We start from the raw sequence: 72,089 nt of genomic DNA, 5'->3' as shown, positions 1-72,089 counted from the left end.
TGTAGCATTATGTGAGGTCGATTTAACTTCTTCCAATACTCTCTTCAGAAGCTTTTGAGTTGTATGATGTTCTGAAGTTATCGAAATTATCATATGCATATGTACAATAACTATATAAGTATATGTATGTACCTTTTAACAAATCTTCTACCTTCTTATCCAGACTATCCAGTTTGCTACTTAAGTCGTCAAAATCTACGATTTAATTAAAATGTTATAACCAATTTAAAAAAAAAGATATTGTATTAACTACTTACTTGATTTAGTGGTTTGCTCACATCCAATCGATATTTTCGAGCTATTGAAATCCATCTAATTGTGAATAAGAGGAATAAATACATATTGACTACATTCAAAATTACTAAGCAAGATCATTTTTTGTGATATTTCTTCCGCTAAATGCTGATAGACGCAACTTGAAAATTGTACAGCAGTTGCAATATCTTATATTAAAGTTTGATGATTTTATTGGTGTAATAAAGAAGTCATTCAAATTGATAACTTCCACGGATGAAATTTTTGATACACCATTTTCCTGTGAAAAATTTATGACTTTAAAAATCTTATTTTTTATGTTGTAAAAATTATCTGGCATTTTTAAGGATAAATAAAATGAATTTGTATTTATTGATTTCATTGGCTGATTTTGCTTTACATTTGCAACCTCAAAATTATCATTACTGAACAAACTTTCCTCAACTAAACGATTATAAATTTGGGCAGCATTATGAGTTTTACTATTACATTTACGTTTAAGCTTGGACAAAAAGATCTCGAACTTAAATGCACTAATAGATTCTAATCCTCCATAATTTAATGCATCAGAATGTAAATGAATAAGACAGTGGAAGTTAAAAGTTAAGAATGAATCGTCATAAAGTCTAGAAATGTTTTTAGCGAATTCACTTAAAAGAATTTTCGCACACTCATTATTTTCGATGGAAGAGGTTTCATTTAATAAAATTCGCATACCCAAACTAAGTAGCAACAAGTAAGGAAGGGCTAAGTTCGGGTGTCACCGAATATTTTATACTCTCGCATGATAATCGAGATTTCATTATACGTCATTTACATATTTTTCAAATACCGTATTTTTGTAAAGTTTTATTCCGCTATCATCATTGGTTCCTAATGTACTATATATTATACAGAGAAGGCATCAGATGGAATTCACAATAGCGTTATATTGGAAGAAGGCGTGGTTATTAACCGATTTCGCCCATATTTCGTACATGTCATCAGGGTGTTAAGAAAATATTATATGCCGAATTTCATTGAAATCGGTCTAGTAGTTCCCGAGATATGGGTTTTGGTCCATAAGTGGGCGACGCCACGCCCTTTTCAATTTTTAAAAAAAGCCTGGGTGCAGCTTCCTTCTGGCATTTATTCCGTAAAATTTAGTGTTTCTGACGTTTTTTGTTAACGCACTTTTAGTGATTTTCAACATAACCTTTGTATGGGAGGTGGGCGTGGTTATTATTCGATTTCTTCCATTTTTGAACTGTATATGGAAATGCCTGAAGGAAACAACTCCATAGAGTTTGGTTGACATAGCTATGTTAGTTTCCGAGATATGTACAAAAAACTTAGTAGGGGGCGGGGCCACGCCCACTTTTCCAAACACATTATGTCCGAATATGCCCCTCCGTAATGCGATCCCTTGTGTCAAATTTCACTTTAATATCTTTATTTATGGCTTAGTTATGACACTTTATAGGTTTTCGGCTTCCGCCAATTTGTGGGCGTGGCAGTGGGCCGATTTTGCCCATCTACCAAGTTTCATCATGATATCTCAATTTTTACTCAAGTTACAGCTTGCACGGACGGACGGACGGACAGACAGACATCCGGATTTTAACTCTACTCGTCACCCTGATCACATTGGTATATATAACCCTATATCTGACTCTTTTAGTTTTAGGACTTACAAACAACCGTTATGTGAACAAAACTATTATACTCTCCTTAGCAACTTTGTTGCGAGAGTATAAAAAGTGATTGTACCTTTCAGCGTCTAAAATATCAGCTAGTAAAACAATTCCGGTATATAATAGAAACTGTCTTAGTTCTGTAGCCTTAAACCTCTCAATTTCTTGTAGGGTACGTGGATGTCTAGCAAATTCTTTGGGAACCTGGTTACTTAAAAATAGTATTTTAGAATTTAATGAATTAATTTGGGCTGGTTTTAAAGAGTACAATCTATTTTTGTGCCTAATCCAGTCAAGAAGTAAGCTTTTCATGACACCTAAACACACCACATGCATATAGTCATATGGAAATGACTTCACAATGTCGATTGGTAACTTTTCAATAGCTATTTGGTCCAATATTTTATGATGATTTACATTACTTCGTGAGCGAAAATCTGTATCTGTTCTATTCGGATAGATTTCACTACGGAAAATTATCCGATGTCCAACAGATTCGCCTCAACAGATCTGCACCCAAAACATGTTATGCAACAAAAAAAGCCAGTGTGTCCTTTAACATCCAATACATAGGATCTTGCCGGGGCATCACAAATAAACGACCGGTAATAAATTGAAAAATGTTTACCATTGAAGTTTAAACCATGTTCTAATAAGTACAACAGTTCGGGCAGAGTGCCTTACTATTTCCGCAATTTGCTCCCACAACCATGACAACTGGTTCCCCATTTACGTTTATTAAAATAGGCCAAGCTCGCAAATTAGAACTTTTTGCGAGTGGAAGGCCATCAATATTAATGTTGAGGTGAATTTCGGTGGAATCAAATGATTTCCTCAATAAAAAATCTGTCAGGGAGTCTTCTATGCCGTAGTGAATATACTCTCCTGTTCCCATTTTCTCTATGGGTGAAATCTTAGGAGTACACTTTAAAGTTTGTGCATCCTTTGGAATATCTCTAGTATATTTTTCTAGAATTCCTAACAGACTACTAGTTGCAACGGTGGAAATCTTAAATTTGACCGCCCACTCCGCTAGCTCTTTCCTAACTGAAGTGTTTGTCACGTTTAGGTTGGATTCCTCATATACATACACTTCACTTTCTATATCACTAAACTCATATTCCACCCTATTGGAAATAGAAGGACTTTCCTCCATAGTCGCATCTACACGTGGGATCTCCAGGCTTTTATTTTTCCCTACTCCATCACTATCTGTGAGCAAGTCAAATATCTTCCTCACTTCACTTTTTATTTTCTTTGTAGTATGCATTTTCTGTTTGAAATATCACAATTATAACAAATATTTATAATATTATACTTCCTTTCACTTTTATTCTTCAAAATTGCTGCACATCACGATTACGTTTCTTTAATTATGAATACTTTTTGACAGATGATTGATTGATTATTGAACGGAATGAAACGGCATGCCGTATATTGGAGAAAATGATTTTTTTCAAATTGTAAAACGATGGAAACAAATTTGAGAAATAGCCTTTGAGAAACGTTTGAGAAAATGTTGTCTTTCAAATTGAATAAATGATGAATTTCAAATTGAAAATTAATATTTTCTCCAACGTTTGAGAATTTCAATTCCAGTGTTTGTTGGGTATTTATATGAAAGCTTTGAGGCATATTTGTTAATTGCGGTAAAACAATAGCGTCTGGTTGATTGCGCTTATCCGCTTGGGGGAAATTAGGGAAAAGGGGCAAATTTTGTTGAATTTTATACTAACCTTCCGCCCATTTTCGTAATTTAGCTAGTTTTGTTGGCAGTTGTAGCCTAATTTGTGCCCTAGACGCTATAAATGATCGTTGAGATCCTTGGCCTATTAAGACCCTAAGCTTAAACAGTTCTCATCAGTGCTCGATGGAGACCACTGTTTTGGATTTCGTAGAGGCTGAGTTTTGTAGAGGCTGAGTTTTTAATGCCTTTCAGCAGCATGGTGCTTATTGGAATTTTATAAGTCGAGATTTGCTGTTGCAATTAGTCCCGCAGCTCTTTTAACACTAGCGTTATTTTGAGCGAAGAGGGAAATGGCAATAAACGCAATTAAATTTGCTTTCGCCATCTTTGAGCGTATGCGCACGTGACAAACGGTTGGTACAAAGTTTTTTGTTCATACGAAATTGTTTCTTTCGTTAGTAATTAATTTTTTAAATTTCTAACAAGATTTCAGCTTGTGCCTTCCTTGAACAGTTCGCATGACTATGTTTGTTTTGTTCTGATGTGAACTATAGTGTTTTAAAAAAACTACGATTTAAGTTGTTGTTGTTACTCGCTTGGGGCCTAATGAAGTTTCGATTTAAGTCTTGTTGAATGTATTTGGTTCTGACCATTTTTTTATCTACCCTTTCCGCAATTTCATATTGGTTAGTTAAGAAATTTTTCATTTGTTTTCACTTTTTTCGTGATGAGAGCGATTACTCCCACAAAAGTAACGATTTTTATAGTAATACAGATGTGCACATATGTATTTACCAGAATGGGGTCTCAATTGTCTGTGGGAATATTCTGTGTCGCTAGAACCTTCTTCACTTATTTCTTTCTGAATTTTTAGTAAATTCATTAACATTGCCACTTGTTTGTCGACTAATATTCTTTCGTTCTCGTAAAAAACTTTCAGAGCTTCCCAAGTAAAGTTGAAATTTTCGTCATTAAGAGCGAACTGTTTGATTATTACGCCTGCTTGTTTAGTATCGGAGGTGATGCAATTTTTGCGCTTGTGATTGTTTTGGATTGTTTATGTACACGGCTGTAAACATGTCCCGGAAGGATGACCATTGTTCATAACCACCATTAAAAATTTCAAAATGTCACATACGGGCACCTTGAGGTGGATGCTCGAATTCCCCTCTTGGCTTTGAACTTGTGGCAGCTCTACTCTCGGTTGTGGAGTAGGTGCAATTGCATTAAGTAATTTCAATTGATAGCGGATCATAGGTTTCGTCTTTTCGTACTGGTCTAAGCAGTTTTCATATTTGGCGTATGCTGAGGATTTGAAATTTTCAAATCTTGTCTTGGTTTAGATTTCTTGGGATCTCCGCTCATTTAGTTACTATAAGAGGTGAAAATAAGAGAAAAAATAAATTCTCTCATATGCTTAAAATGTTTTGTTTGCAATCTTGCCTGCTTGTATGTACCCAAGAACAAGGGTATTGCTGAAAATGTGCCGATTTGGTCTTTGAATATACAATAGATAATTGAATGCCAATACGTATGCGCTTCTTCTACCAATTCTTAATTTCTTTTTCCTGTTTTATTTTGACCGTATATATTTATTATTTTTTTGTTTTTAATTAATAAAAAGTAAAATTTGTAATAATTAAACGTTCGCATTTACCGCTCCGTTTAGTTTTTCGAAATTCTTTAATTGTTTTCGAAAAGTTTTAAAATTTTAATTTAATTTTGTGCCCTATGTACGTTATATATACCGGCAAGGCAAATTGTATGCCGTATATGTGTGTGTATATTATTTTGCAGTACGAATAACGCGGGAAGAGAAAATTGGTGATGTGCAGGTATGCACTTTTAGTATACATGCAATTTTGTAGAATTTAGACGTTGTTGTTGATACATACATATGTGTGTATGTTACATTAGTTTGCTTTCCAACTTTGGTAATCTATGTAATATAGGTATGTACATACGTGGTGAATATTGTGCACATATGTATTGTAGTTTTTGTCCATTTTACTTTTCTATTTTAATTTTTGAAATTGCCATAGTTTACTTTGCGCAATCCTGCCTATATATACTGTTTTGAGTATAAGGGGTATTGCCGGAAAATGTTGTCAAGTGAATACTTGATTTTTTTTTTTTTATAAAATTTGTGTGTTTGGATATACAAGTGTAAGCATAACTAGGCCTTTTTTCAGATATGTATATGCCAGTATGTACATTATACTATAATTATATATTATACTTTATACTGTTCATACATATATTTGGATGTACATATGTACATATGTAGTGTATCAAGCTGTTTTGGGTTTCCCGAAAATTAACCGTAAGTTCAAACAGTTTGGTAGGAACCGTTCTATTAAAATTATAACAGGATTGTATGTATACAGTTTTTAGAAAAATTAACTGTAACTTTCAACATATATATGTATATGCCAATAAAGACAAATTTTATAAGAATAGATGGAGTCGATACACTCACTTTGTTCCGCTTCAAGGGGTTAAGTATTGGGGAGTTAGGTTATGCCACTGCGTCCAATTTGTTTCCTCTCGGTTTCCTGTCCGTTTTCTGCTGATGTATATGTTCCGTACTTATGTACATATGTATTGTTCCCAATATGTTGGTAGTCTTTGTTTTTTATTTTTGAAAATTATTGTATTTTTAAAATTATTGTATTTTTAAAATTATTGTATTTTTAAAATTATTGTATTTTTAAGCTTCGCGCCCGTTTACATTATTTAACAAATTATTTTTCGCGCTCGGTTTTTTTATATTTTTTTTTTTGTTGATTGATTTGTCACTACACTGTTCGTTTTTTTGTAGCACAGTATATTTCTTTTTAGACTACACTTTTCAGGTATATACATATGTATGTTTCTATCACTTTACGTACATGTATAATATTCTTTTTTTTATATATATTTTATATACAATATTTTTTTATTGTATATATTTATCTAAGTATGTACACATACATTTGTATATGCTTATATTTTGTAACAAAAAGGTTTCGTTTTCTCCGTTTTAAACCAGTTTTTTTTTTGTTTTGAGCTCCAAGAATTGGTTTGTTATTTTGGTTACAGCACAGTTGTAGTCTTTCCCGTTTTTTAAACAGTGTTTTTGGCTTTGTTTTGTTTTAACTGCGCTCACAGTGTCACAAGTATGTAGGTATATTTTTCACCACACCTTAATCACTTTGCTTGATTTTATTTTATTATATTTTTTGAGTATTTCTCAGTGCCTTTCTATCCGGCTCGTAGAACCAATGTTAATATTCTTACCCGTTTCACTCTGTTCACTTACCACTTGATTTAGTAAAGCACCCGGTTTCTACTTCACAATAGGCTCGGATTTACTTTGCAATATACTTGTAAATTTGCTTTACAATTATTGTTCGCAATGTATTTCGGATAATTTTGATTTCACAATACAAATATGTTTTTTTATTATGCTTAATAATTATGGAAATCACTAGCGTAAACAGTGAGTAGCGGCGGCGAAAAAGTGACGTGTAGTTCGGTGTGCAAACTCGACAGAACTGAAGTGTTGAGATGATGACCCTTTCTGTTGAGTGGTACCCAGTGCTGGCATGTGGGTTCTCTATGTGTGGTGTATTGGAGTGTTGGCAGTGATGTGACTTCGTGTTTGGCTGTTTTGATGGAGTGGCTTTAAGAGGAACTTATTTCATTTTGCCACCGCTTTTAGTAGTTTTTAAGAGTACCGTTATATGGGGAATCACCGTGGTTATCCTTCGATTTCATCCAATTTCACATTATCTGTACAAGTTCCTTTAAAATTTGTACTGAGCAAATTTGGTTGTTGTAGCTTAAGTGATTTAGGAGCTATGTATGTACATTAAACTTGTTAGAGGGCGTGGACACACCTACTTTTTCACAATTTTCTATGCCAACAGGTGCCTCTTGCCACTGCGATTCTCTGTACCAACTTATATCTTTCTATCTTAATTTGATGCTTAGTTATGGGACTTTATATGTTTTCGGTTAAACGATTTGACGACGGCGGTGCGGTGGTCCGATTACGCCCATCTATCAACGGTACTGTTAACAAGTAAAGAAGGGCAAAGTTCGGGTGTCAGCGAATATTTTATACTCTCGCATGATAAAGTGATAATCAAGATTTCATTATACGTCATTTACATATTTTTCAAATACCGTATTTTTGTAAAGTTTTATTCCGCTATCATCATTGGTTCCTAATGTATATACTCGTATTATACAGAAAAGGCATCAGATGGAATTCAAAATAGCGTTATATTGGAAGAAGGCGCGGTTGTGAACCGATTTCACCCATATTTCGTACATGTCATCAGGGTGTTAAGGAAATATTATATACCGAATTTCATTGAAATCGGTTTAGTAGTTCCTGAGATATGATTTTTGGTCCATACGTGGGCGACGCCACGCCCATTTTCAATTTTTAAAAAAAGCCTGGGTGCAGCTTCCTTCTGGCATTTCTTCCGTAAAATTTAGTGTTTCTGACGTTTTTTGTTAACGCACTTTTAGTGATTTTCAACATAACCTTTGTATGGGAGGTGGGCGTGGTTATTATCCGATTTCTTCCATTTTTGAACTGTATATGGAAATGCCTGAAGAAAACGACTCTGTAGAGCTTGGTTGACATAGCTATAGTAGTTTCCGAGATATGTACAAAAAACTTAGTAGGGGGCGGGACCACGCCCACTTTTCCAAAAAAATTACGTTCAAATATGCCCCTCCCTAATGCGATCCTTTGTGTCAAATTTCACTTTAATATCTTTATTTATGGCTTAGTTATGACACTTTATAGGTTTTCGGTTTCCGGCATTTTGTGGGCGTGGCAGTGGGCCGATTTTGCCCATCTTCGAATTTAACCTTCTTATGGAACCAAGGAATACGTGTACCAAGTTTCATCATGATATCTCAATTTTTACTCAAGTTACAGCTTGCAGGGACAGACGGACGGACAGACAGACATCCGGATTTCGACTCTACTCGTCACCCTGATCACTTTGGTATATATAACCCTATATCTGACTCTTTTAGTTTTAGGACTTACAAACAACCGTTATGTGAACAAAACTATAATACTCTCCTTAGCAACATTGTTGCGAGAGTATAAAAACTACTAAAAGCGCAATAAATCAAAAACTAAAATACGAGTGAGACATCAAATTTAACCTCCGAGATTGTAAGGGAGATCTTTATGATTACGATTTCGACAAAATTACTGCGTACAATTTTTTTTCAATTCCTATGTGGATTCTTTCACTTTTCAGTACACAAATTAATAAGTAATTAATAAAAGGAAATAAAATTATGCAGTAATAATTCCCTTAACGTAAACTCTTCAACACCTTCGGTACCGAATATGTGGTCCCCAGTATCTATAGTCGACTTTTCACCGAAAATATCGGTCAATGTGCGAAATAAGCAATTAAAATTCTGGGAGAATGCTTTCCTGATAATAGTAGTTCTATGTATCAAAAACGGCTTGAATGGGGTGAATATTACATATACATAATACATATATGTACTTAATATAAAGATTTTAGAATTCCACATGACTTAATGCTGGATATATCCGTCAAAATTTGAGTTATATCAATGAAATTAATAGAGCGTGTTTTAATCATTACAGTGTATCTTTGTGCCCATAATGGATAAATTTCAGCAAAAACTTGACCTCTTGTAACCATTACCAGGATTTTCGAACATCCGGCTGACTTTGCTCCATGTGATTGGTGATAGATAATAGTTAACCTTCAAGCCAGCGCGCGTAGTCGAGTCGACCGCGCTTAGTACATTTACGTTCATATTACTATTATTACCTATTACATCTATATAAATAAAAATGAATTGTTGTTCGTTAGTCTGATTAATACTCGAGAACGGCTGGGCCGATTGAGCTGACTTTGATTTTAAAATGTTTGTCGTAGTCCAGGGTAGGTCTAAACGGTGAGCAAATAAGGAAAAATTACGAGTAAGATAGAGTAAAACGACAATTCCTTTTTCCCATATAAAAGTTGACCACTTACTTTCTGTCAAACATTTGACGGTAATTGTACTCTCAGTTCCACTCGAATTGAAGAGCGCATTAAAACAAGACTTTTGAATCGACAACATAATATCATCTTTGTTCATAACATCGTGTATTTAAATTTCAATTTCAAATTTCAAAATATATAAATATAATTAATGTGTTGACATGTTTGATGGTGCCAACCTTACAGTGTTACCAACTCTCAAAAATACTTTTATTATAATAACGGGGCATCTCTGCCTGTGCAGACTCCACATTGCTCATTGCTTACTAGATATAGAATACTACATAGTTTGCCATATATGGTAAACTAGAAGCTGTCTCTTCAGCAGTTTAACAGCGCAGTTTTCATTTATATGAAAATTTCGAAGAGGCAACATATCCTATTACCACATATGCCGACGGCATTTTAATTTTGGTAATATAAAAATTAGAAGAGCGAGTTAAGACGGTTGTGTTATATTATAAAAATAAAGTACATTTTCAAAATAACATTTAATATTTAGTATAATATTGTTAATTTATAGAAATATTATGGAAATTGGGTTGGGAAGTCTTAAATTTAATAAACTTATACAAGCATAAATCAAAATATCATTTCTCATTTTAAATTTATTATTTTAATTGGTATATAAAAGTTATGCCACAATTATTATATTGTAGTCCAAAAATATAAATTCTTATTTTTCCCAGAAATACATTTGTAAAAAAAGGATCTTTATCCTTTGTTATTATCTTATTTTTTCCAAAAATACATTTGTAAACAGAAATATATTTATCCTTTTTTTATGATCCACACAAAAGATTTAAGGAGTTCAAGGGCTCAAACCGTGCCCTACATCAGCTACCTACCCGACGGCATTTCGCAAATGATAAAATAAATTTTTCAAGAGCTCAAAGCATACGCTACCTCATCTCGAACCTACCTACCCTACGCTTTTGCGCAAATGATTATATCATGATTGCAAATGCCCACATACAGATTTGGCAATGGCAATAACAGTTAGTATTCTATAAATTCTATCCTGTCGATATGCCCTGTAATAAGTGTATCCGAACATTCCATTGTTTTGTCATCTCATGTAAAAAGCACGTGTATCCGAACGTTACATTGTTTTGTCCATAAATTTAGAGACTTTTTGCTGCGCTCCTACTTTAACATCCTTGGTTTTGTAATCTCATGTTAAAAAAAAGAAACATTTAATTGGAGAAATATTGAAATACTGCCAAAAGTGATTTTCTTCTCGCTGCTTACAATGCCGAGGAAAAGAAAACGACCTGACATAGGTCGTCGAAGTCGTGTAAATGTGCAACGAGCTACTTTACGCTCCAACCGCACTAATGACCAGCGAGATGCTGATAATGATAACAGTCGTACAAGTATGGGAGAATTACGTTCAAGAGTAAATAACTATCAAGTGGATAGGGGGAGAATGGAACGAGTTCGTGCACATCGATCACAACAGCAGCGAGCACGGCATAACGAATTTAATCGATTCCGCAGACGCAATGCTCCTGTAAACCTCGAACGAGGAGTATTTTCCTACGATCCGGAATTTGATTATATTGCCGACAAATCTGTGACGATTGGAGAAATGTCAATCATTTGTCAACATTGTAAAGCATTAAAGTACAGTAGTGAACCTGCAGGATTATGTTGTGCTGGTGGCAATGTACAATTGCCTCAATTGGTTCCACCACCTGAACCGTTACACTCATTAGTTAATGGGATGGAAAGTGAGTCCAAAAACACTTCTTGACTAACATCCAAAAATATAATAATTGCTTCCAAATGACATCGTTTGGTGCAACGCATATAGTACAAGACGGGTTCATGCCTACTTTCAAGGTAGTATACCATAATTGTTTTAGTGAAATTCTAATTTGTATTTGTATCACAATTAATTTAACCAGTTCTTAAACAATTACAGATACAAGGACAAATTCATCACCTACTGGGGGCAATGCTCCCAGTGCCAGAAGCAGATCATAAATTTTTGCAAATTTATTTTATGGGCAATCAAGATGTGGAAGTTGATTCACGTTGCGGTCATAATCCAACCGTCAAGCGAATCGTTGTCCAACACCGACAATAGATGAAGTGGCTATTGTCGTTGTTGGAGAGAATTTGCAATCAAGAGATATTGTACTTCATCGCCGGAACAATGAATTGAAACGTGTATATGAATACCCATTAATTTTCTGGCAGGGAGAAGATGGGTACCATTTTAATATCAAAATAGTTAATCCAACAACAGGTAATTAGATTATACAAAATAAAATATTTTACATGTTCAATATATAAATGTATTTTTTTATCATATGTACTTCCAGGTGCTGATACACACAAAAAAGTCAGTGCCATGAATTATTATGCATGCAGACTCATGATCCGTGAAGTAAATCACATTTTGATGTGTCAACGGCTCTTTCATCAGTATGCAGTGGACATGTACGTCAAAATTGAGACTGAAAGATTGACATACATCCGACTTAATCAACAGCAGCTTCGATCTGAAGAGTACATTCATCTTCGCGATGCAATCAATGCTGACGGCAATGTAAATAATGTAGGAAGAATGACAATTTTACCGGCCACTTACATCGGAAGCCCGCGCCACATGCACGAGTACGCTCAAGATGCGATGTCTTATGTTCGAAAGTATGGCCGTCCAGACCTATTTATTACATTCACCTGTAACCCACAACGGATTGAAATAAAAAAAGAACTGCTACACAACCAAACACTACTTGATAGGCATGACATCACAGCCAGAGTTTACAAGCAAAAATTAAAATCTTTAATGAATTTCATTACAAAGCATCGTGTGTATGGCCAAGTACGTTGTTAGATGTACTCTGTTGAGTGGCAAAAGCGTGGTTTCCCACATGCTCATATATTAGTCTGGTTGGTTGACAAAATAAGGCCAGAAGAAATTGATTCCATTATTTCAGCCGAAATTCCTGATGAAACGGTTGACCTAAAATTGCATACGATAGTAACTAAACACATGATACATGGACCTTGCAGAGTTTTCAACAACAGCTCACCCTGTATGATCGACGGCAAGTGCTCCAAACGGTACCCGAGAAACTTGCTTGCTGAAACCATCTCGAGAATCGATGGTTACCCATTGTATCGTCGGAGATCAGTTGAGGACGGTGGACGATCTGTAGATGTCAAGATAAAAGGACAAGATTTTCATGTAGACAATCGTTGGATTGTGCCGTTCTCGCCCATATTGTCCAAAACTTTTGAAGCTCACATCAACGTGGAATTTTGTAACTCTGTGAAATCCATAAAGTACATATGTAAATATGTTAACAAAGGTAGCGACATGGCCATGTTCGCAGTAACAAACACAAATGATGAAGTGTCTCACTATCAGATGGGTCGCTATGTAAGCAGCAATGAGGCTATTTGGCGCATATTTTCGTTTGCAATTCATGAAAGACATCCCACTGTATTGCATTTGGCAGTTCATTTAGAAAATGGACAACGAGTGTATTTCAACCCCAAACAACGCTGTGGATAAAGCGGCACGTCCACCTGTGACCACAGTGACAGGCTTCTTCTCAATTTGTGCAACTGATCAATTCGCTCGCACTTTGTTGTATGCTGATATGCCGCGCTACTACACATGGAACGCATCATCAAAGTCTTTTCAGCGTCGTAAACAAGGAACACCACTTGAAGGATATGAAAATGTATTTGCCACAGATGCTATTGGCCGTATATATACAGTACATCCTAATAACGATGAATGTTATTATCTTAGATTGTTATTGGTGAATGTTCCTGGTCCGACATCTTTTCAACAATTGCGAACAGTTGATGGACATCTGTGTGCGACTTACCTTGAGACGTGTCAATTATTACGGTTGCTTGAAAACGATTCGCATTGGGATGATACACTCAAGGATTCCGTGATATCTTCATCGCCGCATCAAATTCGCACACTGTTTGCGATTATAATATCGACATGTTTCCCCTCGAATCCGAATGATTTGTGGATGAAATATAGGGATGACATGTCTGAGGATCTGTTGCATCGCGTGCGTTGTGAAACTTTGAATCCTACATTGGAAATTACGGCAGAGATTTACAATGGCACATTGATCATAATAGGAGATATGTGTTTGTTGATGGCAAATAAAGTATTGTCGTGTTTGGGCCTGACAGCACCCAATCGTGCTATGCAAGATGCATTAAACCATGATTTGCAAAGAGAACTCCAGTACGATACTCAAGCTATGACCGAAGCAGTTCGCACAACTGTTCCGCAATTGAACGAAGAACAAAGGATTGCGTACGATCGTTTAACACAAGCTGTAAACAGTGGGTCTGGGGGGATTTACTTTCTTGATTCTCCTGGGGGTACTGGGAAAACGTTCCTAATTTCATTGCTATTAGCAAAGATCCGATCGCAAAATGTGGTAGCCCTAGCGTTGGCTTCATCTGGAATAGCAGCAACTTTATTAGAAGGCGGACGAACTGCACATTCAGCCTTAAAATTACCATTAAACATGCATACCAACGAAACGCCAGTTTGCAACATTGCCGAAAATAGCGCTATGGCGAAGACTCTCCAAGTATGCAAATTGATAATTTGGGACGAATGCACAATGGCCCACAAGAGGTCGCTGGAGGCACTAGATAGGACGTTAAAAGATTTACGTGATAACCAAAACATTTTTGGTGGAGCTATGTTACTGTTGTCAGGTGACTTTCGGCAGACTCTTCCAGTAATTCCTCGATCGACTGTTGCTGACGAAATAAACGCATGTCTAAAATCATCAAATTTGTGGCGGCACGTAAAGACACTACAATTAACTACTAACATGCGAGTGTTTTTGTAACAAGATCAAACTGCGACTGTGTTTTCGAAGCAGTTGCTGGATATTGGCAATGGTAAGGTCGCAGTTGACAGCTCGACCGGATTAATGACTTTTCCCACAGATTTCTGTCACTTAGCTTATTCAGCGTGTTTTTCCGGACATTAAACAACCATATAATAACCACGATTGGCTAAGTGAACGAGCAATATTGGCAGCAAAAAACAAAGATGTCGATGATCTCAATGCTACCATTCAGAATTTCCTTCCAGGAGAGTTGTTTACGTACAAATCAGTTGACACGGCCACAAACCAGGATGACGTAGTCAACTATCCTACAGAATTTTTAAATTCATTGGACTTGCCTGGACTACCACCATATAATTTGAAATTAAAAGTAGGGTCAGTTGTCATCATGCTGCGCAATATTAATCAACCTCGACTTTGCAATGGAACGAGATTGGTTGTGAAGAAACTCATGAATAACATCATCGAAGCTAAAATAATCAAAGGAAAATACAAAGGAGAGGATGTCTTAATCCCACGAATACCTATGATTCCAACGGATTTGCCATTTGATTTTAAGAGGTTGCAATTTCCCGTGCGTCTGGCGTTTGCGATGACCATAAATAAATCGCAAGGCCAATCGTTGCAAGTTTGCGGAATAAACTTAGAGTTTCCCTGTTTCGCACATGGACAATTATACGTTGCGTGTTCGCGTGTCGGAAAACCAACATCCTTATTTATTTACGCACCGCAAAAAAAAAAACTTAAAATATTGTCTACCAGAAAGCACAATATTTATTAACTGTATATGATCATAACTATGTTGTATTTAATTTAAGCAAAGATTTGTTTATCATGTTCACAGTCCAGAAACGAGCACATCCAAGAAAATTTTAAATTTTTGTATATGAAGTGTATAAATATAAATAAATGACTTAATATGTATATAATATGTGCATTTGGATCCTTAATGTCAACGTGTATTAGTAACTCTTTATTTCCATCAACTTGGCTCCATCTACTTCGGAGCCACTTGGCTCGCCAGGACATGATAATATGGTGGAAGTACTAGGCGACTCGGACAAATCTGATTCGATCAGAACATTATCAATGTTGAGCTGCTGGCTGTCTTCAATAACATCAATATCTACCAGAACATTCTTGATGGCTTTTGGCTGTCTTCAATAACTTGAATGTCCTGTATGTCTTCGGCCGATAAATTTAATTCACAGAATGTCTCCTCAGATGATGAAGATGGCATTGTAGAAACGTGTTTTGGTTTAGATAGCAGCTTTTGCTTTAATATATTTTTTTGTACTTTTGCCCTGTTCACGCGTATTATTCGTTCTACATTCTTACCACACTTGCTACAAAATCTGAAGGTAACAGCGATTATGTTGTAGCATTCGTCGCATCTTAATAATAATTTAATACAATCTGGACAGTTATTATTTTTTTTCTGCCGTTCCATCCACTTTTTACAAAACGGACAATGCATTTTAAGGAGTTGAGAGATATATAGCTTCACTATAACTATATTATAGTTGTTTGAATTCTTTATTTTCTCGATGACAGATGTAGTTCTTCTTCTTTTCCTAACCATGGCGATCGTCAAAAAAAAAAAACGACAGACGTAGTTTGATAGTTATAATGTAAATATTTGTCAGTATTCACTCAAAAAAAATTGTCTATGGTAATGGCTAAATGAGCCTTAGTCGCCTGCCCCACACCACACCTACACCCATCACTAACACGCACACTCACCTCGACATCACCACACTCCACATCAACACCACCCACACGCGCGAGCGCAGGATCCACACACTAAAACACACACCACATCACTCCACTAAAAAGGGTCCGCTTTGCACAAGCCAGTTCAGATTCGACCGCCTTTTTGAATCCACGTCGCTTGTTCACCACCGCTACACAGCGCTCCAGCTCGATCCACCTCCATACTTTTAAAATCCGCAATTGACGTTTAGTTTAAGTTGAAATTGTGTTAGATTAAAAGTGCATTTAGATTTGTTCAAAAAAAAGGGAAAACCCACAAATCCAGGGAAAATTTCGATTGTGAGAACGCCTACAAATCAAGTGCTACAATTATAATACATATAGTGTTAAGACACAAGTGTGAATCCCGATTTTTTTTTTATTTAAAAGGAAAGAAAGCGATCAAGTGGTAAGTGAAGCGGGCAGTGAACCCAACACTTGAAATGTTAACGTCTCCTTGCTGTGCATCTATACTATAATTCTTTAATATTCCTAAAAATCTGAAAGCAGCAAATTTCAATAAAATTAAAAAAGTATTGTGTCGTGTGTTTGTGACTTACTAAATATGCCTCCAATAATTAGGCGGTGCGAAGTTCGCCGGGTCAGCTAGTTTTTAATAATTTTAATTACTTTTGTTGACAAAATAGACTTTAAGGACAATGATAATACGAATATATCTAAGTACAAATAAATAAATAATTACTGAATAATTAGTGCTTTATTTCTTTTATTCTTCCCAAACGTCTTTTCGGTTACGCGCGCCCGCTCTTGTTACAAATGACTGCGCGCCCGCTTGAAGGTTAATGGATAACATCGGTCCGGTACTAACACAACTCCCTTATACTACATACATATAATGACTTTCGTTTTTCTATATAGAGTATTTGTATATATAAAACTTCTTAGATTTCGATCCTCTGGTTGACGTTTTACATCTTAAGGTATTTCCCTGGCTTTAATTCTAGCAATTAGCAAGAGTATAAAATGTTCGGCACTTCCTTACTTGAAATCAATTCGGAAGATAAAACCCCTTTTTTCTGTCGGATACCGGTGGAGACGTGACTATGTATATAAAAAATCAAAAAAATATAAACTGGAGAAGCGCGCCAAAGATAGAAACGTCCGCCGATGTCGAAAGATCGCAAGTTCCAGGACGAACGTTTTTGTTCGTCGAGCGGTGGTGGGTTGGTTACTGTGTGTATCGGTGTGTGTGTGAGGATACTGTTGTCTTCAGAGAGTGATGTATGTGCCAGTGTTGCTTGTGATTGGTGTGTTGCGTGGTGTAGTGGCGCATGAGGGCGGGAAGCTTAACTCATTTAACCATTCCGGCCCCCCTAAGTGAATGTTCAGCCTATCAATTCCTGCAGCTGTTGCAACGTTGCCACAACGATACTGCTGTGTTCAAGTGTGGTGTATGTGTCAGTGTTGCTTGTGAGTTCTGTGTTATGTGGAGTAGTGGCGCATGACTCATTTAATCATTGCGCTCCCTTAAGCGAATGTTCAACCTAGCAATCGCTGAAGCTGTTGCAACGTTGCCACAATGTTTGCTGCGTTCTGTTTGTGCCACGGATGCGTGGGGTAGGTGACCGACCATCCTCACGTCTTGGGGTGCGGTGGATGAGCACAAAACCCCAAAGTCACAAACTTGTGTCGCGTGCGTGTATGTCAGACAATTGTGGCAATGCCCATGCGCCTGTGCTATCTGATGGCGTTGTATTGGTGACATGCCCTTTAAGAGCCCACAGTGTTGCAGTTGGTGTGAGCGGCGACAAAGGGGGCACCGTATGAGGTGGGGTATCGTTGGTGGTGACGGTGTGGTTAGTGGTGCTCGTATGGTACTACGAGCGATAGTTGACGGTGTTGTTGCGGTGGTTGTTCGGAGCACCGCTGTTGGGGCAACCCCAGAACGGGGCACACTGATCCTTTCGTTAATATTTAATTTTTTAAACTTCTCGCAAGTTTTAAGCTTATGCCCTCTTGTGCATAGTTCGCATGATGTATGTTTTCTCTGTTCGGATGTGAATGATTGTATTTTGTTAAAAATTATATTTGATATGTTTTTGCTTCCAGCTTGGGGTCTATTGAAGCTTCTATTATGCTGCAGTGCATATGTTTACCAGAATAGGGTCCCAGCTGTCTGTGGGGATATTCAGTGTCGATAGAACCGACAAACAATTAGAAACAGTGGACTCTAGTTTAATGAATTCTACACTTTTTTCTTTCTTAATTTTTGGCAAGTTTATTACAGTCGTTACTTGTTTATCGACCAGTATTCTTTCGTTTTCGTATTTAGATTTTAGAGCTTCTCAAGCCAAACTGAAATTATCGTCATTAAGAGCGAACTGTTTTACTATGACGCCTGCTCGACCTTTGGTTTTGTATCGGAGGTGACACAGTTTTTGTGCTTTTGATAGTTGCGGATGGTTGATGTAAACTGCTGTGTAGATGTCCCGGAAGGACCGTCATTCTTCATAACCCCCATAAAATGTTTCTGTGTCACATGCGGGCACCTCGAGGTGGATGCCTGTACTTACCTTTTGACTGTCTATTTGTGGCAGCTCTACACTACTGTGAGGAGTAGGTGCAATTGCTTAAATTAGCTTTAGTTGATCGGATATCATAGCTTTTCTTTCTTTGTACTGGCCTAAGCAGTTTACGTATTATATTTAAAATTTTGTGGTAGATCTGAATCGTCAGAATCTACAATGGCGTCAGAAATCGTTTGGAGGCGAGTCCAAAAATTTGTAAGATTTTGGCTTTTTTCAGATGGTAATTATTTTTTTTAATTAAATATATTGTGTAAATAACAATGTTAGCTTTAATTTATGTAATTATAATAAAATTTATGTAAATATGTATTACAAATAGTAAAACTAATAATTTAAAAATTGAAAAGTTTTGTTTGAAATTTTTAGAAATTTTTAAAGTAGGAATCAAAAAATGCAACCTTGCATCAGCTGTTTAAAATGCAACTCTGCATCAGCCGTCGATTGGGGATATTAGAGCAGGACAGATATACTATTTTATAGGACACTGCTCACTGAGCGCAACAGAAATGTATGATCACATGCATTCAAAACTGCTGAGGACATTAAAGTGGAGTTATTTGAAGATGTCGGTATGGAAGTTAGCGCGAGAACTGTTCGTCGGAGGCTTCAAAAGGTTGGTTTGAATGCTCTTTGGGCCGCCAAAAAACCACTTTTAACCTCAAAAATTCGTCAATCCGTTTACGATGGGCAAAAGAACATCAAAATATGACTTAGCTTGATTGGCGAAATGTAATCTTTTCAAATGAGTCCAAATTTAACATTTTTTGCAGCGACGGTATGTCCTACGTGGGAAGGAAAACTGGTGAGCGGTTGAAGGACGAATGTGTTCATAAACTGTCAAGCAGGGAGACAGCCGAATGGTCTAGGGTTGCTTTTCCTACCATGGCCTTGGGCAACTAGCCCTAATAGAAGGAAACGTCAATGGGAATAAGTGTCAGGAGATACTTGAAACCAATTTAATACCTTCAATGAAAAACCACTTTTCACAAGCGTATGTCCTTATTTTTCAGGATGACTCTACGCCCTGCCATCGTGCCAAAATAGTAAGTATCCATTTTTTTGTACAACTTGAGTTTATTGCTATAATTTTAATTACACATTTTATACTTATCCTTTTTTCTTTCTTTAAGGTGAAGAATTATTTATCTAAAATAGGGGTCTTGACTTAGGAGTGGCCAGGTAACAGTGCGGATCTCAATCCCATTGAGAACAATGATACAATATCTAAAATGAATAAAAAAAAATTTTATAAGTGCAATCCACTAGACTGACTTTTTTACGCTTAATACTAACGTATTAAATATATATTATTGTTTTAAAATAAAAAATTTAAATATTCCACTAAAATAATAAGGAAAAACTGTGATTTTTTAGTTGTCCGGATTTCACTGTCAGCTACACTGTCAGCTACTACTACGAGTTTAACATAAAAAAAAACAAAAAAAACAACGTTTTTGCCAAAATGTTACAACTAAGCGAAAAAACATCAAGATAAGGAAAAAATTTAAAAGGTCATAAAAAAACTGACACATACGAACGCCAAACCCTTCGAGGGTTTTACTATACTGACCTAGTACCATCACCTAGACATTGAGGATACAAACCAAAAAGGTGAGACCAGGTTAGAATCACAAAATATTTCAAACAAAATGCAAGATTTTGAGTTTATATTTATGCTCACTTTGCGGAATGATATTCTACAAGTTTTTCATCGCACCAGTAAAGGACTCTAAGAAGAAGGAGTAGATCTTAAAACGTGTTCCAATTTGTATCATTCTTTATCGGGTCATCTCGTTGAAATGAGGAATCAATTTGAAAAATTTGAAGGCGAGACAAGAAAAATTTTTCCTAATGGGGAGTATAAGAAAACTCGAAGACGAATTAGCAAGAAACAAGTAAATGATGGAAATGCAGAGGAACTTGATTTGAATCCTAGAGACAAATTCCGCATTGAGACTTTCAATGTAATAATTGACACACTTAATGCTCAAATGCAAAGAAGAGGTGATGTATACCACGAAGTTTCACAAAAGGTTTCATTTCTTGCGGATCTAAATAAGTCATGTTCAGAATATGAAAAAAATATCCAATTGCTCTTAGAATCTTACTCAGAAGACTTCAATGAAAACTTCCTCGGCGAATTTAATAATTTTCATAAATATGTTCGAATAAAATATGAATTTTCAGAAAGAAAGGTCACCTATTCCGATCTATATGAAATGATTATTAAAGATAAAGTAAAGTGCGTTTTCCCAAATATGGAAGTGGCGTTTAGAATCTTTCACAGCTTAATGATTGCTAAATGCTCTGCTGAACGATCCTTCTCACAACTAAAAAGATTAAAAAACCTGCAAAGAACAAAAATCCGTCCAGACAAGCTTAATTCTTTAGCATTCATGTGTATTGAGGCAGACATACTTCGTCAGATAAATTTCGACGATGTAATTTCGGAGTTTGTTCTGATTAAGGCAAAGAAAAAATGTTTTAAGTTTTAAATTATACCTACTACATTTTCAATTTTGATGAACTTTCATTTTATACTTTCTACCTTCCATTCCATTTCTTCCATTTCCATTTAAGCAATAGAAGGTCTACACAGGCTCTGTGCTTAGGGCCTCGGATACTCTTAATCTGCCACTGATTAGGGTATTATAATTCCACTCACACCCGCGATGAAAATTGCAAATGAAAATACACGGGTAATTGGTTGTACAATTTACTTTAATATGTCTTATATTTAAAATACAATACAATTTTAAAGAAATATGTATATCTAAATGTTATCGGCGGAGTTTAATTAATCGCACTGCGAAATTGTTGATAAATCGAGTTGATCGCTCACAGGAACCGCGTTGAGACGAAATCTGATGTACATATGTTTGGTGCGTTGACCCGGCGTAGTATAGAACGTAATGTACGTATGAAAAACGAATGCTGATGGTCGAAATGTATGAGAGGAATTGTGTCCGCTCTCCCGTTGTCCATTCCTTTGTTGGTTGGGTTGGTATACAGGTGTGTTGAATTGTGCTGTACTGTCATCAGCTGTGGTGAATTGCGCTGTTGTATTAGGATGTGCCAGGTTTACCGGATAGAGGGGGTAGATGCTTAACTCATTTAAACATCCTGGGCCCCTAGGCGAATATTATGCCTAGTTTTATATACACTATGTATATAAAATAAGACATGTAACAAGATTTTCATCGTAATAAAATACATACATATGTATATGCAGAAATTAAGCAATGAACTACTAAAATGAATCGATACGACTCACTTTGATATCCGTTATGGGATTTTGGGTACGTAGGTTTTCCTGTGTGCGCTCCCAATTCCTGCACTGGAATGGTTCGGTGGGTTCCCTGTGCGTGCTGTTATTTTTGTTTGGTTTTCGCCCCCGTTTTATTTTTGCTTTTTTGTTTTTTTGTAATAACTGCTTATTTTTCTCACCACTATGTTAATTATGCATACATATGTATATATACACAAACCGTATGTATGTATATATATTATTAATTTTTTGTTTTGTCACTGCACTAAACTTTGTTTTTGGGTTTTTCGTGTGCATATGAATTTTTGTTTCTGTAATATATGGGCCATTCCATCAATTGGCGACATGGTTTTGTACCCGTGGTTCTCCGATTTTGACGAAACTTTAGAATAATATAGACCAAAATAAGAATATCTGTAAACTTTTTAGTGGTCAAAATTGGTCCATTGTTTTTCGGCGCGCAATTCAAATTGAGATCAAACAAAAAAATGACTATTTTTTTATTTTTTAACGACCTCAAAATTGAGCGAAAAAAATTTTGCAGTTATCCAATTTTATGTAAAAAAATTTAAGCTTTCTGATAAAAATATTTTCAAAATCCAAAAAAAATTTCAAAATCCCAAAAAAACATTTTTTTCCCCGTTTTTTGTGCTTTTCCCCAATTTTTTTTTTTTCAAAATTGACTTTTTCATTCGTTTCCTCGTTCAATTTTACATAAGAATCAGTGTTCCAAAATATGGGACTCTGATCCCATGAACAGCAAAAAAAATGCAAAGTTGTCGCTATACGTCAAAATCGGAGAACCACGGGTACAAAACCATGTCGCCAAGTGATGGAATGGCTCATATGTATATATTTTTAGTAAGTGTGTATGCACTCTGTGAACTTTTCAAAGCACTTATCCTTTTTTCTCTTTTATGTTCCACTATTTTCCTTTTCGGGCTCTGTATATTTGTACATATGTACGTATTTATGTATGTAACTTATCTGCTTTACTACACTTACACTTGTGCACTTTTTAAATTTTGTTTGCCACCAATTTATGTTTCGTTTTATTGTATAATTCAGCATTTTTAGCTTTTTTTCGCTTTATAATTTTATTTAAAATTTTTTTTTCACAATAGTGCTATTTAGGATGGCTCGAATAACCATATGTTGACACCACAACTTACGTGTAGAATCACTCCGCACGAGAAGCCCCTTTTTCAGTTTAAGCGAAATGTTTTTATTTTTTGTTCACAAAACTTTCTACCTGGTTGGATACCAGAGGAAATGAAATGATACAAATTTCGAATAACTGGAAGAGTTATTCGATTGAAAAAGAGATCAACTTCCTGGTCGGAAAAAATTTAAAACAAAGGAGTAAAGTAAATAAATGAGTTATTCCTTGCAAAACTATTGAATTAACTCGTTGGTCGGATCCCACTGGAGTTTTGGATGAGGTTCAAAAAATCTAAGTAAAGAACTGGAAAAGCTGGTGGGCGCCGAAGATAGAAAAAAACGTCCGCTGATGTCGTTTGATCGCGATTCGTGATCAAAAGAAACCGTCTGTTTCCACGACGAAGGATTTTGCTCGTTGGGCGGTGCCAATGTTGCTTTGTGAGTGATGTGTTGAGTGGTGTAGTGGCGCACGGTGCAGAGTTCCAATTGGGTTACTGTTCCTTAGATATCGTGGGCGTTGTTGCAAAAGTAATTGATATTCAGAACTTCATTTTTTTCCAAAAAGTCTGTTGCATAATTTGTATTCGCTGCCAATTGCTCAGTCGATTGGTGCTTATTGGTGAAAGGTTTGGTTCCGATATACATAGATGTAAGGTGTGCACGTATACAGGATTTTCTGTAATTGAACAAAGTTGTCGAGATTTATTAACTGATGAGATCAGACAAATGAAAAAAACACCAAGCCTCGAATAAGAGCCCCCCTCTTGATGACGACCATGGCAAACGAATTAAGGACTACGATTTTAGGGCATGCACCTGGAATGTCCGGTCCCTTAATTGGGAAGGTGCCGCTGCCCACCTGGTTGATGTCCTCGTTAGTGTGAAGGCTGACATCACCGCCGTCTAAGAAATGCAATGGAAGGGACAAGGACTAAGACAAGTAGGTCCTTGTGACATTTACTACAGTGGCCATATAAAGGAGCGAAAATTTGCCGTCGCCGAGTACTGTCTTTCACTCCGGTGAATGAACGTCTAGCCACAATCCGCATCAAAGCGAAGTTCTTCAACATTACGCTAATTTGCGCCCATGCCCCGACGGAAGAGAAGGAAGATAGGACCAAAGATTCCTTCCATGAACGCTTGGAGCGCACCTATGAGAACTGCCCCACCCCGACATCAAAATCGCGCTTGCCGACTTTAACGCCAGGGTGGGTAAAGAAGGTATCTTTGGCACTACGGTCGGTAAATTCAGCCTCCACGAGGAAACATCCTCAAATGGGTTGAGGCTGATCGACTTCGCGGGGTCCCGAAATATGGTTACCTGTAGTACTAGATTCCAGGATTAGTAAACACATCAAGCCACCTGGCTGTCTCCGGATCGAAAAATCACCAACCAGATCGATCATGTTGTGATGGATGGAAGACACGTTTCCAGTGTTTTAGATGTGCGTGCGCTTAGATGTCCTAACATCGACTCGGACCACTATCTTGATGCAGCCAAGATTCGCACCCGCCTCTGTGCAGCAAAAAAGGCACGTCAGCAAACACAAGGAAGGTTCGATGTCGAGAAGCTGCAATCACAACAGACAGCAACCGAAACCATTGGTTTTCGGAAAATGCAAAAGAACAGGTGATACGACGAGGAGTGCCGTGTCGCAGCGGAGAGAAAACAGACTGCCTACCTCGCAACGCTACAATTTACTGAAACACGTGCGGGATGGGATAGATACCGTGAGTTGAAGAGGGAAGCGAGACGCATTTGCACACAAAAAAATAAAGAGACAGGGGTAATGCTTGAAAATTCTACGAAAAAATTCGGTGGCTAACAGAAGGTTTCATGACCAGAGCATACTCTTGTAGAACCCCCAAAAGTGATCTTGTGACCGCTGCACAGAGCAAACCCAAATTATGGAGGGAAGACTTCTCCAGCCTGCTGAATGGCAGTGAAAGCACAACGCCTGGAAAAGGCGAACCCGATTTCCCAATCGATGACGATGGAGCAGACGTTTCATTGCCCGACCATGAAAAAGTTCGAATAACAATTACCCGTCGAAGGATTGCCCGCCGAGCTATTCGAACACGGCGGCGAAGAACTGATAAGGAACATGCATCAGCTTTTTTGTAAAATATGGTTGGACGAAAGCATGCCCAACGATTTGATTTTTAGTGTTTTCTGCCCAATCCACAAAGAAGGAGACCCCACAATCTGTGCCAAATACCGTGGGATAAACCTTCTCAACATCGCTTATAAGGTTCTATCGAGAGTATTGTGTGGAAGAGTAAAACCTACCGTCAGCAAACTAATTGGACATTATCAATGTGGCTTTAGACCTGGCAAATCAACAACTGACCAGATAACCACCATGCCCCAAATTTGGAAAAGACCCGTGAAAGGCGAAACGACACACACCACCGCTTCGTTGATTTGAAATCTGCTTTCGACAGCACGAAAAGGGCCTGCCTTTACGCCTGAGTAAACTGATGTTGAGCAACACCAAAAGCTCCGTCAGGATCGGGAAGGACCTCTCCGAGCCGTTTGATACCAAACGAGGCTTCAGACAAGGCGACTCCCTATCGTGCGACTTCTTCAACGTGCTGCTAGAGAAAATAATTCGAGAAGAGTGTACAGCTGCTGGCGTATGCCGATGATATTGATGTCAGTGGTCTCAACACCCTAGACTGAGATTTATGGCCATTTGCGCGTAGGCCACGGCGAATTCGATGGAACGATGAGCTGTATAAAATATACGACGGCATTGACATAGCTCCGCGAATTAAAATACAGCGGCTACGCTGGCTAGGTTATGTTGTCCGAATGGACGAAAATACTTCAGATCTGAAAGTTTACGACGCAGTACCCGCCGGGAGAAGCAGAGGAATAGGAAGACCTCCACTCCGTTGGAAGGACTAGGTGGAGAAGTACCTGGGCTCGCTTGGAATATCCAATTGGCGCCACGTAGCGAAAAGAAGAAACGACTGGCGCGCTGTTGTTTACTCGGCCTTAGTCACGTAAGCGGAATCTACGCCAATAAAGAAGAAGAAGAGATCAGACATACGAGTTTTAAGTTCATCAAAAGTGGGTACTGGAGAACCAACAGTTCGCCAGGAATAGAATTTCGGTATTTTCATTGAGACCTGCCAGAGTCATCCAAAATGAAGATGTCGAGGTGTAATAAACTTTCAGTCAAACCCTCCGGTCAACTTCGGTGATTTAAAAAGGCCGACTTGAACGGACGCGGTCTTCTGATAAGTTTCCCAAGTTTTGCAAAGCTCGGGTCTTAATCTGAAACATCACGTGCACTTGTTTACTCGCCATCTTTCTGCCTCCCAGGGGCCAATATTGTTGCCGTATTGCAGCAAGTAATGCTTGAAGTCCGGAATGTAGATTCGGATGTGCGAATGTGCTCTAATATCATATATTCTGTTAGAAGATGTCCCTTGGTTAGAAAGATTTGATGTTGTAAATGGAAATATGATAATGCATTTTATAAACGACAACCTACTCGGATAAATCGAAATAAGCCTGAAAATATCCGACGCTTAACGGATGGCTTAAATGTACTCAATATATTTTCGAATGAAATGGAGGTCTAAATTTTCAATATGAAGAGTTTGATAACTCTATGGGCAATGCACTTCTCGACAAGATGTGTGCAGGATTCAGATGTGTTGGCCACTCCATGTCATTTGTTAAATGTTTAATACTTGTAATGCGATTAGCGATAAAAAATATTAAAACAAGAAGCCTCCTCCGTTATTCATGACAAAACCGAATTTTACAGACCAGCAAAAGAACCGGCAGTTAAATATTCGTAAATTGAATATATACTGAATTACTTGAGCCAGAAGCGGAGCTCCACACAACTTTAATTTTGGAACTGTGGCCGTGGCTGTTGGCAACGCTTGATTTCGAACAGAGTAACATGGAATATGCCTGCCCATCTAAACGAGACTCTACCTAGATACAAGTGCAGTAAGATGCTGGATTCGCAAAATTCATGTATGTAACTTCAAGCCAGAATTTGGTAAGCCAACATATCTTGGATATATCATATTTCTACACTATTAATTTCATCATTAAGTTGAAGCCACAATGTTGCAGAGGAAATTGATAGACTTTCGTCTCAACAGATCTTCTCCACCCATAGTAGCTCAAACAATATTTTTGCCTTGCAAGCTTCGGGCCCAATTATTCTCAATGGATCATAAAGTTGAGCTATAAGATTAGCGCTTAGTAATTTTTCTATTTATCAGCATCGGGATTACATTGAAGTCCAAGCGTCTTTGTCAAAACACTTCCCTTATCGAATTTGATTCATTTCTCACTATCGGTATCCGATTTATTGCTAAGCATCTCTGGTTTATTTGAACACCAATTTCGAATTTTAAAATTTCCTTTACAACTCAGATGTTTGTTTTATTATTTCTCTTACTTTTTCAACGGTATGAGCACCAGTGATTAAGCCGTCGACATAAAAGTCGCGTTGAATTATTTTGGAGCCAATGGAGTACAAAACTGCTTCATAGACAGTAAGCTGATGCTTGGTGCGGTTGGTGCAGACTTTGATCAATACGCAACCGTATCGAGTTTGAATTTTTTATATCTTCCTTTGGATCGTTCCTTGAAAGTATGCAGAGCAAGTTGTTATTAGATGAGGTGACTCGAATGTCCCGATACATTTTGTCTGTTGTTAGGGCGACCAAATTTTAACCAAAACGACGAGTGCCGGCTACCTTTGGTTGAATAGTTGGACCTGCCATCAATGCATTGTTCAATGAATAACAGTGGTAAAAAAAACAAAATCCACCTGTTTCTTATGACATTAACCGAACAAAGTTGCAACAAATGTAGAAAATAGCTACAGGTTTATTCTACCACCTAAAGTCTTTTTGTTACGATGATTTTTGTTAAAAAAAAAACAGAGATAGTTATATTGTTATTATATTATTTTATTAGCCAAAGAGTACCTTAAAATGTTAGTGTCGATTTTTTTCTGCGAGTATCCTTTAAAAATGTCCATCAGTAATCGGCAAGCAAACTAGCATTCCACGTTACCATTTCTTCATAGCAGAAATGTCTTGGTGCAACTGTTCCCCATGTTCATCACTTATGGCCCCTAAATTTTCGGGAAAAAATCCAGATGGGAGTCCGTAAAGTGAATTTTAAGGGACATGTTGCAACCCATTTTTTTATAGGCAGTAAATAGTTTACTCACAAGATCTTTGTAATTGTCAGATGTCACATTTCCAAGAACAACGCATTCCAGCATTAGTAAACACATCAAGCCACCTGGCTGTCTCCGGATCGAAAAATCACCAACCAGATCGATCATGTTGTGATGGATGGAAGACACGTTTCCAGTGTTTTAGATGTGCGTGCGCTTAGATGTCCTAACATCGACTCGGACCACTATCTTGAAGCAAACACAAGGAAGGTTCGATGTCGAGAAGCTGCAATCACAACAGACAGCAACCGAAACCATTGGTTTTCGGAAAATGCAAAAGAACAGGTGATACGACGAGGAGTGCCGTGTCGCAGCGGAGAGAAAACAGACTGCCTACCTCGCAACGCTACAATTTACTGAAACACGTGCGGGATGGGATAGATACCGTGAGTTTAAGAGGGAAGCGAGACGCATTTGTACACAAAAAAATAAAGAGGCCGAAATGCGTGATTATGAAGAGCTTGACAAGCTGGCCGACAGGGGTAATTCTACGAAAAAATGCGGTGGCTAACAGAAGGTTTCATGACCAGAGCACACTCTTGTAGAACCCCCAAAAGTGATCTAGTGACCGATGCACAGAGCAAACCCAAATTATGGAGGGAAGACTTCTCCAGCCTGCTGAATGGCAGTGAAAGCACAACGCCTGGAAAAGGCGAACCCGATTTCCCAATCGATGACGATGGAGCAGACGTTTCATTGCCCGACCATAAAAAAGGTCGAATAACAATTACCCGTCGAAGGATTGCCCGCCGAGCTATTCGAACACGGCGGCGAAGAACTGATAAGGAACATGCATCAGCTTTTTTGTAAAATATGGTTGGACGAAAGCATGCCCAACGATTTGATTTTTAGTGTTTTCTGCCCAATCCACAAAGAAAGAGACCCCACAATCTGTGCCAAATACCGTGGGATAAACCTTCTCTACATCGCTTATAAGGTTCTATCGAGAGTATTGTGTGGAAGAGTAAAACCTACCGTCAGCAAACTAATTGGACATTATCAATGTGGCTTTAGACCTGGCAAATCAACAACTGACCAGATAACCACCATGCCCCAAATTTGGAAAAGACCCGTGAAAGGCGAAACGACACACACCACCGCTTCGTTGATTTGAAATCTGCTTTCGACAGCACGAAAAGGGCCTGCCTTTACGCCTGTGTAAACTGATGTTGAGCAACACCAAAAGCTCCGTCAGGATCGGGAAGGACCTCTCCGAGCCGTTTGATACCAAACGAGGCTTCAGACAAGGCGACTCCCTATCGTGCGACTTCTTCAACGTGCTGCTAGAGAAAATAATTCGAGAAGAGTGTACAGCTGCTGGCGTATGCCGATGATATTGATGTCAGTGGTCTCAACACCCTAGACTGAGATTTATGGCCATTTGCGCGTAGGCCACGGCGAATTCGATGGAACGATGAGCTGTATGAAATATACGACGGCATTGACATAGCTCCGCGAATTAAAATACAGCGGCTACGCTGGCTAGGTTATGTTGTCCGAATGGACGAAAATACTTCAGATCTGAAAGTTTACGACGCAGTACCCGCCGGGAGAAGCAGAGGAATAGGAAGACCTCCACTCCGTTGGAAGGACTAGGTGGAGAAGTACCTGGGCTCGCTTGGAATATCCAATTGGCGCCACGTAGCGAAAAGAAGAAACGACTGGCGCGCTGTTGTTTACTCGGCCTTAGTCACATAAGCGGAATCTACGCCAATAAAGAAGAAGAAGAGATCAGACATACGAGAGTTTCAAGTTCATCAAAAGTGGGTACTGGAGAACCAACAGTTCGCCAGGAATAGAATTTCGGTATTTTCATTGAGACCTGCCAGAGTCATCCGAAATGAAGATATCGAGGTGTAATAAACTTTCAGTCAAACCCTCCGGTCAACTTCGGTGATTTAAAAAGGCCGACTTGAACGGACGCGGTCTTCTGATAAGTTTCCCAAGTTTTGCAAAGCTCGGGTCTTAATCTGAAACATCACGTGCACTTGTTTACTCGCCATCTTTCTGCCTCCCAGGGGCCAATATTGTTGCCGTATTGCAGCAAGTAATGCTTGAAGTCCGGAATGTAGATTCGGATGTGCGAATGTGCTCTAATATCATATATTCTGTTAGAAGATGTCCCTTGGTTAGAAAGATTTGATGTTGTAAATGGAAATATGATAATGCATTTTATAAACGACAACCTACTCGGATAAATCGAAATAAGCCTGAAAATATCCGACGCTTAACGGATGGCTTAAATGTACTCAATATATTTTCGAATGAAATGGAGGTCTAAATTTTCAATATGAAGAGTTTGATAACTCTATGGGCAATGCACTTCTCGACAAGATGTGTGCAGGATTCAGATGTGTTGGCCACTCCATGTCATTTGTTAAATGTTTAATACTTGTAATGCGATTAGCGATAAAAAATATTAAAACAAGAAGCCTCCTCCGTTATTCATGACAAAACCGAATTTTACAGACCAGCAAAAGAACCGGCAGTTAAATATTCGTAAATTGAATATATACTGAATTACTTGAGCCAGAAGCGGAGCTCCACACAACTTTAATTTTGGAACTGTGGCCGTGGCTGTTGGCAACGCTTGATTTCGAACAGAGTAACATGGAATATGCCTGCCCATCTAAACGAGACTCTACCTAGATACAAGTGCAGTAAGCTGAGATGCTGGATTCGCAAAATTCATGTATGTAACTTCAAGCCAGAATTTGGTAAGCCAACATATCTTGGATATATCATATTTCTGTACTACTAATTTCATCATTAAGTTGAAGCCACAATGTTGCAGAGGAAATTGATAGACTTTCGTCTCAACAGATCTTCTCCACCCATAGTAGCTCAAACAATATTTTTGCCTTGCAAGCTTCGGGCCCAATTATTCTCAATGGATCATAAAGTTGAGCTATAAGATTAGCGCTTAGTAATTTTTCTATTTATCAGCATCGGGATTACATTGAAGTCCAAGCGTCTTTGTCAAAACACTTCCCTTATCGAATTTGATTCATTTCTCACTATCGGTATCCGATTTATTGCTAAGCATCTCTGGTTTATTTGAACACCAATTTCGAATTTTAAAATTTCTTTCACAACTCAGATGTTTGTTTTATTATTTCTCTTACTTTTTCAACGGTATGAGCACCAGTGATTAAGTCGTCGACATAAAAGTCGCGTTGAATTATTTTGGAGCCAATGGAGTACACAACTGCTTCATAGACAGTAAGCTGATGCTTGGTGCGGTTGGTGCAGACTTTGATCAATACGCAACCGTATCGAGTTTGAATTTTTTATATCTTCCTTTGGATCGTTCCTTGAAAGTATGCAGAGCAAGTAGTTATTAGATGAGGTGACTCGAATGCTCCGATACATTATGTCTGTTGTTAGGGCGACCAAATTTTAACCAAAACGACGAGTGCCGGCTACCTTTGGTTGAATAGTTGGACCTGCCATCAATGCATTGTTCAATGAATAACACTGGTAAAAAAAAAAAAATCCACCTGTTTCTTATGACATTAACCGAACAAAGTTGCAACAAATGTAGAAAATAGCTACAGGTTTATTCTACCACCTAAAGTCTTTTTGCTACGATGATTTTTGTTAAAAAAAAACAGCGATAGTTATATTGTTATTATATTATTTTATTAGCCAAAGAGTACCTTAAAATGTTACTGTCGATTTTTTTCTGCGAGTATCCTTTAAAAATGTCCATCAGTAATCGGCAAGCAAACTAGCATTCCACGTTACCGTTTCTTCATAGCAGAAATGTCTTGGTGCAACTGTTCCCCATGTTCATCACTTATGGCTCCTAAATTTTCGGAAAAAAATCCAGATGGGAGTCCGTAAAGTGAATTTTAAGGGACATGTTGCAAACCATTTTTTTATAGGCAGTAAATAGTTTACTCACAAGATCTTTGTAATTGTCAGATGTCACATTTCCAAGAACAACGCTTTTAAAGCCACTCCAGGCTCGTATTTAAGTTTCATTTTGCATTTGCTCAAATGTTTTATCTTTCATTTGTTCTCTTATTTGCGGTCCCACAAATATACCCTCCTTAAATTTTGTTCCACTGACTCTTGGAAATTTTTGTTTCAGATACATGAACCTTCTTCCGTTTCTGCCCATTGCTTTTAACAAAATCCTTCATTAAACCCAATTTAATATGCAAAGGGGGTAGTAATACCGTTTTGGGTTCATCTAGGGGTTCATTGGTAACGTTTTTTTTTATCTGGAATTGAGTTTCTGACGTACTGGCCACTGCTGTACATAATGACAGTCTCTCGCATGGCTGTCTTATTCGCAAACGAAGCAACAATATTTCGTATATCCTAGTTGCATTCCAAAAAGAAGGGCTATTACTTTTAGGGCTCCACATATTGCCCAACCATACTCACATCACTTTGGAGAAAGTTCCAACCTTTTAGTCTGGATGCTAAAAGTTCGGACTGCGATTCTGAAAGACTTAGATCTCGAACTAAGTCATTAAGTTAACCCTGTGAAATTAGATGCGTCACATTTGAACATCCTGGTAAAGCAAATAAAGGATGAAAAACTAGTAGATTCTAGTTTTTTATCGAGACTCTAAGATTCTGGTGCTTTTGGAATAGGAAGTTGTTTACTATGTTTGACAGGTCTTAAAGTTGATTGTAAACTATATTACCTAACCGTATTTTTTTACTTCAGTCCAATACGTTTAATATTCGTGAGGCAAAATAGCAGTCTGTAAGATGGTCTTTAGGTTCTGCCTATGGTAAGCACTGCTAAAAGCATTTTATGATTTGAACCTTTTAGTTCGTAAGCCTTTAGCACAAGCGGAGTAAAATTACGTTTTTACGATTTAAAAGTTAGTTCTCCGTACACATAACAAAAACGGTACCTAAAAATCTTAAACACAATAATTTCAAAAACGTATAAGAATGTGAACTCAAAAACGGTTTTGCTATCTAAATATAGAACGCGTAACCGATGCGTACACCGTTAGGCTACTGATAAATTATGTAAAATAAAATGATCGTACAATACGGTGTGTACTTCAAACAAGCAGGCAGAACCGGTATAAACCATATAATTCCATGATCGTATGGAAATATGAGATGATGCAATATAATGCAATTTTATGTATTGTAAAATCTAAAGCCTCAGGTTACAGAATATCTGTGGGTGATAGAAAAATTCTGTTTTCAGAGATGACTTCAGGGTATCAAACTGCATTAGAAACATCTAAGAATTTTCGTGCCACAAATTATGCGTCTACTAGTATAATCAGTTGTGGTCGGTGCTGAGCCGTCGAAAACGACTCTCATGCCCGGTTTCACAGTCCATACTTAAGAAGTGCCCAACTAATTTTTTTTTTTATAATATTTCTTTATTTCTGCTTTGTGTATTAAAAGCCTAAGAATAAAATCTTAAAATCTCATGCAAGTGATTGAGCTGTTTTGGTGAAACGTTGTTCTTTAGTACGCAGTCATATCTCTTCTTTTAAGGCGTATTTGATCGCAGGATTGTATCAAAGCATTAGCCTAAGGCAGTTGTTCCCAAACTTATTTTGTCTACCGTCCACTTTGAGAATAAATGTTTTTTTAGCGCCCCCATTTTTTCACCTATTTAAAAACCACTATAACTTCAAATTAATTATTGTGACCTATATATGTATATTAACGGAGAATTCTAAACGAAACTTTTACTATAACCAGCAACTTGAAACCTAAGCGCAGTAGGTAACATACAACGGCGCTTAGGTCTCAAGTTAACTCTTACGGGCTCCACCTGCCAATAAGAATGATTATTGAAACACAACTTTATAGTATTAAAAATAAAACTAAAATAATCGATCTATATATAAAAACTAATGTAAAGGATGAATCTGGTGCTGTTTAATAATTTTATTAATATCAGGTTCCAATTTACTCAAGAACAGTCGCAAGTCGCCACGTTCGGTAATAAGCAAACGATTTCTATTTTTAGTAAGCAGTGTTGTCACAGCACCAAATCCACGTTCACACAAATATGACGATGGGAATGCTATCAAGAATCGTTGAACGATTGACCACAATCCAGGGTACAATTGCGAGATCGGTTTTTGTAGCCAAAATTCTTGGTAATCATTTTTGAACTTGATTTTTATTTCCTCGTTTGTTGTCAATTCTATAAGTTCTTCTTCCAGCTGAGGTGACATTGCTGTGTTGACATTTGAAAACGGATCCAACATCCAGTCTGGTATTTCCAAGTTCAAAATGTCCTGGTATCGTTCGGTCAAGTCAATATGGAGGTTTTCCAAATGTTGGCAGTAGGCAAACAATTCGTCGTTACTGCATGATACTGATAAATTCGGAAAATTGTGAAACTCACGTCTGCCCAGATTCTTTTTGTGTAGAAGCATTTTGGCTGCGAAAGCAGCAACGACGTTTTTTGTTTTAAATAAATTTAGTTTATCGCCTTGCAGTTGGAGATTCTTGTCGGAGCGCCATCCGTAGCAACTGAAATAATATTTTTCAAAGGAATTTCTTTCTCATCGCAAAACTTTTCCAATATATTGAATATGGTTTCGCCTTTTGTATCGGTCTCTAAATTTCTATCAAATAATAGTTCTTAACATATTTTCTCATCTTTAATAAAGCTCACGTAAGACAACAACAATGCTTCATTAGTTGGTAAAGTGGACTCATCCAGCTGAATTGAAAATTGACTTGACCTCAGGTGATCGTACAATGATTTTTCAATGTTTTCAGCCATTTCATCAATTCGTCTTTGCACAGAATTATTACTCAAAGGAATTTTTCGGATAATATCTGCGGCCGGCTTATGAAGCACGGTAGTTATTACTTCATTTATTGCTGGCAGTATTAACTCTTCTCCGATGTTATGTGGTTTTCCTATTTGAGCAATTAACAAAGAGATATTGTACGAAGCTCGAAGTCCGTCGTCAACTTGCTTAGCAGCCGCCGAAAATAATTTTGCTACACTTGCACAATTATTATATGATTTTATAGGATATTATATTATATAGTAGTCCAAACATATGAATTCTTATTTTTCCTAGAAATACATTTGTAAAAAAAGGATCTTTCTCCTTTTCTTATTATCTTATTTTTCCCAGAAATACATTTGTAAAAAAAAGGATATTTATCCTTTTTTATTTTCCCCAGATATACATTTGTAAGAAAGGATAAAGATCCTTTTTTTATTTTCCACATAAAAGATTTAAGGAGTTCAAAAGCTCAAAACGTGCGTTAAATCAGCTACCTACTCGACGTCATTTCGCAAGTAATAAAATAAATTATTCAAGAGCCCAAAGCATTCGCTACATCAGCTCGAACCTACCTACCCTACACCTTTGCGCAAATGATTATATTATGATAGCAAATGCCCACATACAGATTTGGCAATGGCAATAGCAATACGTTTGACAGTTAGTATTCTATAAATTCTATCCTGTCGAGATGCCCCGTTATGAAACGGAGCGACCGATTGACATAATTTTCATTTTTTCTATATTCAATAAAATAGGACAGATATATGAACTATGCGGAGAGAAATATAGAACCGAGTTTGAGCAATCTTTTCATTCATATTAGTTGATGTTCACAAGTTGTTATTGAGAGTCGAGAGCTCATGTAGTCGTTGCCTAAGAGGCCTCCTAGCTAAATAAAATTACAAATAACCCCCCAGGCCTCTACACAACGCCCCCATTCTCTTTCTGGGTCTCTTACCGCCCCCTTGACACCCGCAGCGCCCACAAGGGGGCGTTATAGCCCACTTTGGGAAACACTGGCCTAAGGGTTTGGGTGATCTCGGAGTTTAAATATATATTTAATTCTACTGTCCTCTTCTTCTTTCTTTATCATGGGAATAACAAGATCGTTATGGATATTTTCATTACGCATGTACCATGGTGAACACGTGATTTTCCTAAGCAATTTTGATTGGAACCTTTGTATTATATCAATATTAGTTGCACAGGTCGGATCCCACAGTTGAATGCCATACATCCAAATCGGCTTTATGACCGCATTATATAAAAAAAAAACTTTATTGTCTAGGCTAAGTTTGGAGGTTTTATTAAAAAGCCAATTTAAAATTGCAGCTCTTATCTTCATGGAAGTTATTTTACTCGCTATATATTTTCTCCACATAAGTCTTCTATCCAGGTGAATACCAAGATATGTTACTTCATTCACTTGGGGTACTAATATATTGTTCATTTTCATTGCCGGGCACATTTCTGGTCTTAGCGAGAACGTAACATGCTTACACTTTTGTTCATTCACATTTATACGCCAGTTGGCTAGCCATTCTTCGACAGAACTTAAGTGCTCCGCTAATATTTTTGATGTTATAATGTGGCATTTGTTACGGTTCACTAAAGCTGTATCATCCGCAAAAGTTGAAGCCAATATATTATTAACTGTTGGAAGATTTGCTGTATATGGGCCATTCCATCAATTGGCGACATGGTTTTGTACCCGTGGTTCTCCGATTTTGACGAAACTTTAGAATATCATAATATAGACCAAAATAAGAATATCTGTAAACTTTTTAGTGGTCAAAGTTGCTCCATTGTTTTTTGGCGTGCAATTCAAATTGAGATCAAACAAAAAAATTTATATTTCTTTTATTTTTTAACGACCTCAAAATTGAGTGAAAAAAATTTTGCAGTTATCCAATTTTATGTAAAAAAATCTCAGCTTTCTGATAAAAATATTTTCAAAATCCAGAAAAACTTTCAAAATCCCAAAAAAACAAACGGCAAAATGATCTTCGCTGTTTTTTAATATTCAGAAAAATACTTCAACAAATTTTTTTTACAAAATTTTTTATAAAAGATAAAGAGTTGTACACTCACAATATAATAATCTGAATAACAATGAAAAATATTAATTTTTACTCGAATACTCTTCAGTCTTTGAATTTGTCTTATATTTTTTGGCTCATATCGTTCTTAAAAATAGTGATTGAACTTAAAGATGCACTTTTCTAGCTTTAATCGCTGCAAAATCACATATCATATCATTGTAATTTAAAGTTGAAGCAGTTTCACATTCTATTGAGAGATTCGCAAGTTAGAGTAGACTACTCTAACTCACTATACTTTAAATGTAACAAATACTTTTATTTCTCCAAATTTTCAAAAATGGTATTTAAAAACTCCAATTCGGGCAAAAATTCCTGCAAATTGTGTCAAAAGTGTACAAATATAGGGCGAAAATGGTTTTTTTCTATGGCTTTTAATAAGAAGTCTTGTAAATTTTCTATCAATTTCCACAAAATCCGTATTATAATTTTGTAACTTCAGAATATGCGTGGCTTCTAGTTCCTAAATTTTATATACTTAATATCGAAGATATTTTGTAAAAATTAACTTTTGTTCGAACCACCTCATGAAACTTGTTGGTAGGTAGATAAAGGGGGGCGGCAGAACATCATTGGCCCCGGGCGCCTGAAGTTGTAGCTACGCCACTGTTCCCCTGTCTGTACTGTATTCTCTGTGTTGATATAGACTATTTGGTCATTCTCCAAATAAACTGCGAGACGCAGAACAGTCGGAAAACGTTCATGAATCGCAAAAGTAAATATCATACAAAGCGCTTTATTGCAGTTCACGTATCGACCGTATCGTTCAAGACCAGTAACCGCCATGTTGCTTCCTTTGGTGGCGTATTTACAAACGTATTTTATCGATTACACCAAACTGCAATACGCAACATTGACATGACTTTTGAATGTGAATTAGACAACAGTGGCGAATATGGTACGATCCATATGTTGTCGACTTCGATGTGTTGTTAACTTCAATGACTTCCATTGTCATCTGGTGAGCGACGCTGATACATTGGATATCCATCATTTCTAGTTTGTGTTTCTGAATGAAAAGCACGTGGATAGTGTTTCGTGAATTTATTGTCAGACTTACAAACCGAAGTGGGATTGTGGTGTCCGCAAGGTCCATGTAGCATATTGATTTTTATCACTTCTTATAATACTGAATCTTTCTATGCGTCAGGAATTTCCGCAGAAATGATTTCTTCAATTTGATCTGGTGTAACCACCATCCACCATCCAAAGAAGAATGTGTACGTGCGACAAACCTCTCTGTTGTCACTAAACATAGTACATCTAGCATCTAACAGCACCACATATACCAACATTACTCCAAGATAAAGTCCATGAAACATCGTAACTGTTGTTTGAAAAGTCGTGCTGTGATATCGTGGCGATCGCTTGCTGAATGACCGCGATCCATAATTCCACACGTATGTATGCCATCGCAATTTGGGAATACTTCTTGCCTTGCCTTGTTGGGCTGCCAAACGTTGATGGCAAAAAGAACGCCGACCGATATTACGGCGACCTCTTCGTGGCTTCGTAACAAGCTTCAATCTGCAACACACATAAAGTTTTCAATGAATAATTTTCAAAAGTTTTTCTTTTAAATAGCCGGAATAAAAAAGCAAGCGACCGAAATTGAACGATTCAAATAATTTACAAATCAAAATATTAAAAAACAAAACAAACAAAAATTGAAAAAAAGTTTATATGAAAAAAAGTATATATAAGAAGATTAAGTATTCATTACACATATCGAGTTTTCATTGTTTTTAATATGTATTCTGCTATTTGGGGCGGAGACACATCCAACGAATCAATAACCATGAAAATTGGTTCAGCAGATCTCGAGTTATAAGTGTTCGAACAAACCCGTCTTTGTTTTATATAATGTATATAGATGAGTTTCGGATATAAGCATTACATCTACATATATTCTTTTCAGACAGAAATCTGATAATCTCTAATTTATGTTGGTTAACACCGTTAGCATTCCATATACAGATATTTAGTAAGCTTGTGTAAGATTTATAATCATACTTTCAATACCTCCATTTAGAGGATTTTGCGGCAGTTGCATTTGTACAGTATTGCCTTTCACCACATTTGCAAAGCTTTCACATCTGAGGTTGCTATAATTTCATTACGGGGTGTTTCTAACAATTGGTTACGACGTGCTTGAATGCTCTGTGACAACTTCGATTTAAATTCTTTATATACAGGATTATCCCTGTAGTTAGCAGTGTGATTTCCTTCACAATTGCTGCATTTTTTTTTTACTTCGTCTTTCCTAAAAGGGACCACATACGACATACATGTGCGTTCGATCTGTGTGAATTCGTTTCGCCCATACTCGAGACACAAATCCATTTTGCGTTCGTTCTTCACACAGTTAACATGTGCGACAGGCAAGCGGAACATTTCTTTGAATTTATTTCTAGTGTAGCACTTTTATCTATTTCTTGGTATTTCGTTAATAAGTTATTCCAACTTTTATTTTTCTCAATTTTATTTTTATATTTATCATTTTTCGTTTGCCAAATTGCCACTTCATTTTTTATAAGATCAATAAATTCTGATACGAACTCTTTATTCAGGTGGAGCCTGCTTTAGAAGCTTCAAACAATCGATTTTTTTTTTTGCTTAGATCTCTTTAAAATTATCTAAAAATATGTCCCCAAAGTTATAGATGGGAATTCGAAATATTATCGAAGCTAGAAGGGAAATAGTGACCGAACTTCTGACAGATATATGAGCGAGTTAACAAACTGTTGTTTGTCGCGAGTAAAAGAGATTATATTTATTTGGGCAGTACACTTATTTTCGTGTTGCTTTTTTATTCATAATTTCTTACTGACTACATTTTATAATCTTAGTGCTATTTATACTTATGAAATGCGGCTGCTGTTATCTGCTTGCAACTTCTTTGTTGTAATTCGATATTTGTGATCATGTTATCACTTGTTAGAACAAAGATAGTTTTGTTATGCTTATCAGTTTTTCGTTACGGAATTCTGTCTGTTGTGTTTATAATGCGGGAATTTTATTGTTTGTTTAGGTTAAGTGTGAAATTTACTTAGGCTATCTTCGGCGTCGCTAACTCCCCTCCTTCTTAAGATAAAGCGTCCTCGCTACCTTGCTGCTAATTGCTGTTATTGTAAACGGCTCATTTCGATCTCAAATAACTCATCGATCAGATATAGGCATATTATTTCAAGAATGCTCATAATCTATCAAGATGTGACCGTTTTTTATGATTTGGAGTGGAGCGTTATTTTTTTTTATTATGAATTGTTTTACATTGTGCTGATTTATCGTTTAATATTTTGATAGTACAATTATCAGAATGTTCTGATTTACAAACATACTGAAAAAATTCTTACAATTTGAAACGCTTTGATAATTATTGCATTTTGTTAACTTAGGATCTAAATTAATTTTACCATGCTTATGAGCTAAGGGCTAAGGCTAATCTACATTTAGTTTCGAGTATTGGGTATTTGTAAATTGTAATTATAGCCTGTTCTAAATATCAAATATGGGTATCAGAATATTCCAATATATTGATTAGTGGAAGATCCAACTCCTCATGGTTTATTAATTCATGCAAATCATTCAAATTAAGTGTGGCAGAATAAAAATTTTTATGTTATTTTTTTTATTGAAGTTATACTTCTTATACGAGTTCGGAAAAGGTTGCGATAGATTCACGTTGCGCAACCTTGCTCAATATGAATCTACGCAACCTTGCTCAAGTGGTGAACACAATGACTGCGACAGACTGCAGCAGTACGACAGTGAACTGAAAACGTCGTTGTGCATCTTACTACGTGTACATTTTGAGAAGCAACAACAACACAATGGCCGGCATGCACACAAAACAACGCAGTTGTCCATTTTGTATGTACACATTTTCGTTGTGGCCATACTAATTCCTTTCACTTCAATGAAATTTTAATATTTTGTTCAAAATGAAATTTTTTATGCAAAAAACAAGTAAATAGGTAAATATTTCTGTTTTAAATTATCAATTGTTATTACAAATGATACAATAGAGCTATAATAGAGCTATTTTATGCTTTTATTTGTAAAATAACGTCAAGTTTGTTAGAGCTGTGAATAATTTTACATTTTACATATTAGTGGCATCACCCTCTACCTCCTCTTTCTATCTTCCATTCTACTATCAACTCTACTGTCGTTGGTAAATATAGGAGGATATTGAAGTTAGCGAGAACGACAACTGTCGGCCTGCAGTGGTGTAGTTGTGCAGCTGTCAAAATAACAGTGTCCATAAGAACGTGTGTATTTTAATATTTGACAGATGTAGTTTGCAGTCTGTCGCGCTCTATGTGTTCAGCGCTTCAATATGAATCTACGCAACCCCTTGCTCAATATGAATCTACGCAACCTTGTCTGCGAAGATGTTCGAGCAGCAAGCGAAGCGGTGACAATCGGCGATCGTTTGTTCGTTCGTTTCTTTCGGCACAGCTCAGCTTTTCTACCAACAACACATTGTTGCCATGCTTATGCTGTTGTTGTTTTTGTAGAACAATGTTTCAATTTTTGGTTGGTGACATATTCAACTAAAAAATCAATTCCGTTGGGATTCGAACCTACGTACCTCCTACGTGCTCATCGTAATTTTTGAAACGCTTACCACCTAGACCACCATTGACACTTGAATTGCATTGTCCTAATTATGGTTTGGTTATGCATGAAAGAAATATACAATGGATCGCCGATTGTTGGTGACATATTCATATGTGTACGCATATGTATGTTTGTATGCTTGTGCATTATTTGTTTGGCAATGTATGCAAATATATGTACATATAAGTATATATGAATAAATCGTCCCCTCAATATAACAATAGCGTATAACTTTTTTTGGGTTTTGAGAAAATCGAGTTTAAAGTTTTTGTCAAATCAGATGTCTATTAAAACCTCAATTTCGCGGTAAATAAAAGTTTTTCATAGTGGATTTTTCGATGAGTACATTATACCGTTTCTTATCTTTAAATTTAACAAGGTTTTTCATTCTACGCATCCTTTAAGACCACAATTATGTTTATTCAAAGCGCAAGTCCTCCATATAGGCCATTTTATTTTTTAATGAATTTGTATGATGTATCTGATACACTATTTTATTTTGTATGGTATACGCTGTTTTATTCAATAATTTTACGGTATTTTTATTAAAATATTTGATCTCAAAAATATCAATTTGTAGCATTATAAAACAGTAATTAATTCATAGTTTTGTTAATTCAGTGGCATTTATTCATTACTTTCCAATTTGGGTTATTATAAACAAAAAATTATGACATTTGAACCACCAACACCACCATTGGCACTTATGTAGGTTGCGCTGACTTAAGTATGGTTTGGTTATGCATGTACATAAGAAACATACGATGGTTCTAACAATTTTGTTTAAGTATAGAAATATGCTTTTGTAGAACATTTGCTTTCGCAAATATACAGACAAATGTGCAAACGACATAATGTACATATGTATGTATGATTGTTTCGCATTTTGCTTCTACGCCGGTCAAATTTCTATACAAAAATCGGCTGAAATGTGTGAGAAAATAAAAAAATGGACAACTAGGGCAAATAATTTTTCAAAAATTTATTGGCAATTAAATATAAATGAAAATACATGTAAATTTACTTAAATTTATTGAAATTTCGTTTCGCATTTTTCGGCACTTTCAAATTAATTAATATAAGTAAAATTCATTACTTAACCCGCACACGTCTTATTCGCGCAAAATTTCCAACTTTATGAAAATTGGCGCAATTATTGACACTTCAATTTTATGTAAAGTTTAAAACATGTTTATATATGAATATATAATATATTTGATTTTGGCGCAATTATTGACACTTGGCTTAATATACAAAATTGGGCCAAAACGAAACAATGAAATACATACATAATTGCTTTTGCATGTCAATATGGAAATGCCGACGGCAAAACGCAAAGGCATATATTGCACATATGTACATACGTACATACATACATACAAGCGATTTCTTGGTTGAAAGCAAAAATTGAAGAATGAGAAATTGAAATGCCGACGGCAAAACGAAATTGCTTACATTCGTACATTGCGTATGAATCATGAAAATATCATCATAATGTTTAGGTAAATCTTTTATACATATATTTATTATTTTGAGTTATTATAAAATAAGATCACATATTCAATTAAAAATAAATTCTGTTGGGATTCGAACCTATGAACCTCCTACGTGCTCGTCGTAACTTTTGAAGCGCTTACCACCAACACCACCATTGACACTTGAATTGCGTTGTCCTAATTATGGTTTGGTTATGTATGAAAGAAATATACAATGGATCGCCGATTGTTATCTCTTTTCTTGCTCATGCTGCGCATATGTATTTTTGTGTGCTTGTTCATTATTGAAGTTATACTGCATTTTCTTTCCTTTGTCTTTCATTTCTGCGAATTCTCAACTATTTTATGTGACCTTTTGTTGAAATACCCTGCGTTGGCCGTTGAAAAATTAAGGTTATACTTTACAGGATTATTTCTGTAGTTAGTCTTCATTTACATTTTTTGGAAATCGACCCGCGATGACGAAGTATATCGTTTTATCTGACAGCGTGAGGTTTAAGAAGTTCATTTCTAATTTTGTCTTGTGGCATATTAGAAATGATGTTTCTTCGAAAATCGTTCGCTTACAACGGATAAAACGACTTCTGAGTGGTGATTTTAATGAATAAATTCCTTTTGGTTGAAATGCTCAACGTTGGCCGTTGAAAAGTTAAGGCAATACTTCTCAGGATCATTCATTCCTTTCATTTCTTAAAAGAAATTAATGACCTTTAGAAATATGCATATTTGCATTATTTCGTTGTCATTTCCATATTCGTAGCAATGGAATTTCTATGGCATCAGTAAAGTAATGGCCGCCGATTGTCACCCCTTGCCGCTGTGGCAGCTTCGCCTACAAACATGTGTAAATATATATGTATGTATACGTATGATCGTGAATACATACCCTGTAGTTCGGCTGGTGTCAAGCGATTACCAGAGCGCGAATTCTACTAGCGATTTCATGCATTACCGCTAGTTAGTCTTTTCGCTAATGATTTGTAATGTAACGAGGCATCGAATCTGAAAAAACCCACCCCTAAAAAGCGAAACTCAATGCGTATATGAAATTGCAATAACAACAATGTGCGAGCAGATCAAAATTCAACATAAATTTAGTGTCCCGTACTATTCCTGCAGAAATTCGCAGGAATTGTAGTTCGATCGATCGCTCAGTCTGCCGTTGTCATTTTTACACTAAATTGTTTAGATCTTGAGTGTCAATTGTAGTTGAAGAGCAGTCGAAAAAGGTCAATAAAGAACAGACATTCCTTAAATAAAAATAATTTATTTTAGTGTTGTTAGTGAAAAAATGAAAGTCGAATAAAAAAATAAAAAAGTGAAGTGTAAAGTAATTTATAAGGTATACATTAATACCATAATAATCAATCAATATAATATTAACGTTAAAAAATTTTGAAAGTGAAATAAAACAAATAATAATAAAGAAGTTATAATAATAAAAAATAAAAACAAATGAAGGTAGCTAAGAAAATTGTAGGTAGGAGACCGAACCCAAAACGAATTAAAAAGACTTGCTACAATCAAGTATATACAGAAAAGGCATGTAAATGCGAAGATAAGGAAGCTTTAAAGGCTTTCTTCGAAGGTAAAGTATAAGCTGCCAACAAGTATATTCCTCTTTTCATTCATATATATTTTTTATTTCTAGAACTGATGGAAAGAAAAATGAGCCAAATTTCTGCACAATACCAAGAGCTCCTAGAAGAAGTAGCGCAACAGAAAGTCCTCATTCAGGAGCTTCTGAAAGAACGCACCGACGACTCATCGATAATGAGAGAATTTCCAATTAAAAACAAAACAGATTTGGGCCGAATTAATGAAAATATAGAAGTTCGCGGAAAGAAGAACTACGTAAGTAATATTTTTTCTTTCGATTTCCTTATTTTAAATACGTTTCAGTAAATTTCGATTTTTTTTTTATTTTTACCGTTTCAACCCTTTACTTTCCTGCAGATCAAATGTATGACTCAAATTCTCCAGGGTTCTGGAGTGGTGAAAAACCTGAAGAATATTATAACAGACGAATTGGCCATGCAGTACAATATTAATGGAGTGTTGGGCAAAGATTCGCTCAAAGGCTTTACAAATTTTTTCGACGCCCTTATTGGTAAGAACAGGACAAGCTTTTTAATTAAAACAGTTAATAACAAATATATTTTAATTATTTTAGAGTCCATTCCTACCGGGATAGACGCTGGATCGCCAGAAAATCAACTGCGCCAAGCCCTTCAGCGTCAAAAAAAACGCGTAATAAAAAAAAATCATTTGGTAAATGAAGAAAAAAAATGATTAATAAATAACAATATAATGTAAGATAGTACATATTTTAAAACTACTAAGTAAGAAAATAAATTAAAAAATACATATGTATAATTGAATTTAATAAATCTATTGCTTTGAATTTCATAAAAATTTCTTTTTTTTCCTAAAATTGAACCAGTAGAATCGCTAGCGAGTAAGAATTAATGAAATCGCTAACGATTTTGAATCAGTCAAACCAGCTGTAATTTCGAATTAACGAAATCACTAACGATTTGGAATCAGTCAAATCACTAGCCATTTTGAATTAAGGAAAACGCTAGCGATTCTGTATTAGCGATTCACTTACGATTTTGGAACTAGTCATTTCACCAATGACTGGTAATGCAGCGTCGCACCGCTCGATTACCCTCGTAGGACATTGCAATGTAAAAATCGTTAGTTAAATAACATTGCGAGTAATCGGGCTGGAACTGGTTCTAATGATTAGGAATTAGTCATATCGTTAGCTCTTCCCCGATGGTACCGAACTACAGGGTAGCGACGCAGATTTTTGCGAGAAGCACCAGAAAGTTGTGCAATTTATGATTTTTAGCTTTTGCCATCGTCGCGAAAAGACGACTTGTTGGCAAAGACATGCTCGGGGAGATAATAAATTATAATAAATTTATAAAATGTGAATTTAAGTTTTCTACTTTTCTTTCATACAAAATGATATGCATTTCTTGGAATATCACTAAGAAGTATAACTTCATCCGCGCGTAGGGACTCCACGCACCTTTTTTAATAGTATTAGTTATTGTTTGTTATTCGTTATAAATTTCTCCTATTATTAAATTCTCATTTATTGCTTTAGGATCAAGAATGTTTCATGAATTCTTTCAAACTGTGAATTATTGCTCTTTTGCTTGTTGTTATTTTTTATTAGCATATTATTTGAAGTTTTTATTTCGATAAGGTCGTCATGATCTGGTGTACCAGTTATAAATTTAAGTACAGAACCAAGAAGGTTAAGAGATCTTTTGGGCCTGTAGATACTTGGCATAAGTTGATTTTTAATGTTTCTATTTTATTAATTAATATTTTTGTTTCGGGCTGTTTTTTTAAATTTTTCTAAATTATAAGAAGATCTCATTACATCTTCATAGAGCGCAAGTATTTTTGATAAATTTGAAATATGATATAGAAAGGAACTATTTTTATATGTATATGTATGTATACGGGGTCAGTTTCTACGAGAACATATTTTTTTTACTTAAATCTATTATATTGTCGCATAATGCGATAAGGAAAAGTAAAAAGAAAATTATTCCGTACATGCCTTTACTCTTATGTTATCCTTATGGATAATCCGTCCTTTATTAGTCATTACAGTCTTTCCGTTTTCTTTTTTTACAACGTGCTTCGCGTATTTTCTTACGCTCTTATTACGACTGTGCGTCCTGGAAAATATTACGTCACCTGGATTATAGTTCAGCTGCTTTCGATTGCGATTATGATGACGCAAGACTCTTTCCTGGTTTTGTTGTATTCGTTCTTGGATGTCGGGATACCCCCTTTGATTATAAAACACGTCCTCGGGTTTCTCGTTGGTAACGGAATGTATGGAAACTGCCGAACAGCTTCAAAAATTTGGTCTTCCGGTGCTGAATTATTCTGGTTAGCTAAACCTTTCGCGATTTCGATAATTGTACTGTGCGTACGCTCAACTTGTCCGTTTGTAGTAGAATGGAACTCTGGCGTTTTTGTGTGCGTTATTTGTAATCGTTTGTAAATTTGTTGTGCACATATGCTTGTAAACGATAGATCGTTATCAGTCATTAAAAATTTTGCGTTTGGGTATATTTGTGAAAGAATCTCGTCGACGTATTTGTATGTATCTTTCCTTGAAGCTATTTGTCTAAAGTAGCAAAATTTTTAGTATTTTTCCGTTGAGCTAATGTATAAGTTAAAAAACGTTTAGTTACTTTTAATAAAAAAAATGTTTCCCGGGAGCTATGCTCCTTTTTTTGGGAGCAATGCCCCTTTATTTGGGAGCTGCTCCTTCATTGAATTCTGTGCAAGAACTGAGTTTTACAATTATTTACGCTTAACTCTAAACCTACGTTTGCCGCTGCAACGGGTATGGAGTTTGCTGACGCTGCGCTTCCCTCAGGTTGGCACTTCGCTGACGCAGCGCTTCCCACAGGTTGCCACTACACGTGTCGCACTCTCAGCGATTTATTGGTGTCATATTATATTACTTTGTATCATATGATATTAATGCATCATATGATACCTACTTTTTGAATGTATGGGGTGCTAACTTCCCTGTAGTTCGGTACCATCGGGGAAGAGCTAACGATATGACTAATTCCTAATCATTAGAACCAGTTCCAGCCCGATTACTCGCAATGTTATTTAACTAACGATTTTTACATTGCAATGTCCTACGAGGGTAATCGAGCGGTGCGACGCTGCATTACCAGTCATTGGTGAAATGACTAGTTCCAAAATCGTAAGTGAATCGCTAATACAGAATCGCTAGCGTTTTCCTTAATTCAAAATGGCTAGTGATTTGACTGATTCCAAATCGTTAGTGATTTCGTTAATTCGAAATTACAGCTGGTTTGACTGATTCAAAATCGTTAGCGATTTCATTAATTCTAACTCGCTAGCGATTCTACTGGTTCAATTTTAGGAAAAAAAAGAAATTTTTATGAAATTCAAAGCAATAGATTTATTAAATTCAATTATACATATGTATTTTTTAATTTATTTTCTTACTTAGTAGTTTTAAAATATGTACTATCTTACATTATATTGTTATTTATTAATCATTTTTTTTTTTCATTTACCAAATGATTTTTTTTTATTACGCGTTTTTTTTGACGCTGAAGGGCTTGGCGCAGTTGATTTTCTGGCGATCCAGCGTCTATCCCGGTAGGAATGGACTCTAAAATAATTAAAATATATTTGTTATTAACTGTTTTAATTAAAAAGCTTGTCCTGTTCTTACCAATAAGGGCGTCGAAAAAATTTGTAAAGCCTTTGAGCGAATCTTTGCCCAACACTCCATTAATATTGTACTGCATGGCCAATTCGTCTGTTATAATATTCTTCAGGTTTTTCACCACTCCAGAACCCTGGAGAATTTGAGTCATACATTTGATCTGCAGGAAAGTAAAGGGTTGAAACGGTAAAAATAAAAAAAAAATCGAAATTTACTGAAACGTATTTAAAATAAGGAAATCGAAAGAAAAAATATTACTTACGTAGTTCTTCTTTCCGCGAACTTCTATATTTTCATTAATTCGGCCCAAATCTGTTTTGTTTTTAATTGGAAATTCTCTCATTATCGATGAGTCGTCGGTGCGTTCTTTCAGAAGCTCCTGAATGAGGACTTTCTGTTGCGCTACTTCTTCTAGGAGCTCTTGGTACTGTGCAGAAATTTGGCTCATTTTTCTTTCCATCAGTTCTAGAAATAAAAAATATATATGAATGAAAAGAGGAATATACTTGTTGGCAGCTTATACTTTACCTTCGAAGAAAGCCTTTAAAGCTTCCTTATCTTCGCATTTACATGCCTTTTCTGTATATACTTGATTGTAGCAAGTCTTTTTAATTCGTTTTGGGTTCGGTCTCCTACCTACAATTTTCTTAGCTACCTTCATTTGTTTTTATTTTTTATTATTATAACTTCTTTATTATTATTTGTTTTATTTCACTTTCAAAATTTTTTAACGTTAATATTATATTGATTGATTATTATGGTATTAATGTATACCTTATAAATTACTTTACACTTCACTTTTTTTATTTTTTATTCGACTTTCATTTTTTCACTAACAACACTAAAATAAATTATTTTTATTTAAGGAATGTCTGTTCTTTATTGACCTTTTTCGACTGCTCTTCAACTACAATTGACACTCAAGATCTAAACAATTTAGTGTAAAAATGACAACGGCAGACTGAGCGATCGATCGAACTACAATTCCTGCGAATTTCTGCAGGAATAGTACGGGACACTAAATTTATGTTGAATTTTGATCTGCTCGCACATTGTTGTTATTGCAATTTCATATACGCATTGAGTTTCGCTTTTTAGGGGTGGGTTTTTTCAGATTCGATGCCTCGTTACATTACAAATCATTAGCGAAAAGACTAACTAGCGGTAATGCATGAAATCGCTAGTAGAATTCGCGCTCTGGTAATCGCTTGACACCAGCCGAACTACAGGGGTATTATCGCTCATGTAGAATAAGTCTAAGTGTATGTATTCGCCTACTTTGTTTGGCGTTGGTGCGGAACCAATTGGTTGTTTGTTTGGTCGGCGTTCGTATTTGTTTGTGAGACAGATTTCACAGTCTTGTACTTCTTTTTTACAAGCGTTACGTATGTTTGGCCAGTAATATTTTAGGGAAATTTCCTGTGCATTATTTTTGTAGTTTCTGTCTGCACGTCTATGTGTGTTATTTATGATTTGTTTTTGTTGTTCTATGTCGGTTATGTCGTCAACCATGTGTTGAGTTAGAACGATAGAGGCATTGGGAAATGTATTGATAATGTCATTTTCGACGTAAAATAATAATTGTTCGCCTATTTTTATAGCGTTTACTACTTTTGGTTTGATTACATTTTTTAATATGTCCAATAGCTCAGTTTCAGTGTTAAAGAAAAGTGTATGTCTACCGCATTAAAAAATATTTTGCGATGATATTTTGGCGTGGTTCCCATTTGATTGTTTTATGATAATTTGATTTTTAAAGCAATTTAATGGTTGTTTTACACGTTTGATTTTTTGTATAGGGGAGCTTTGTGCTGAATGTTGGGAATTATCAGAATTAGATGTGCTATTAATTTGTTGGCGGGAAAGTGCATCCGTAACAACGTTCTGATGTCCAGGTTTGTAAGTGATTTTAGCACCATGTTCTTCGTTGACATTTTTCCATCTTTTTAATTTTATATTGGGGTTTTTTTCTGATATGGCAAAAATTAAAGATTGATGATCGGTGTATATACATAGTTAAGTCTGCTATGCCATATACGTAATTTCGGAGTTTCTGTAAGGACCACACAATTGCGAGTAACTCTTTCTCATTTGTAGAGTAATTCTGTTCGATTTGACTAAGTGTTCGTGAAATAAATAATATTTGTTTTTTATTTTGTGATAATACAGCCCCTATTGCAAAGTTACTAGCGTCTGTGGTCAATTCAAAGGGTTTGCTGAAATTTGGTTGGAAAAGTTCAACCTGAGCTTGAAGTTCTTCTTTTATTCTACTTAATGCTGCTGTTGCAGGTTCATCTAATGTGGTTTTAATTTTTGCGCTTTGATTTTTTGATATTTTACCGTTGTCTCCTTTGAGAAACGTGGCAAGTGGTTTAACAATGGCTGCAACACTTTTTATGAATTTTCGATAATAGTTTGCGAGACCTAGAAAAGATCTAAGCTCCTTGAGTGAAGTAAGAGTGGGGAAAATCTTTTATAGGGATCGGCGGTGATTTTATTGTCTTTAATTATGTTCCCCAAATATTCTACTGAGTCTTTAAAGAAGTGTGACTTTTCATTGGACATCTTCATGTTAGCTTGATGAAGTGCATTTATAATAATGCGTATGTGCTCGACATGCTCTTCTGGAAAAGAAGAGTAAATGAGAACATCGTCTATTTAAACATACGCAAATTTGCCAATATATGGTCTCAGGATATCATCGATACACCTTTGAAAAATTGACGGAGCATTTCTCAGTCCAAAAGGCATGCGAAGAAATTTATATTTGGTTCCATTTACACTAAAAGCTGTTTTCTCTCTGTCAGATTCTTTGATAAGAATCTGGTGAAATCCAGATTCCAAATCTAAAGTTGTAAATATTTTTGCATTACCAAGATTTTGTATAGTCATAGCTATCATATATATATACATCAGGTATGGGGTATCTATCTGTAATAGTTTGAGCGTTTAGCTTTTGAAAGTCAACGACCATTCTGCGTTTATGTTTCCTTTGTTCGTCGGTTCCTTTTTTAGCAACTGTCCAAATGGGTAAATTGTACGAAGATTTACTAGGTTTGATTTTTTCACTTTCTAAAAGTTTAAATATTTCTTTGTTAACAAAATCATTATCAGATATAGGGTACGGATATTGTTTTGTCCAGGTAGGATCTTCGGATTTAGTCCTAATTGTGGATTGTACAGTGGTAGTAAATGGTAATATTGAGTTAGTACCTTCATTTTGTTGCATTATTTTTTCAATTTCAGATCTATATTTTTCATTGCTTACTGTATAATTAATTTTTTGCAACATTTTTCTTTCTTTCTTGGCCCTATATTTATAACTGAGCTTATACTCGAAAAGATTAATCTCTGCTTTAACTGTTCTGAGTCCCTGTTCGCCCAGAAGCATATGAAATTCTTCTCATGCATCAGTTTCAAAAAATGTCGAATTGGGTTATTTGGAGGTAATCCTTGCATTTGACGGTTATAGCTGTTTTGTAAAGGTGCAGCGTTGAAGTTGGTGCGTCTTCTGTATTGCCGTGAGGAATCTACGTCCATTGGTTGGCACCTGGGTGGGTGCACTCTGTGTATATTGCACTTGCACGTTTGGTCTATATCTTCGCTAATCACCGCGGTATCTTCTGTTTTGAAAGGGTTGATGTTGATGCTTGGGTGCACGTGTTTCTTCATGATGTCTTCTGTTTTGAAGGTGTTGATGTGGCATATTGTATTTCCTGTAGTCATCGTAATGAGGAAAATCGAATTGCAATTTCTCGTTGTCGTGGTATATCGTACTTGCAATGGCGCACTGTGTTGCGGCTAGTGGAAAAGTAACTTTTCTCCGATTATTTTTTTCAGTGTTTTTAATGATGCAATTTTGTCACAGACATTCCAAGTAAACAAAAAACACATAAAGCTTATTTTTATGTTGGCCCGTTGATTTTTAATTGATTTTAGAAGTCAAATATACAAAATTTTCACGAAAAGAGGGGATTTCAGGGCTGTATTCAAAATGATCTCATTTGATTTTGGTGACAGATATTTTGATTCGGAAAAAAAATCTGCCTTCGGACAAGTATCTTCTGTAAAACAAAGGAATGTTGTTTGAGACATTTTCATATGCACCTTTTTTAGAGCGAAAACCCGACTAAAGGTCCATTTTTCCTTTAAATTTGGGTTAGGTAAGCAATATCTAAAAAGTTATTGAATAATTTAATCATATTGGCTTTCGGGTGACTTTCCGTCATCCCGCGTGAAATTTTTATTATTTTCAGACCGGTTTTGGCTAATCGCCATCTTTTCTTTTTTGTCACTAATTAGTCCGCATGTGTGTCCGTCTTTATATAGTGTTTTATTTTAGCTTGTGGTAGTACCTTTCTCTCTCTCTGTTGTTTTACTATTTTATTCTCTCTCTTTCGCTCTATCTTTCTCCCCCTTTGTTTTTACGTCTTAGTAGGTGGGTAAAAGAAAGAAAGAAGAGGTGGGTAAAATAATCCGTTATTGCGCGCTTATTTGTATTGTTTTTATTTTGTGGTTTCCCTTCATTTACTACATTTAATTGCTTTCTGTTGCGTTTTTCATATAAGTGTTTAATGGTTCGAATATTACATCAGAAAATATAATTATAATTTTGACAGTCAAGAATTATGGAATACATTAAAATTTCCTATCAGGAACTGCATGAGTTGATGCAACAGAGTAAAACTAGAAACGTGGAGGATGTTTTGGAATTGCTTGATCATGAGCATGGAGTGAAAAGTAGTTTAATATTTCCAAACATTAAAGATAAATTGTAAAAGTTTGTCAATAAGTACAATACACGTCTTCAAGAGTTTAACAGGATGTATGAACGGCTTGGAGCTACGGACTGGATTCAAGAAGGCTATATTGAAGTTGGAAATCATCCAACTACTTCAAAACGAAAACAGGAACCTAAGGTATTTACATTATGCTGTGAGAAAACAAAGAAGAATAGAAGTATGGAACTAATGGAAACAGAAGAGGTTTCTGCAGATTTACTTAAATACACAGCTGAAGAATTGAGAAAAGAGGAAGGAGGGGATATAAAGGCAGCTTTGGCTTTCTCCATGCACATGAAACTCAGCGTCTATCAGTGGCAAAAGTTAAAAGAATATCATGAAAAATACAATTACTTTCCTAGTTACAGAAAACTTTTAGAGGAGAAAAAGAAATGTTATCCAGAGGATGCCGAGGTAACTGAAAAGTCTGCTTCAGTCAAACTACAATCTCTTTTGGATCACACCGCGAATAGAATTCTGGAATCCCAATCAATTGACCACCTTCACGCATATGCAGAGAAATTAATGTTATTGATTAGCAAATGGGGTATGGGTGGATCTTCAGGACATAGCCAGTATAAACAAAACTTTACTGACAATACAGCAACTGATAGTAGCTTGTTCACTATATCTATGGTTCCTTTAGTTCTTTCATACAATAAAGAACAAGTATGGGAGAATCCAACGGCATCATTAACCAGATATTGCAGACCAATCAAGTTTGAATATGCTAAGGGGACTGCAGAGTATACAAAACAACTGGACGATCTCATGAAAGAACAAATAAATAGTATACAAATTATTTGTAGGCACTAGTGCGCTTTATTCAGGCTCGATCAGAACTAAACTCTAAAACATTCTTACTCTTAAGTCTAAGCCTAAGCCGTCCTCACTGCCGCTGCCGTCGTCGCTGCTGTTGTCGCTGTCGTTGCTATGTTTTGTCAAATGCAGTGTCAGCGAATCCCACGATTACGCCGACTTACGTGTAGTGTAAGTCGTCGCTTGTTTGCGCTATATTTGTGCTGCTCCAGCGGATGCCACGGCTACGGTAGCTTGTGAGTATCGTTTGTTGTTGCTTGTCGTTGGATCATAACTCGGGCCGTTGGTCATGGATTGGGGTGGTGTTAATGTTCAGCATTGCCTGAAACGGATGTTAGGCAGACAATGCTGACTTGGTATTTTGGTGGTTTGCGATTCGAGTTAACTTACACGAAACGATTATCAACATAAGCGGATTACAATTTAAAGTAGAACATAAATTGGAGGAAACAATGGTTGATGGAAAAGTCTGTAATTCTTTATCAGATAACAAGTCTGCAGCAACGTGTTACATTTGCCACGCAAAGCCCAGTGAAATGAATCAGTTGGACAAAATTGTTAAAAGAACACCCAATCAGGAAGCTTATAGATTTGGATTATCAACATTTCATTGTAAAATAACATTTATGGACTACTGAACATTGCTTATCAAATCACTGTGCGCAAGGCAGGGGAAACAAAAAGAACTAAGCTCAGTGAAGATGAGAAGATTATTAGAGATCAAAGAAGAAAGGAAGTTCAACAAAATCTGAAAGATCAGCTCCAAATAACTGTCGATGTTGTGAAACATGGAAGTGGAACAACTAATGACGGTAACCCAGCAAGGAAATTCTTTAGTGATCCTGAGGAAACCGCTCTGGCTACAGGAGTAGATACCGAACTTATAAGTAGGTTTTCTAGTATTCTTCAAGCTATAACTTCTGGATATAAGATAGACTGCGATAAGTTCTCTAAGTACGGAAAAGAAACTGCTGGTCTCTATGTAAAGAAATATTCGTGGCATTATATGCCACCAACTGTCCACAAGGTTCTTATTCATGGAGCTGAAATAATTCGTTCATTTTTGGTCCCCATTGGGCAACTATCAGAAGAAGCATTGGAAGCAGGAAACAAGGACTTCAGACACAAGGCTTTACCATGCGAGGAAAACATCAAGAAAAAACAATTATGAAGACATTACATTTTCTGCTCGCCAATTCTGATCCCGCAATCACAAGTAGGAGAATGCTGAAGGAGAAGAAACACCTGAAATTATCAGAGGAAGCAATGAACTTATTGGTAGAAGACTGATAATTTGTAATTTTTCAGTTTAATGCATTTTTTTTTATTCCACATCTATTCTACATCTATTCTAGCACTCCACAAAAATGAGCATAACTCTCTTAAAACTGAAGCTATTGACTTCAAACCGATATCAAATTAAAGCTTTTATTGCCACCTTTCAAATAAGAAATTAAATAGATTTTGGTTTTATATAAAATTTCAGAGTTTTTCAACAAATATCGAAAAATCATGAAAATTTTACGTTTATAATTATTGTTCGGACCACCCTATTCTTTATTTAAAAAACAAATCATAGGGTATTTATCAGAAATAAAAGAAGAATTAAAATAATTTTTTTTTGTAAATTTTTCGAACTTTTTTTTTTTGGCTTTTGTTGAAAATTTGACCCAACAATTTTTTCCGGTGTAAATTTTTTTTCACTCATTCTGTTTGGGATTTCATTCTGACCAATCTGTAGAAGTTTCTCATCGATACAATTAATATTACAGTTTAGGCAATATGATTTCCAAAAAATTCCGTTTTCGCAACACTGTGTGGCGTAGGCGGTTTCTAAGTCCTTTGGATTGTGGCTGTAGAGGGTGCCGCTTGTATACTTGCTGTTCAAGCCATGGATAAACGTTCTGACGGCTTTTTGATTCGCATACTTTTTCATTTCTGATGGTTCACCTGAGCTTCTCATTTCAATTTTTGTTAGAGCAAGATTCAATGTCCTGCTAACTTCGCAATGAAATTCCGCCAGTGTAAGTTTGTTTTGCGTAATCCTTTTCAGGTCTCTGGTCCACATACGTGTAGTCGAGGCGATTTATGATTGAGTAGAACTTCGTGTTGTGGTTGATTAAAATATCGGCTGCTTCTCCTTGAATTTTCGAATGCAATATCGAAAGTGCGGTATAAAATGTCGGGGTTGTGGCATATTCTTTTATGTTTTCCATGTGCGTCCACGAGCGTTTTCTCCAGGATCTGTATTGATTTATATTGCCCGTGAAGTCTGGCAATGCTTTAAAAAGATCCAGATTAATCTGCATTTCGTTGATTATATTTGGTTTGCAGTTCTCGTGCTGATCCGTAATTGTCACATTTGATGGCAGACTGTTCTCCAGGGTAGCCACTCTTTGTTGGTTCTCAGTTAGAGATGTAGTTAAAGCAGCAATTTGAGCCCTGAGATTTGCAATCTCCTGTGCAGACATCTCAAAGTTGGTGTTCAATATGGGACGACGCAAATTGAACAGTTTTTGTCTATTTTTATGAGATTCCAGCGTGATTCCGATATTTATCGGTGCTGCTTCCAATTTTCCAGGAACTTATTTTTTTCCTTCTTCAGGAACGTGGATTTTAGTTTTATCCCTTTATATCAGGATATGGCAGGTTCAGTTCAAACGAAAAGAACGGTTGAGCCCCCAGTTAACAAACTGTTGTTTGTCGCGAGTAAAAGAGATTATATTTATTTGGGCAGTACACTTATTTTCGTGTTACCTTTTTTATTCATAATTTCTTACTGACTTACATTTTATAATCTTAAAGCTATTTATACTTATGAAATGCGGCTGCTGTTATCTGCTTGCAACTTCCTTGTTGTAATTCGTTATCTGTTATCATGCTATCACTTGTTAGAACAAAGTTAGTTTTGTTATGCTTATCAGTTTTTCGTTACGGAATTCTGTCTGTTGTGTTTATAATGCGGGAATTTTATTGTTTGTTTAGGTTAAGTGTGAAATTTACTTAGGCTTTCTTCGGCGTCGCTAACTAGCGCTTGGACAAAAAGCGAAAACTTTGAAGCGCGATTTCTCGGTTTTTCCTTTTTACGATTCTTATTAGTATTAAAAAACTAAACGTCGTATGGAATTGGGGCAAAGTTTATTATCTTTGGCATTAAATTATCTTCTACTTAAATTAAAACAAACTACGAAAAATAAAGTTTGAACATATTTTTAAACAACATAAAGTAAACTTTTTTTTGGCCAAAAGCCACTTTTTTCAATTTTTAAAAAATTTGTAAAATTTTACATTTTGTTTGGAATTTTCTTAGTTTAACTAGAAGATAAATTATTAAAAAATATGAATCTCTTTGAATTTTTTGTTTCCGATAGAAATTGCGACCTGCATCCGCCCGACAGATGTTGAAATATATAACTATAAAGCCTAGAAATTTCGCTTGAATCAATTATTTCTTTCCTCCCAAAAAAGTCCTGAAAAATTGACTTTTTGAAGGCTCTAAATCAGGCTCCCCCTTAACACTTGCCATTGTTCGTCCACGATCTTCACTGTTCGGCAACAAGACAGAAATGAGGTTTCGTGTACACACAGCGCCATACACGACACACATGTGCGCACACCGATCGTAAAAATCCAAACATTTTCGCGAACATGGATCGGTATGCACACAAGCCCATACTCGAGTAAACCGCATGCGCACACATACCGATCGAACGCACATGTGTGTCGTGTATGGTCACTTTAAGGGTGCATTTAAAAGTGGGATGTGAATCACCACATACCACACAAACACTGCGTAGAGTGCAATATAATTTAGTAAGCCCATATTTTTGGCAGTTAGTACATTGTACCAGACCGTTCCTTTTAAGTGGTTCTTCAACAGTTACTCTACGATGTAGCAAATATTTCAGATTATACAGGGTGCGTTCCTAAGTAAACAGGACTAAAAAAAAACAGAACAAATGATTTTTTCGGCAAAATCAATTTACTTTATTGAAAATAGTCTCCTTCTGCTTCAATACAGCTTTTTGCACGGGCCAAAAGCATGTCGAACGAGTGTTTTAGCTCGTTGGCCGGTGTGGCCGACAGTATGCCGGTGCAAGCATTTTGAATGGCCTCTACGTCTGCATAACGCTTTCTTTTCGTAGTCAAATGCTTTTTCCGAAAAGGAAGAAGTCGCACGGTGCCATAGCAGGTGAATACGGGGAGTGGTTAATGGTTAAAATGTGATTTTTGGTCAAATAATCGGTCACAATGATGTGCTTCGAATGTTGGATTCTGAGCAATTTTTGGTCGTCAGTCAATTTGTGCGGAACAAACCGTGCACACACTTTTGATAAGCCCAAATGTTCTGTCAAAATGCGATAAATCGATGATTTGGAGATGTTCAATACCCTTTCCATGAATTTCAATGATGATTTCGGATAATTTTTGATGAATTCACGCACAGTTCCGATGGAATTACCGGTGGTCACGGATTTTGATTGGCCCACATGTTGATCGTCATTTATTTACTTTACTTTGAAAACGTTGAAACCACTTGTGCACTCTGCTGCGGGATAGGCAATCTTCGCCATAAACTTGTTTCATCAATTGAAACGTTTCGGTCAAAGTTTTAGCAATTTTAACACAAAATTTAATATTGGCTTTTTGTTCGAAGCTCATTTCGCACCAATAACACAAACATACTGACACTTAAAACGCAATAACTTCACTTCCAATCAATGAAATGTCATGAAATTCTCACTCTATAATCGATAGAGATAGATTCAAAAAGTCCTGTTTACTTTGGAAAGCACCTTGTACATAGGATGTGTTTCATGTTTCTTAAGTGGATAAGAGTTCAGCAACAATTCAATTTTAAACGTTGGCTGTGGTTCTTTGTCTCTATTAAATATATTTACAACAGTTTTAATACCAAAACCGCATTCTTACATTGCTTCTTTGACTTCACTATAGTCTACGACGGACTCTATACCCTTAAGTACAACAACTATGCCCTTAGAGCTCTTTAGTTGATACGAATAATAGTTCTTGTTTTTATTTAACAAAAATTTAACTATTTCCATAAAGCTTTTTTCAGTATAGGACTGAATTTTTGATCATCTATATTGGTTTTTTTCAAATGAATTATGTGAATATTGTTGGTAGCGGTCAATGCCAGTTTGCACAGACTGTTTTTTGTTTCTTTTGTTGTTTATTTCGCACTTACTTCTTATTTTATTATGTTTTCTGTATGCAAAACTCTAATTTTTGTGTTTTTTATGTTTTGATTAACACTTTCGGCGTTATTTCCTAACGCTTGCACTTAATGCACTTTTTTTACGATTTTCCTTAATTGGCGGGCAGGATAGAAAATAACCTAAACGTCGTATGGAATTCGGGCGAACTTTGTTATCTTTGGCATTAAATTATCTTCTATTTAAACTAAAAAAAAACTAAGAAAAGTCAAGTTTGAACATATTTAAACAACTTATAAAGTAAAATTTTGTTGGTAAAAAAACACTTTTTTTCAATTTTTATTTTTTTTTTAATTCTACACTTGTTTTTGGATGTTTTATAGTTTAATTAGATGATGAGTTATTAAAAAATATGTATCTCTTTGAATTTTTTGTTTCCGATAGGAACAATCCTGCCCGCCATCCGACAAATGCACATGCGAGATACTTCTTGCAATTGCTTTTAAATATATAACTATAAACCCTATAAATTTCGTTTTAATCAATTAATTCTGTCCCTCACAAAAAAGTCCTAAAATAATCGATTTTCTAAGCCTAAAGTATGAACTGTAAAACATTATTTTCCCGTTTTATTTTAAGGGGGTATTCTCATGTAATCACTTCGAAAAATCGATTTTTTTTTTATTTTGAAAATATGCTGTGAAAAATTCAGACTGAAATTCGTAGTATTTGATAAGTTACAGCTCATAGTCGCCGACGTGTCGTAAGCGACTGTCTACCTCTCTTGAAACTTTAAACGCATTTTTCTCTAATCATGATTTTCTGAAACTGTCATGGTCCTAAAAAAAAGTATTTAACCGATTGCTTTAAAATTTACATATGTTCTTCTACTCATTTATAGTTATCGTCCCTACCAGAATTGTTTATTTTCGAAAATATTTTCATATTTTTCTCAAACGATTTTGAACGAAAAAAACAATATTTTCGTGAGTTTTTTTTGAAGTTCGACATTTTTTTCTTTATGAAATTGATTATATTTGGTAGGGACGGAAGCCGCAGAACTACTGAATAATAATCCATTCGATTTTTTTATTTCAGAAAACATGAACAGCTGATATGACCATGACCATTGAACTACTTCTTTTTGTTGGAGAATACTTTGATTTAAAAAAATATGTACATTAAAAATGTAAAAAACAAAAAAAAAATTTTTGTACATTTCAAAATGCAAATAAAAATGTATTAAAAAATTAAAATTATTGAATTTTGTTGTCTCATAAAAAAATTTTTCCTAAAAAGTGGTAAAATGTAAGCGTTCACATGAGAGTACCCCCTTAAACACAACTTAAGTATGGACAATGAAACCGGACATAAGCTGTGGGTTAAAATATGTGGGCACCGATGGCGTTGACTTCGATGGTGGAGACATGTTTTGAAGTTAGAGGTATTCCTTCATAAATATTGACGCTAGAGTTAACAATAAACTCCGAATCTCCGACACCGAAAGAAAGACGATTTATATTTAATAATTTGTAATTGATTTGCTAATTTCGTCGTTATAAAGTTGAGTTGTGAAGCAGAATCAAGGAAGCAGTTCCAAGTAGCCCACATTGAATAAAAGCTTGACTGAGGTGAAAGTTAGTGACTTTTTAATGTTCTTGTGACGAGGACTGCTGGCTGTGATGGACCAGATGTGGTTTCTGAAGTATCAGTTAAGGCTTGGTAGACTTGAGTAGAGTGCAGCAGGGTATGATATTTACTTCATTGCAGCACCTGAATTCCTAGTTTGGTACAATTTATGTTCAAATGTGCTCTTTTGGCTTCCTTACACCTATCACTTGGACTCAAACTTGCAAATAGTGGGCAAGTGTAAACAATATGGTCATGTCTTTGATAAATTGCAGAACTTTTTATACTAGGCTTAGAAACTAAAATACATGTTTACGATACTTTGTATGGCTCACCAGTGTGCTAGGTGTTTTTGCAACCATATCATAATTCACATTTTCTAATGTTTAACATCTCCTTTGGAAGAATGTAGCCATTTCCGTCCACGTGGGCAACTTCTCAATTGGAACCTTTTCTTTCCACAATGCATGTGTTTCGGGATCCAATTTCTGTGAAGCGATATACTGAAGCATGCAATCGGCTATTTATTCGAACGTACCCAACGAATGCAAGGCGCCCTCTGCAATAGGACTAGCTCTTGAATCTGTGCCTGAAAAATCAAAAGTCGATTATTGAACCTTTGACTAAGTAATTTCATTGGAATTGTATAATTTTCGTCACGCAATTCAAGTGATCAAATAGTATCCAGTATACTCTTTTCAGGCATGAAGGAAGATGATGGAATTTTTCTAAGTTTGAATATTCTGTATCATCGTGTACTATGGTTTGAAACATGGCAAAAAGTTCGGCAACTACGTATACGCTCCTGTAAACATAACTTGAGCATCCAACTTGTTTAACTACCTCGTAAATGCTGCCTTAACTCTGATGAAAGCCGCAGTGAATTCATCACGAGTGCTGGATTCAAGCTCATTAAAGCCCCCTTCCTCCAGTTGTGATTGCGTTAGTTCAAATTAATGTTGAATACGATCCAGCTGTTCTGATCTGATTAACAGCTCTGTATGGTCCTGGAATTAAGTTCTGCTATATCAACTAGGGTTGAATTTACCTTCACTTTCCCTTTTAAACTTATTAAGCCGCTCGAATGTTACGTGATAAGTGTTTGCACGGCAAACATATATTTTAATATGGTTTTAATAAAACTGTTTAATTAAATTAACAACTGAAGTTCGTGATTTGCACACAGTATATTTTTGCACGGCAAAATAGGGTAGTTAACTATAGGATCTGGTGATCTGGTGAAGAAAATATGCAATGCATTGCTTCGGATTCTCCAACAAATGTATGTCGTCGAACAGGGATGGAAAGCGGGTTGTTTTGTTCGCCTTACGAAACGAAACGACGAGTGGTGTAAGCATAATTGCGACGGAGACGGAAATTAAAATAGAAGCAAATTGTCTGTGTTTCTTTTTTACCAATTTTTTAAATGAATTTAAAATGAAAACGAGAATGGAAGTTTTTTCCGTGTAACAAAAATAGTCGGCATAATGTACACAATGTATGAAATGTACATTGAAACAAGCATGCGGTTGAAAAGAAGATGGTGGGTACGTCCTGTGAACCTCAATAGGAACAGGTGGGGATTCCATGTCATAGGAATTCAGAAACTCCAGTTAAGAGACGAGGAACTCTTTTTTGAAGCCACTATGATGAGGGTTCCAAATTTCAGGTGCTATTGGCACTGATTAAGGAAAAGCTCTAGCGTTTTTCTAGAAGAGCGCTGGCCAAATGAGCCTCAGCGTACCACACCAGCACACAACCTTACATAGATGCACAACACCGACACACCGCATTCATCGTTTGACAACACACGTTCCACATCACTTCACCCCACAACATCCACAATGTCACCGCTACAACAGATCTCGCAGCTGGCCAACACCCCACACCAAACTTTAACGAGTAGCGGGCCGATCTCTTTTTCGACATCACGTCAAGGAAACAACGACCGCGCGCTCGACCTCTTCTTTACGTCTCTTCTAGAAGGTGATCTTTTCCAAAAATTTAATTAAAGTTGTACTTCTTTTATTACAACTATAAAAAGACTTACAGCACAGTTTTATTGGCAGCCTGCGACTCCAACTACACGTTGTGTATATACATTAAGGTGGGCCAAAAAAAATTTGTATTTTTTTTTTTCTTAGTTACCATGAAAATCTCATCCGACATGACTAAAAACAAGTTCTGGTAAGACCTGAGCTCTTAATATTAATATTAAGAGGTGCCTCATCGACATTTTCGATTTCCCATATAATGACACAGGAAATTTTGTTTTTTTTTTTGCTTGGAGTTTTAATGTACACAAACAAATAATTGGTAAGTGAGGATCAACACTTATTCTTATAGGAAATTTAACGATCTACAAAAATGGTCTAGAACATTTTTTGGCTGAGTCAACTCATTCAAAGTTATTCGTAGTTAAAGTCCAACAAAAAATTATAAAAAATGATTTCCACAATTTTTCATCTTATATTACAAATTTATGGCTAAGAAACATAACATATCATATTTTACTTACATATGTACGAAGTCTTACTTACTGATACTTATTTCTATATACTCAGTAATGATAACGTAAGCAATACTCGTAGCAAACCTCAGTAAATTTTTGGAAATGAACTTTATTGAGCAACAATGATATTGTTTATCTGCAGAATATTGCAGAATTGAATTTCTGAACATAGTTGCAACATTGTTGTTGGTATACTTAGTTAGCTACGACAACTTTGTTGTTGTATATTTTGTTAGCTGTGCTACATGTGCTAACTGTGATAAATCACTCCTTCTTAAGCATCAGCTCTCGCTCATTATTAATTATTGGCTACTGAAAGTATCCACAGCCATCTACATATTATTGGTGGGATAAAGAATGAATATATGTTTCTTGGTTTAAGAATGATATACAAAGCTAACGATAATGTTACTGCAACAGGAATTGCTACGAAGCTTGAGTTATTATTTAAATTAACACAAGCTTCGCTTTCTGATGCTATTCGTTCTAGTTCATTTCCATTATTTAAATGTAGTTTATGTATAGTAAATAGTTTAAGTCTAGTTTCATTTAATTTTCTGTAAGGCTTTTATGAAGTTTTGCGGGTAAAATCTGATAGGAACTTATTTGATCGTTACGAGCGGGTGTCTACCGTTGCAGTTATCCAGAACGGTAAGAGTCTAAAGAATAAATGTCAGTCAGTTTTTTAAATGTGATTTATGAGACGGGTATTGTCTTCAGCGGCAGTTTATTTCTTAAAAATGGGTTTGGTTTTACCTTTAATTTGTTTGTTCTTCTCAAATATAGTACCTGTTTTGTAAATCTTTATTATACTTTTGAAACCCGTTGTTACAGAGTATTATAGTTTTATACACCTAACGGTTGTACGTATCATCTAAAACTAAATGAGATAGATATAGGGTTATATTCTTTTCACAATGCAATATTTAAGTTTAAATATGAGTATGAGTATATTAGTTTAAATTAATTTTTTTGCAGCAAAACGCATTCCTGGCGAATAATTCTTGTTTATGGGAAAACAAACAGTTATTTGAATGTGACATATGCAAAACCAACCAGGCAGCACACCAAATAAGAATGAAACGGAAGTTTTAAATGGCAACACATTTGCCTTACTAAACAAGAGTTCAGAGACGATGCGAAGGGTACTACCACAGTCGTTATTGTCAAACCACCTCCAAAATATTTACGCAAGCGAGTTAAGGAACGTATTCCTTATAATAGTAAAAAACCTCAAACCAACCTTGAGTTGGAACAGTTGAAATGCACTATCACTACAACAAACAATTCCAAACAAACAAGTATCAAAACAACCTTGAGGTTGAATACCACAACAACCTTATCTTAAAACAAAGCAAATGTTTTTAAGCAAACAAAATATATGTAAACAAACCTAAACAAATAATACAATCGTTACATCCGTGAACGTATCACTTGTCACGTAAAAGTTTGTATTTCGTATTATGACATACGCGATCGTAGCGCTTATATACGTGATCGGAACGTTTATATCGTAATCTGGCATGATGACATACGTGAGCGAGTATATAAACGTATCCGTTCGTTCGAATCGTCATTCGAACGCAAATTACCAATCGTAATATACAAATTTATGGGAATTCATTTGATTGAATTGAATTTCATTGAACATAGCTTCATTTGAACCATCCGAAGCGTTTCTGTAAGGAGTTATGCCTCATGGTTCCAATGGGTAGCCAGAATCCCCTGTTAAAATATAAATAAAATCAATATCGTAAAAAGAACAAATTGAAAATATGTATACCTTAAAGCCATGAATTTTCATTCCTGTTGTGCTGAAATCGTTCTTCCAAAACTCTTCTCTGGTCCGAGTGTTTCCAAACAAATGAGTCGTGGGCTGCACCACCGTATTGACAGTTAATATCCATAAATTTGTAAGTCTGATCACATATCTGACAATACGAAATTTAACAAATATACATATATGTATATTCAAGAAATATATTATAATAGCAACTTACTATCATAGCGTTGATACTATGGTAGCCTTTTCTATTGAAGACCATGTGCTGGTTTACTATGGGTTTTTGTAAGCCGATTCTTATATTTAGTAATATTACTATTTTCTTCTTCTTAATTGGCGTAGACACCGCTTACGCGATTATAGCCGAGTTAACAACAGCGCGCCAGTCGTTTCTTCTTTTCGCTACGTGGCGCCAATTGGATATTCCAAGCGAAGCCAGGTCCTTCTCCTTCTGAGCTGGAGTGTTTTCATCCATCCGGACAACATGACCTAGCCAGCGTAGCCGCTGTCTTTTAATTCGCTGAACTATCAAACTACAAAGGACCATAAATCTTTCGCAGAATTTTTCTCTCGAAAACTCGTAACGTCGACTCATCGGTTGCTGTCATCGCCCAAGCCTCTGCACCATATAGCAGGACGGGAATTATGAGCGACTTTTAGAGTTTAGCTTTTGTTCGTCGAGAGAGGACTTTACTTTTCAATTGCCTACTCAGTCCGAAGTAGCACCTGTTGGCAAGAGCAATCCTGCGTTGGATTTCCAGGCTGACATTATTAGTGGTGTTAATGCTGGTTCCTAAATAGACGAAATTATCTACAACTTCAAAGTTATGACTGTCAACAGTGACGTGAGAGCCAAGTCGCGAGTGCGACGACTGTTTGTTTGATGACAGGAGATATTTCGTTTTGCCCTCGTTCACTACCAGACCCATTTTCTGTGCTTCCTTGTCCAGCCTAGAGAAAGCAGAACTAACGGCGCGGGTGTTGAGGCCGATGATATCAATATCGTCGGCATACGTCAGCAGCTGTACACCCTTATAGAAGATGGTACCTTCTCTGTTTAGTTCTGCAGCTCGAATTATTTTCTCCAGGAGCAGGTTGAAGAAGTCGCACGATAGGGAGTCGCCTTGTCTGAAACCTCGTTTGGTATCGAACGGCTCGGAGAGGTCCTTCCCGATCCTGACGGAGCTTTTCGTGTTGTTCAACGTCAGTTTACACAGCCGTATTAGTTTTGCGGGGATACCAAATTCAGACATCGCGGCATAAAGGCAGCTCCTTTTCGTGGTGTCGAAAGCAGCTTTGAAATCGACGAAGAGGTGGTGTGTGTCGATTCTCCTTTCACGGGTCTTTTCCAAGATTTGGCGCATGGTGAATATCTGGTCGGTTGTTGATTTGCCAGGTCTGAAGCCACACTGATAAGGTCCAATCAGTTTGTTGACGGTGGGCTTTAATCTTTCACACAATACGCTCGATAGAACTTTATATGCGATGTTGAGGAGGCTACTCCCACGGTAGTTGGCGCAGATTGTGGGGTCTCCTTTTTTATGGATTGGGCATAGCACACTTAAATTCCAATCGTTGGGCATGCTTTCGTCCGACCATATTTTACAAAGAAGCTGATGCATGCTCCTTATCAATTCTTCGCTGCTGTGTTTGAATAGCTCGACCGGCAATCCGTCGGCCCCTGCCGCTTTGTTGTTCTTCAGGCGGGCAATTGCTATTCGAACTTCTTCATGGTCGGGCATTGGAACGTCTGCTCCATCGTCATCGATTGGGGAATCGGGTTCGCCTTCTCCTGGCGTTGTGCGTTCACTGCCATTCAGCAGGCTGGAGGAGTGTTCCCTCCATATTATGCTCTGGGTATCGGTCACTAGATCACCTTTGGGGGTTCTACAAGAGTATGCTCCGGTCTTGAAACCTTCTGTAAGCCGCCGCATTTTTTCGTCGAATTTTCGAGCATTACCCCTGTCGGCCAGCTTATCAAGCTCTTCGTACTAACGCATTTCAGCCTCTTTCTTTTTCTGTCTACAAATGCGTCCCGCTTCTCTTTTCAACTCTCGGTATCTATCCCATCCCTAAAGTGTTGTGGTCGATCGTAAGGTTGCTAGGTAGGCAACCTGTTTTCTCTCCGCTGCGACACGGCACTCTTCGTCGTACCAGCTGTTCTTTTGCTCTTTCCGAAAACCAATGGTTTCGGTTGCAGCTGTACGTAAGGAATTTGAAATGCCGTCCCACAGTTCCCTTATACCGAGTTGTTGATGAGTGCTCTCAGAGAGCAGGAGTGCAAGCCGAGTAGAAAATCGTTCGGCTGTCTGTTGTGATTGCAGCTTCTCGACGTCGAACCTTCCTTGTGTTTGTTGGCGTGCGTTTTTTGCTGCACAGAGGCGAGTGCGAATCTTAGCTGCAACAAGATAGTGGTCCGAGTCGATGTTAGGACCTCGGAGCGCACGCACATCTAAAACACTGGAGACGTGTCTTCCATCTATCACAACATGATCGATCTGGTTGGTAGTTTTTCGATCCGGAGACAGCCAGGTAGCTTGATGAATCTTCTTATGCTGGAATCTAGTACTACAGATAACCATATTTCGGGCCCCGGCGAAGTCAATCAGCCTCAATCCATTTGGGGATGTTTCGTCGTGGAGGCTGAATTTACCGACCGTAGTGCCAAATATACCTTCTTTGCCCACCCTGGCGTTAAAGTCGCCAAGCACGATTTTGACATCGTGGCGGGGGCATCTCTCATAAGTGCGTTCCAAGCACTCATAAAAGGCATCTTTGGTCACATCGTCCTTCTCATCCGTCGGAGCGTGGGCGCAGATCAGCGATATGTTGAAGAACCTCGCTTTGATGCGGATTGTGGCTAGACGTTCATTCACCGGAGTGAATGAGAGTACTCGGCGACGGAGTCTCTCTCCCACCACGAATCCAACACCAAACTTGCGCTGCTTTATATGGCCACTGTAGTAAATGTCACAAGGACCTACTCGTCTCTGTCCTTGTCCCGTCCATCGCATTTCTTGAACGGCGGTGATGTCAGCCTTTATTTTTGCGAGGACATCAACCAGCTGGGCAGCGGCACCTTCCCAATTAAGGGTCCGGACATTCCAGGTGCATGCCCTCAAATCGTAGTCCTTATTCCGTTTGCCATGGTCGTCATCAAAAGGGGGGTCTCTCATCCGAGGCTGTGTTTTTCTTTTCATTGGTATTGTTTTTTACGTGGCGGGTCCCAAGCCCAGCGCACAACCCTATGTAGGGAATGTTTCGCCTTCTCACATTAGCTCACCTTCGAACGGATGTTCTTAGGCTACCCAGAGGATACTTGGTCAAAGACCGGAAGTAGTGAGCTGCTTGAGCCATGTGTAAAAGAATCGTTTCTGGCCACTCCCAAGTGAATGGCGATCAGAGAACTTTCCTCACTTGCGTGAACTTCTACACATGACTCCATCCTCCAACTATTACTATTTTAGTAAAGTGTATATTTACCTCCAGGAATTTTATATTGGTGAACAAATCACTCTTTACACGTAAGGGAATCCTCTGGTGTAAATCGTATAAACTGTGGGCACAACTTCGTTTCCATTTCTTTAAGCACATGGGATGTAAGCTTCGAAACAGTGCTTTGACAAATTCCAATCAAATAGTCACTGCCCACACTGTGCTGGTATCCACCGCTAGCCAACTGTGAGAGCGTGGTTGCTAATTGTAGTACTGGAGGCACTGCTCTGACGTCAGATTGCGTTAAATATATATTATTTAGGACATATTCAAAAACCTCTTTAGTTAGACGAAATCGTTTAAAAATCTGCAAAGAAAACTTCGTTAATGAGGTTTCATGATTTATTTTTTATGTAAGTACGCTGTATTCGGCAGTGCCAAAGGATTGCTCCGATCTCTTAGTTGACTCCGCACTATTTTTTCATCCCCATCACTCTCACTAGAGCTCAAATAAAAAAACAAAGTCGGATAAATCCTGATATTCAACCACTTGATATTTAAACTAACAAATTTATTGAATATTTTGCAACAGTTTTGACAGTTCCACATCTATTGTGACCTTAAAATACGATTCGAAGCAATGTGGAATTAAAAAACTATTGTGAATTGAAAACACATTACGATCCGTTTGCTATCGTATGTCATAATGCCAATCGCCGCATACGATTGACGTATCACGTAATTTTCTTTGGTGTGTTTGCCGATCCGTGCACGGATGTAACGATTCGACCCCTGTATTCAAACAAACTATAAACTAGTAATAAGTAAACATACTAGTTAGTATAAAAATAAGCAAGAACCATCTAATAAGTTAATCTTAAGAGTATAAATAAAGAGTAGACATTTTGGTGCAGCTCAAAATATATTCTTTTGACTCATTTTTACTTCCGGTAAAAATTAACTAGCGCAGTAATGCTCTTGTTGTTATATTAAGTGAGATTGTAGGTACTAACAATTTTCATATATATAACCAATATAGATGATAAAAAATTCAGTCTTATACTGAAAAAAGCTTTATGGAAATAGTTAAATTTTTGTTAAATAAAAACAAGAACTATTATTTGTATCAACTAAAGAGCTGTAAGGGCATAGTTGTTGTAATTAAGGGTATAGAGTCCGTCGTAGACTATAGTGAAGTCAAAGAAGCAATGTAAGAATGCGGTTTTGGTATTAAAACTGTTGTAAATATATTTAATAGAAACAAAGAACCACAGCCAACGTTTAAAATTGAATTGTTGCCGAACTCTAATCCACTTAAGAAACATGAAACACATCCTATGTACAAGGTGCTTTCCAAATCTAGTGCCCTCTGGTGACGCCATCTATATGTCGATGGTGCGTTAGAATCTGCTATCTCTATCGATTGTAGAGTGAGAATTTCATGACATTTCATTGATTGGAAGTGAAGTTATTGTGTTTTAAGTGTCAGTATGTTTGTGTTATTGGTGCGAAATGAGCATCGAACAAAAAGCCAATATTAAATTTTGTGTTAAAATTGCTAAAACTTTGACCGAAACGTTTCAATTGATGAAACAAGTTTATGGCGAAGATTGCCTATCCCGCAGCAGAGTGCACAAGTGGTTTCAACGTTTTCAAAGTAAAGTAAATAAATGACGATCAACATGTGGGCCAATCAAAATCCGTGACCACCGGTAATTCCATCGGAACTGTGCGTGAATTCATCAAAAATTATCCGAAATCATCATTGAAATTCATGGAAAGGGTATTGAACATCTCCAAATCATCGATTTATCGCATTTTGACCGAACATTTGGGCTTATCAAAAGTGTGTGCACGGTTTGTTCCGCACAAATTGACTGACGACCAAAAATTGCTCAGAATCCAACATTCGAAGCACATCATTGTGACCGATTATTTGACCAAAAATCACATTTTAACCATTAACCACTCCCCGTGTTCACCTGATATGGCACCGTGCGACTTCTTCCTTTTCGGAAAAATGCATTTGACCACGAAAAGAAAGCGTTATACACACATAGAGGCCATTCAAAAGGCTTGCACCGGCATGCTGTCGGCCACACCGGCCAACGAGATAAAACACTCGTTCGACATGCTTTTGAACCGTGCAAAAAGCTGTATTGAAGCAAAAGGAAACTGTTTTGAATAAAATAAATTGATTTTGCCGAAAAAATGATTTGTTCTGTTTTTTTTAAAGTCCTGTTTACTTTGGAACGCACCTTGTATAATCTGAAATATTTGCTACCTCGTAGAGTAACTGTTGAAGAACCACTTAAAAGGGACGGTCCGGTACAATGTACTAACTGCCCAAAATATGGGCTAACAAAATCATATTGCACTCTACGCAGTGCTGGTGTGGTATGTGGTGATTCACTTCCCACTTCTAAATGCACCCTTAGGAAAGACGAAGTAAATAAAAAATGCAGCAATTGTGGAGGAAATCACACTGCTACAGGGATTGTCCTATATATAAAGAATTAAAATCGAAGTTGTCACCGGGCATTCAAGTACATCGTAACCAAATGTTACAAACACCCCGTAATGAAACTATAGCAACCTCAGATAAAAGTTCAAATCCTATTACTTCTAGCAATATTAATATGCAAGGAAGCTTTGCAAATGTGGTGAAAGGCAATACTGTACAAACGCAACTGCCGCAAAATCCTCCAAATGGAGGTATTGAAAGAATGATTATAAATCTTACACAGTGTATGACACAATTTATGTCTACCATGCAAAACATGATCCAAGATTTAATAAAATCACAAAATCAAATGCTGCAGAATTTGTTAAGTAAAAAATGAGCTTACTAAATATCTGTATGTGGAATGCTCACGGTGGGCATAAATTAGAGATTATCGGATTTCTGTCTGAAAAGAATATAGATGTAATGCTTATGTCAGAAACTCATCTAACAAATAAAAATCATTTCAGTATACCGGAATTTAGACTCTATGTTACAAATCATTCAGATGGAAAAGCGCATGGTGGCACGGCAGTGTTGATTAGAAATCGTTTAAACCACTATGCTATAGAATCTCATGATACACCACAGTTACAAGCTACAACAATATCACTAAAACATCGGGGTTGTGACTTTATCCTTACGGCTATATATTCTCCACCTTGTTTTAAAATTACAAATAGCGAATTTAAAGACTTTTTTGGGACACTAGGTCAAAGATTTCTAGCATGTGGAGACTACTACGCAAAACAC

At 36.5% G+C, this 72,089-nt stretch overlaps 2 protein-coding genes and 1 pseudogene across 2 annotated transcripts; 2 read left to right on the top strand and 1 right to left on the bottom strand.

Moving 5' to 3' along the window:
• The first annotated feature begins 43,833 nt into the window (after nucleotides 1-43,833).
• LOC126764789 (small nucleolar RNA U3) lies at nucleotides 43,834-44,036 on the top strand (annotated as a pseudogene).
• A 731-nt stretch (nucleotides 44,037-44,767) lies between these two features.
• LOC126764498 (uncharacterized) lies at nucleotides 44,768-45,784 on the top strand. Its single transcript, XM_050482205.1, has 4 exons — nucleotides 44,768-45,031; nucleotides 45,095-45,297; nucleotides 45,400-45,553; nucleotides 45,617-45,784. Exons 1-4 carry the CDS (start codon nucleotides 44,899-44,901, stop codon nucleotides 45,733-45,735), a joined length of 609 nt encoding a protein of 202 aa, XP_050338162.1. The 5' UTR covers nucleotides 44,768-44,898; the 3' UTR covers nucleotides 45,736-45,784.
• A 1,821-nt stretch (nucleotides 45,785-47,605) lies between these two features.
• On the bottom strand, nucleotides 47,606-49,477 carry LOC126764604 (uncharacterized). The gene is made up of 5 exons (XM_050482271.1): nucleotides 49,226-49,477; nucleotides 48,960-49,162; nucleotides 48,704-48,857; nucleotides 48,564-48,640; nucleotides 47,606-47,641 (listed from the first exon to the last, which is right to left on the bottom strand). The coding sequence occupies exons 1-5, from the start codon at nucleotides 49,356-49,358 to the stop codon at nucleotides 47,606-47,608; spliced, it is 603 nt and encodes a 200-aa protein (XP_050338228.1). The 5' UTR covers nucleotides 49,359-49,477.
• Between the last annotated feature and the right edge of the window lie 22,612 nt (nucleotides 49,478-72,089).

This window comes from Bactrocera neohumeralis, unplaced genomic scaffold, assembly GCF_024586455.1.
Source record: "Bactrocera neohumeralis isolate Rockhampton unplaced genomic scaffold, APGP_CSIRO_Bneo_wtdbg2-racon-allhic-juicebox.fasta_v2 cluster09, whole genome shotgun sequence".
Lineage (NCBI taxonomy): Eukaryota > Metazoa > Arthropoda > Insecta > Diptera > Tephritidae > Bactrocera > Bactrocera neohumeralis.
The sequence above is the reverse complement of the archived record's forward strand: the minus strand, read 5'-3'. Positions and strand labels throughout refer to the sequence as shown.

Excerpts from the sequence above, each read along its gene's own strand:
- LOC126764498 (XM_050482205.1), top strand. The coding sequence starts at position 44,899 with ATGAAGGTAGCTAAGAAAATTGTAGGTAGGAGACCGAACCCAAAACGA. Across the intron at positions 45,032-45,094 it reads TTTAAAGGCTTTCTTCGAAG|AACTGATGGAAAGAAAAATG; the intron begins GTAAAGTATAAG and ends TTTTATTTCTAG. Across the intron at positions 45,298-45,399 it reads TTCGCGGAAAGAAGAACTAC|ATCAAATGTATGACTCAAAT; the intron begins GTAAGTAATATT and ends ACTTTCCTGCAG.
- LOC126764604 (XM_050482271.1), bottom strand. The coding sequence starts at position 49,358 with ATGAAGGTAGCTAAGAAAATTGTAGGTAGGAGACCGAACCCAAAACGA. Across the intron at positions 49,163-49,225 it reads TTTAAAGGCTTTCTTCGAAG|AACTGATGGAAAGAAAAATG; the intron begins GTAAAGTATAAG and ends TTTTATTTCTAG. Across the intron at positions 48,858-48,959 it reads TTCGCGGAAAGAAGAACTAC|ATCAAATGTATGACTCAAAT; the intron begins GTAAGTAATATT and ends ACTTTCCTGCAG.